Consider the following 72,089-nt stretch of genomic DNA (forward strand, 5'->3'; position numbering starts at 1 on the left):
CCCAAAATAGGACCTAGGGACCAGGGCGCTGGGCGCCATGGTCCAGGGGGACCAGGGCGCTGGGCACCCTTGTCCTGAAGGACCAGGGCGCTGGGCGCTCTGGTCCCACCTCCCGGGACAGCAGGGTGCAAAGGAGGTTCAGGCCAGGGTGCAAGAAAATGCAGTTTTTGGTGTCATGATCAAGTTTCGGGGTCTCCATTCAGGTTGCGTGTTGCGTTGCCATCGTGAAGACCGAAATGCAGTCGAAATTGCAAGTGTCACAATTTTAGGACGCTACATTTAGCCCCCACTTTAGCGGGAGTATGTATGCTCATACTTCCGGTAAAGTACAAGGAAACAATATTGAAAGACTTTCACCACGTCAAGGAGGCAAGACACACCAAGCCCCCAGTGGACTAAGGATCTTACGACTTCGATTGACAAAGTAAAAGGGAAGATCACGAGGGAGAACCATGACTGTCAGTAGTAAGGTTCCCTCACTATGAGTCATGCAAAAGAAATACCAAAAATTTTCAAGGCAAAGCTAAGTTCGCCAAGAAATTTTTCAAGTATCCTGAAAGGATAGACAGGGTGTATGCCCCCCTACGTTAAAGCGATTGCACACGCCTCAACGGGGGTGATTGTTTTAACGTAGTGATACACATAAGAAATGAGAAGGGAAAGGAGCATGCTATCGCAAAGATTTAGCCCCCAAGTGTGAGATAAACCCAAGGATAATAGACACAAAACACAAAGCACTAGGTGACTTCGCTTTCCTCGGGGTCAGTATGCTATATGATAATTCATGTATATATATCATATGTATGTATGCATAATTGTTCTTCATTCCCCAATCAAGGAAGGTCACCTAGAAGAAGGGAACACATGTGTCTTTTGAGTCAACATGAGAGAGACCAAAAGAGATCTCAATGCTTTGCATCGTCCTCAAGTAGACAACACTAAGGACAACAAATAGAAGAATGAGAATAACATATAGAAGAAGTAACAAAAGAGAGGAGGAGAGAATCTGCTATGCTAATGTAACTAGTCTAGCACGTCATCTACCCCCCGATCTTGCTGATCAATTTTTCGGGAAGGCAGGGAACACACTAGAGGAGGAACATCCAACACAGCAAATGGAGCTATCACAAGATCCAAACAAGGGCTATGTTCATGTTCCAAGCCACATTGTTCTTGTCTAGGAGCTAGCATAAGTGCTTTAGAAAATTCATTAGATAAATGGTTATCAATATCAACAATTTCATATTCACTATCAGAAGCAAGAGGAGTAACATGTTCATCATGAATAACATTTTCATCAAGATCATCATCAAGATTTATAAAAATAGGATCTTTAACTCGCACAGGATCAAGACCATCATGCATCTTATGTTTAGGAGATTTAGGCTCAATTTCCGGCTGAGGAGAAAATGGAATAATGCTTGTTGAAGGTGTTTTTGGAGATTGCAAAGTTTGAGAAGCAGCTGCTTGAGCTCTAAGGCGATGCTTTCGTCGGCGTTCACGTGCAGAACGATTACGTCTAGTCTTAGTAGGAAATGGAGAAGATTGAGGAAGAGGAATGTTCTCATCCTTAGCACTTGGGTGTTTAGGTTGTGGTCTCTTAGGCTGGATAATAGGAGAAGAAGAAGGTCTCTTCTCTCTATAAAAAGAAGGAGGAGGGACTGCTCCATACAAAGGAGGAATATTTGGTTTAGGAAGAAGACCAAGTCCATCATGATGAGGAGGTATAGGTCTACTCTTAGAAGGTTTATTAGGCATAGACATAATCACATCCATGGGAACGGGTTGGGAATCTTCTTGAGGAAAGACATTAGTTTTATCTTTCAAAGGAAGAACTTCCTTCTCAAGAATGATAGGAATATCAAGTTTAGGTGTTCTAGGTTCACTTAGAGATAGGATCATATCTGTTTTCCACTTTTGATAAGATTTGAAAAGATGATCACTTCGCGGAGGAAGAGATTGGAATTGTTTAGGCCAAAAGTAATCAATAGGAACGCTAGAAGTTCTTTCAGCTGGTTTAAAGAGACTATGATTGACAGTAACAACTTCACCATTATGGGGAAATTTCAAACACTTATGAATAGGAGAAGCAATAGATTTCATGGAAGATAGCCAAGGATAGCCAAGCTTCACACGAAATTGTTCGAATGAAGGAATAATAGCAAAGTTCACATCAAGGGATTTGTTATGGACCTCAATAGGCAATGTAATAGAACCAATTGCAGGAGAAGAAAATGCATCAAATAGTTTCACAATCACATATGTTTTGTCATAGATAACTTGATTCAATTGCAAAGTAAAAAGAAATTCTTCAGTAATGACATTAACCATGCAAGAAGGATCAATAAGCACTCCATGACAAGGTGTGTTTTTGACTCTTGCAACTATATATAAAGGACCATCAGGTGCCCTGATAGTTTCGCTAGAATCAAAGGTGATGGAAGGTTCTTTAGGGATTTTCTGCTGCTCTACAAAGTTAATCACATTCGGAGTCATAGACACAAGACCATCAGATGAGAGAGAGGAATCATTAGCCTCAATTGCATTAGAGGTATGAGAAGGTAATGGATCAATGAAAATCTAAAGATTTTGATTAGGAGGAGCTACAGATGTATTGCCTTTATCATTCACTCCAGAAACAGAAATAGTATTATTATCAATCAAATCTTGAATTTTACCCTTTAAAGAAAAACATTTTTCAGTATCATGCCCAGGCTGACGAAGAAATTGACAAAAAGATTTGTTATCAAAATAGGGTGAATTAATCTTTGCAGGATCAATTTGCCTTATAGGAGGAAGAGTAAGCACATTTTGTTCCAATAACTTATTCATAATACTATGCAATGATTCATTCAAAGGAGTAAACTTTCTTTCTCTCTTGAAAAACTTAGAAATAGGAGGCACACCTGATGCTGCATTCACATTGTTGTTGATGATGTTTTCATTGAATTTGATGGAATCTCTGTTCGGTTTAAACTTCCCAAATGGTTGTTGACTGCTATCACCCTTATCACTTGGAGCCATAGGATGTGATTGTTCCATTTGACTCATAGTCAGTTGATAATTGTGAAGAGTTGCACACAACTGTTGGAAAGAAGTAAACTCAGAAAACAGAAGTTTGTCTTGAATATCTTTTTGTAAATTAGAAATAAAGATTCTTTGAATATCATTGTCAGGCACTAGAAAAGAAATTTGAGCATACAAATGCTTATATCTACCAATGAAATCAGTCACTTTTTCCTTAACACCTTGTTTACAATGCATTAAATCAATCAAAGTAACTTTAGGACTTATATTGTTTTGAAATTGTTGAATGAAAGCATTTGCAAGTTGTTCGAAAGAAGTAATAGAATAAGAAGGCAACGAGCAATACCATTGTAGGGCTTTGTCTCTTAATGTTCTAGTGAATAGTTTTGCAAGCAACCTTTGGTCATAAGCAAAATCAGTACATATTGTTTGAAAAGTCTTAATATGTGTTAGAGGATCACCTTTACCATTATAAAGCTCCAAATGTGGAATTTCAACATGTTTCGGGGGAATAGCTCGAATAATGTCAAGAGAAAGTGGGCTCGCAACGTCAAATGTGGGCACACTAAACTTAGATTGATTCATAGAGGCAATTTGTTGCTGTAAAGAAGAGACAGTTTGTGCAAGATTGTTAATGGTCGCTTCAGTCGAAGAGTTCATATTAAACGTGTTAGATTGTGATGGAGGTGTTATGTTATTGAAAGAAGGTAAAGAGTAAGGTGGTGGGACTCTATGATAATTAGTCATAGGAGATGATTGGACAGGAGGAACACTACAAGGAGGAATGGAATGGTTAAATGAATTGCCCCCTTGCGTCATGTTCATTTGTGGAGATGTAATAGGAACACTCATTGAAGGGACGAATGAAGAAATCAGATTGAATGAAGGAAGAGGGTTAATTGAAGAGGAAGGATTGCCCCCATGACTGGTGATCACAGGAGGAATTACTTGTGTAGAAGTAGCCATTATGTTTGATGTAAAAGTAGGTATGCTAGCAATAGAAGTCATCAAAGGAATAGAATGATTGACTTAAGTAGGAGGTTGTGTATAACCCAAATTTTCAGCACAACTCTTCATAGGCATCACATTCGAATCCACAATGTGTGCAATACCACGCAAAATATCAATTCCATTCTTATCACTTTGAAGCATACGTTTTAGACCCTCAATTAAAGGAAGAGCTTGACTATCAGGGTATTCTTGAGACATCCATTGTCGAAAATCATCAAATTGGTTATCCAATTTCGAAAGTTGTTCTTCAGAAACCTCATGGAGAGCTTCTTCATCATTAGGAGGATTAGAGGAATTACCCATGTCCTCGTTAAAAAGGCTATTCAAATTAGGTTCCATCTCCTCAGTAGTTAAACCTCGGAAAGACTTAATTCTACGGCTTCGTCTAACAGGAATAGTGTAAGTAGGGCTTATTGTTGTAAAACTCATGCACTAGAGAGAGAGAGAAAGTTTTGAATTTTAGAGGTAGCAATTTTCAGTAAAATCAGCCAATCTTCCAGATTTAAGCTGTTAAATACAATCAGGACAATCTCCCGAAATTTCAGAAAAAATGTCAGGGACTGTGGCGCTTCGGAGTGCACACGGTCCCGACAACTTTTTTCGAAATTTGCAGGGATGAAAGTTATGATGATTTTGGAGCTAATCTAAAAAAATTGAGTGGTTTTACGATCTGTAGATAGGCCAAATTAAAGTTGCAATCTCGAAATTGAACCCTACCAAGATTGTCGAAAAATGCAAAAATTTGAATTTTGAAAAAGAGAGGGAAACTAAAATTTTGAATTTTATGATTTTAGAGGGAATACCGAAAGCAATGCAAGTTTTGAAATTCAAAAGTTGACTCAATTTCACGCAAAATTCAATTTTGAAAGCGGAAATTGAAGTTGTTGTAATTAAGCACTTAATTTCAAAAGTCACAAATTGCAAGAATTTAAATAAAGCACTGAAATTTTTAATGAATGCAAACACACTTTTCAGATTTAGGACAGTAAGAACACAATTTTGACACAAAATTTCAGTTTCAATGATTTTTGAATGATTAGAAGCGTTAATCCAAGCAATCCCTAGACCAACTTTGACTTTAATTTTGAAAGTGTTATAATTGATAAAATCAGCCAAAATTCTGGATTTTAGCAGGAAAATACAGTAAGATCTAGCTCCCGAAATTTCGGAAAAAATGTCGAGGATGATGGCGCTCGGAGTGCACACGGTCCTCGCAACTTTTTTCCAAATTTTCAGGGATGAAAGATATTGTGATTTTATTGCGGAATCCAAAGTTACAGCTGATTTGGAGATGTTTTGATCAGTGAAATTGTCGAACAAAGGTTGAATCAAGAGGGTTTTAAAAATTAGGGTTTTAACACTTAACCACTTAATTTTCAAAATTAAAGCACAAATATGAATTGATAATTTGTAATAGAAGGGTAGATCTGAAACAAGCATTAACATTTAGACATTTCACAAGCTTAATTACTAAAAAGAAAATTTAGGGTTTTTATGCAATTAACCTCTAAAATTTTGCAAAAGATCAACATGGAAATGTAATCAAGGAATCCAATTTTCAGATCTAACTATGAATAATCAGAAAGGATGTTCACGTCGGGTTCACCAAAATGTAAAGCGGAAAATCGCGATCGAACCCTAGTTGCTCTCCCCTCTTCCAACTCCAAGGAGAGAGAAGGGAGATTCACTAGGGTTGATGGTTTTCACTTAGGGGAGAGACTTTACATTCAAAAGAGGGGTTGAAACCCACAAGATCCAATCCCACACAATGCAAGATTGGATGCTAAATGTGTTTCAAGGGTTAAGAAAGCAAGGCTACCCTCTTTTGTAAAGAATGTTGATAGAAGAATTAAGCTAGGAATGCATAGAAAGTGACAAAGATTCGCTTATAAACTAAGATAGGGATACAGTATGAAGCTGCGGACCTGGAATTAGCAGTAAAATGTCGATACGGCGCTGTCCTGCAAATTTGAGCAAAAGTTGTCAGGACGATGGCGCCCGAGCGCCACGGTCCTCCGAAAAATCCGCGAAACGAAGGGGGATCTGTTCGTTTCTGCACAATGATTCCAGATCTTCAATTTCAGCCGCGTACCTGCAACCTACACACAGAAAAGCGAAGACGATTGGGGGGTTAGCGATTAGGGGTTTGCCTTTAGGTCAAACCCCGGTTTTGGAATTAACCAAGAAATGAGCAATGTTGTAAATGTAAATGTCTGTAATGTAAAACAAGTACTAATACCTTGTTGTAAGGATGTTTGTATCCTTATGTGCGAAGGTATAGATGTTGTATGTTGTATGTTGTAGTAGTATGTAGTAAGTGATCTCCTCTTCAATGGTTGAATCCTTGTCTTGAATGCAACACTTAGCCTTGAATGGAGACTTGAAATGATCAATTGCTTGAAGGAAAGACAATTTTCCAATTTGCAAACATAAAGACCCGAAGTCCAAAAGAGACTGGGCCCAAAACAGGACCCAGGGACCAGGGCGCTGGGCGCCATGGTCCTGGGGGACCAGGGCGCTGGGCGCCCTGGTCCTGAAGGACCAGGGCGCTGGGCGCTCTGGTCCCACCTCCCGGGACAGCAGGGTGCAAAGGAGGTTCAGGCCAGGGTGCAAGAAAATGCAGTTTTTGGTGTCATGAGCAAGTTTTGGGGTCTCCATTCAGGTTGCGTGTTGCGTCGCCATCGTGAAGACCGAAATGCAGTTGAAATTGCAAGTGTCGCAATTTTAGGATGCTACACTTATATTACATTATATATGTTCAAATGACCTACAAGATCTCATACATATATGAGTATTTACAATACATCATGTTGGCCATACAAATATAATATTACATTACAATACATTTTGCATAAACAATAGTATTTCCAAGTTGGCTTGGACTGTCAGCGTGAATAAACCTTGTAGTGACTACCGGTGCTAGTAGGTGAAGTATATTGCTGGTATAACCTGTGAACCATGTTGAACCTTGTTACCAGTTGGTTGCCATCATTGACAACATCAACCATTCTCATCTAAGTGTATAATGCCACAATCTCCCCCTTTGGCATTGATGGCAACACTCATGAGAAAAATCAAAACTGATATCCAAAACTGAAAGTGCTCCCCCTGAGCAAATGATTCCTTCTATTCACATTTCAATGCCTTACTCTATACATTTTTCTCATCATACCACTCCCCCTTTGACATCAATGACAAAGGATGTCAAAAGTATCAAAAATTCAAAAATTTACTTAGAAACCTATAGCCGGTTATGTACAATCTGAAAAAATGTCTACCAAAACCAAGTTACGACTCTACAAAAACTTTGTACTGTTAGAAATTATTGTCTTTGTCTGCTAGATCATCCTGGTGAGATACTGCATCTATTGCTCTAGTGATCTTTCCCCTTGAATAGTTTCCTTATATAGCTCAATCCAGTGTGTTAACAAATTATCCAATCTAGGACCAAGTTTGTTCTTTAACTCCCAGGTTTTCATCTTCAACATTGCTTTCTCTCTTTCTAGTTTCTCAATCTTCTCTTCATAAATAGCCATCTCTTGATCCAAAACTGATGTGAGTTCCGAAGAACCAGTCATATTGTCAACAATTTCATCAATCTCTTTCTGTGTTTTCCTTATTTGCTCATCAATATCTTTTGTTAGATGGTGAGGTTTGCATGCTTCCCTATACAATTCCTTGTATTCCAAAATGGTGGAATTCAGTGTCAATAACAAGTCCTATATAATCCTTTATTGTTTTATCAAAGAAATCTTCCTTTTCCTTATTAACTCTTTCCTGAATGGTTTCCTCATTTATTATATCTACAATCTGAATGTTAGAAGAAATGAATTTGGACAATCTGTCCAATTTACCTATAGAGCCAACAATGTGATCCACCTTGCACGTTAGTGCAATCATTTGCAAAATTGGGAAAGAATCATAAATAGCCTTAAATGCTAAGGCATTGCATTCTGTTATCTTCTTTATGGAATCTAATAATACATCAGTAACATTTGTTGGTCTATGATCCATAGTAGAAGTACTGGGAGGAGTGCTAGGTTTTGCAATAATTTTCTTCTCTTCTCCAGATACCTGTTCAGTTACCTTAGCCTCTTCTTTATCCACTTTCTCTTCCTTATTTTCACTCTTATTGTCATTCTTATTTTCTACCAGTTCTAATTGTGTATGTTCTTGTTCTTTTTCTATTTTTGTCAGTATCTCAACATTTTGTTGAGTGTCAATAGTCTTGATCGGTGATTTAAAGATCTCAACATTTATAGCTTCATATTTCTTCTCCTCTGTAATTTCCTTATCCATTACAATATTGATATCCTGATTGTCAATATTCATTGTGAATAGAATGTTTGACTCGGGATCAATATCATCTTCTTTCACTTCCTCTGACTTCTCTTCTTTAGGCTGATTTTCCATTTTTGTTGGTTCCTTTGCTATTGTCGGTGGGGTGTCCTATGTTGGTGGTAGTAAGTTATCCTTAACTGTGATGTCAGGTACACTGCCAACCTTACCCTTACCTTTATTTTCTTTCTGATATACTTTAGTAAATGATTTATCAACTTTCTATGTATCTTTATCTTCTCTCTTCTCTTTCTCAACAAAGAATATATCCCACTTATCCAATGTTTCATCTGCAATCTCTTTTACTCTGCCAGGCATAAGACTAACTTGTCGATGACCACTCACAAAAATAGTCCTATTAGCTTTAGATATCAAATCCTCAATTTCTTGCTTAGAATTAACAAGATGAACTACTAACAGAGCCTCAACCTTTAATTTCTTATCTAACTCCATAATAGACATTCTTTTGGCTTCAAGTCTCAAGTATAAATCATTAGGAAGAACATCTATAACCTCAATAAGAGCCTTCTTATATATATCCAGATACAAAATTATACTTTCCTCAATAGTATCCTTATTTGAATCCTTAAAAGAATGATAAAACTTATTAACATTACTAAGATTTCCTTCTTGAGTTATTTCATTAACCAACTCTTCCGGTGAAAGAGTATCCGGTTCCTTTAGTTCCGGTTGTTTCTTTGGTGTGACTTTATTCTTGGGACCACTGGGCTCTCTCACAACCTGTTGTTTCTTTCTAAGTATTCTTGATTTATTAGGTGATGGAACAGGTGTCGGTGAGGGTTTTCTCTTCTTTCTATCCACCCTTTTGAATTTAGCAGCCATATCATTGTCAAAGTCAGATGAGGTCACCATAGGAGAAATATGTGCTACCAGTTATTGTTTTGATTTTCTATCTTGGTCAACAACACCCCTCATCAGATCTAGTTTCAACAAGCCCTTTTTAACAACTTCAACAAACTTCGAAGCATCTTTTATTACTTTGTCTCTTTTCTTCCTTTGCTTCTGAACTTCAACACCTTTTTCAATAGTTTTAGCATTACCAAAGATATTCTCAGTGGGTTCCCATAGAGCATCTAGAAGTATGTTTGCATAAGATTCTAGAATGTGTGAATCCACTTCATAACCCATCTTAGTTATCCAGACAGTTCTAGGTGTAACTACCTCCATCCATATTTCATCTCTTTTAACAACAAAGCATATCTATTTGTCATATTTGTCTACAATGCTCTGAGGGATTCTTTCCCTTTGCTTCATTTTAGCTTGAAAGTCCTTGAAGTACTCTTTTACCAGTTTGTCACCATCTGAACCTATGCCAGTAATTGCCTCCTTAATCTTTTTTCCAATAGAAATATCATAGGCAAAGTCCTTGTGGCCTATACCAGGAATCACCTTTGAGAAATATACCATTAAACATACAAGTAAATTGCCAAATTTGAAAGTTCCCTTCTTATCACCTTTGATCTTATCCAAATTTAATATCAATTCATCTTTTAGCCATTCACAGATGTCAATTTTAGCATTATTCATAATCATCTCATAGGCACTATGAATGCATAGACTAGAAACAAAATTCAGCCTATTAGTATGACAAACTTTGTATCCAATAACCATACTTGCATATTTGACATTGTTATCGGTTATATCACTAACCCTAAGTTATCTGTTATCTGATGTTGCACAGGTTAGGTTCATAACCTCTTTGTTTGCAATTTTCTTTTTCTTATCAGGCCTAGTGCCAGTAGAAGGTAGACCTATGACAACCTTAATTGCTTTCTTAGTGATTTTAAAAACTTAATCTAACCACAAAAATTCACCGTGAACTCTGCTAAGAACATAACAGACAGTCTCATGTGAAAATTCAGGCATGTGAAGGATGTCAATGAACCCTAAATCTTCAACAACCTTGTGTTTTGGTTTAACTATATCTTGTTTGTTAGTAATAACATTCATGTGTTGGTATTTTGGTATGGTTTTTTCATTGATGTCAACACCTACTAAATACACCTACTTTGGAGATCTAGCAACACTCACCGGCAAGCAGTAACCTATGCAACAGTTACTGGTATATGATTAACTGGCAGGATATAATGTTCACCGGTACCTGGAATGACATGAAAGACACTTGGTAATGTTGAAGACATCATGTGGACGCTTTATTTTGAAGCAATAATCATTGGTATATTCACATTTGCATATTTTCTTTTACCATAAAATAGGTCCAGGTTATCTAGGGTTACACCGACAGGTTTATCTTTTCCAGATCAGCACGACACGCTATGGAGATGATTTATTATTGTTGTAAATGCATTAAGCCGACATGATTAATCGGTTATTGCATCAAATATTATATTATTTGTAAAATGTTTTTAGTGTAATATCTTGTAGAGCCGACCTACTAAAATTGGTCTTAGGGTATGGTATAAATGTAAGATCTTATTTGTAAGATCAAGTGTGGAATGTGAAAAAGATTTGAGTGAAGGTATATGCGAGATAAAGAAGAGGCATACACAAAGACATCATCTGAAGGAGAAGTTAGGTTTTTGTAGAAGCATATCAGCATTACACCAGTACTGAATTCAGCATAAGAAGATGCGATTTTGTGTAGTACATTCTTATTGGATTTAACCATCCAACTGTAGTCAGTGTGACTCCCATTTGTGATTGAACAGTGAGCTCTAGGTTGTTGGCCTTTCTGCATGTGCAGAACCCTTTTTGTACACTTACTATCTGCAGTAGTATCATCTGATTGTGGGTAAGGTTTCCCACCGTGGTTTTTCCCCTTACAGGGTTTCCACATACAAATATTGGTGTCATGTGTTGTGGATGACTTTGTGTTTATGTTTCATGCATTAATTCTTACCGATATAGCAATTTACTGTTAACACTGTCTACCGGCATACTAAACTGGTTTACCAGTATTAAGTATTAAGTTGGTTAATAAGTTTTTGATTTGAATTTATTAGACAACTGATTCAACCCCCCCTCTCAGCTGTCTCCGGGACCTAACAATTGGTATCAGAACCTAGTCCTCTTTTTGCAGAAGTTTAACAACTTGAGGAGATCCAATGTCTACTAATTATTTCAGGAAGGATAGTCCTAAACTTGATGGAACCAACTATGGGATATGGAAGATCAGAATGGAGACACATCTGAATTGCATCGGTAAAGACATCTGGGAAGTTACTAAGAATGGTTATACTACTGCTGTAGCTGGTCAGACTGCTCCGACTACTTTAGCCAAAGATGAAGAAAATGATTGCAAAGAAAGAGAAGCACTCTTGAGCGCATTATCAGATCAACAAATCATGGGATTATCAGATAGGTCTACTGCTAAAGCTATTTGGGATCATTTGGAAACACTGAATGAAGGAGATTCCACAGTCAAAATTGCAAAACTTGAAAGCTTTTGAGTCAGGTATGAACATCTGAAAAATGGAAGAAGATGAAAGGATTTTTGCTTTTATGGAAAGAGTAAATGAAACTGTTTTGGGTATCAAATGTTGTGGAGGAACCTTGAGTGAGGATGAGGTTGTTTCAAAAATCTTAAGAGGTTTGCCACCGGCATATAAAATGAAGGTTACTGCTATAAATGAGTTAAGAACAATGCCTAATACATCAGTAACTAGGGATACATTGATTGGAAAACTTTCAGCTTTTGAAATTGAGGAATTTGGTCCTGTTGCTACTATAAAGACTGATTTGGCCTTCAAAGCATCAACATCATCTACTCCATCTTTTGACAAATCAGACTGGAGAGCCTTTTATGCAAGATAACATGAAGAAACCAGGAAGGAGAATGAAGAGCTTGAAGAACTTGAAGCACTATTTGCAAGAAAAATGCCAAAAGGTCCAATTGGAAGCAAGTATGAAGGTAAAGAACCTTTTAAATGTTTTAACTATAATAAGATTGGTCATATGGCTTCAAGATTCCCTGATAGACATGCTAGACTAAGAGAAGAAGCTAGAAGAACATACAAACCTAATCCTGAATATCAGAGATACAGATTTAAGAAAAACAAAGATAAATCTTGTTACATTGCTGATGAAGGTGTGACTGATGATTCTGATGAGGATCCAACAGACAATGGATGGGTTTTTGTTGCTATAATAGAAGATCAACTGGTACCTACTGCTCAACCGATAGAACAAGCCCTAGTAGCTTAAGTTGAATCAAACGATGAATGGATTATTAACTCAGGATGCTCACATCATATGACTGGAGACAAAGGTAAATTCTTGATCTTTCAAGAATACAATGGAGGTTTAGTAAGATTTGGAGATGACAAAGCCTGTTCAATCAAAGGTAAGGGTTCAATATCTCTTGATGGTAAACATAACACTAACAATGTCTACTATGTTGAAGGATTAAAGTATAATCTTTTAAGTGTTGGTCAATTAGTTGAGAAAGGTTTTTAGTTACAATTTAAAAATGGAAAATGCAAAATCATGAATAGAACTAGTTTGGAAATTGCAAGCGGTAATCAGACTAGAGGTAATATCTTTCATTTGAATAATAGTTAAAAGGCATGCTTAATTGCACATATAGATGAAAGTTGGTTATGGCATAAAAGACTATGTCATGTAAATTTTGATTGCATGGTAAAAATCAGTACTTCTAAGGTAGTTAGAGATCTACCTAAAATTGTGAAACCTCAGAATACAATTTGCAAGGAATGTCAATTTGGAAAACAAGTTAGAGCTAGTTTTAAAAGTATTCCAGAAAAATTCAATAATGCTCTTGATTTAATTCACACTAATTTATGTGGTCCAGCAAGAACTAAAAGTTTACAAGGTGATAGATATTTCATGCTAATTATTGATGATTACTCTAGAATGTGTTGGGTTACTTTTCTCAGAGAAAAATTAGAAGCACTTGGGAAGTTCAAACTATTCAAAGCAATGGTTGAAAATGAAACCGATAAGAAAATCAAATGTTTAAGATCAGATCAAGGAGGATAATTCACATCTAAAGATTTTAATACATTCTGTGAAGTGAATGGAATCAAAAGACAGTTATCAGCACCTCGGACACCACAACAAAATGGAGTTGTTGAAAGGAAAAATAGAACTATCTTGGATGTAGCAAGAAGTATGTTATCAGAAGCAAATCTACCACATGTGTATTGGAGAGAGGCAATAAGCACTGCTATCTATACATTCAACAAAGTTCACATCAAAGGTGAAACCAGTAAGACCCCTCATGAACTATGGTTTGGTAATATTCCTACTCTTAAGTATTTCAGAATTTTTGGAAGTAAATGTTATATTAGAAGAGATGAGTATATTGGCAAATTTGATCCTAGAAGTGATGAAGGAATATTTATTGGTTATTCATCTAAGAGCAAGGCATATAGATATATTAATAAAAGATTACAGAAAATTGTTGAGAGTACAAATGTAAAGATTGATGAACAATTCAGAGGAACTTCAAGATATATAGACTCTGAACTAGAAACAAAAATTATGACAAATGAACCTACAATGAATCCACTGGTACAAAATGATGATCCAGTTACTCCGGTATCATCAGAGGATTCCATAGTAATTGAAGAACAACAACAAACTAAGACACCCTAGTATGTAAGACTGAATCATTCTGAAGATCAGATAATTGGAAGCAAATTTAAAGGAGTTATGACAAGAGGAAGATTCAGTACCGGTTTAAGCTCTATCTGATACCTCTACCAAAACCTTGCTGGTAAATGATTCTACTTACACAGAATAGTCTTTTCTCTACTCTGCTCTTATTCTCTCACAAGATAAACACATCAAAATGCATTACAATTATTCGCTAACATAACCTATCACATATTACCGCTTCCTTGCATTACATTATATATGTTCAAATGACCTACAAGATCTCATGCATATATGAGTCTTTAGAATACATCATGTCATCCATACAAATATAATATTACATTACAATGCATTTCACATAAACAATATTATTTCCAAGTCGGCTTGGACTACTGGTGTAACTAGATGTCGATGTGAATAAACCTTGTAGTGATTGTCGGTGCTAGTAGGTGAATTCTATTGCCAGTATAACCTGTAAACCATAGTGAATGCTATTACTAGTTGGTTTCCATCAATGACAACATCAACCATTTTGATATGAGTGTATAATGCCAGGAATGCCATGGATGGTGTAGATATTGGCTATATCTTGTAGGTGTTCCTCGGGGGCCTTGTGACATTCTCCAGTGAATTTCGGGATGGTATTTAGTGTGCCAGAAGGAATCGGCCCCCACACTATAGGTGGAACAGGAGGGATGAGAGGGCTTTCATTGTTCCATGTCACAAAATTTCTAGGATGAATCTACATCATTATTATAGGAATGACTGTAGGGAAGATATGTGTGTTCTGGGAAGAAGAGGTTGCAGCTGAATGAATGTTTACCAGGGGTGGAAGGAGTAAACTGGGATTTAAAGTTGTCTATCTCCTCGTAATGGGCCTGTGGCTCATAAAATCGCTTAGGCTTATTCAAAATTTGGGTCGCACCGAGCGTGCCAGAAAAAGAACTGTTTGTTGGTATTTTGGATATGTTGATATGGTTTTGTCATTGATGTCAACACTTATCAACTCTGGTCAGACTACTGGCACTTGGAGAATTGGCAATGTTCACTGGCAAGCAAGTGACTTATGCACAGTCACCGGTATCCTATTCACCGACAAGATATATTGTTCACCGACACTTGGAATGACATGGAAACACTTGGTTATGTCGAAGACATTGTTTGGACACTTTATCTTGAGATTTGTTCATTGTTATATTAGTGTTTGCATATTTGCTATTACTAGAAAATAGGTCCAGGATAAACATCGACAAGCTTATCTATTCCAGATCAGCATGACATGCTATGGAGACAATTTATTATTGTTGTAAATGCATTAAGCCGACATGTTAAAACAGATATTGCATTGGTTATTGATTTACTTGTAAATTGTTTTATTGTAATATCTTTTGTAAAGCCGACCTATACATTTTAGTCTTAGGCTTCGGTATATATGTAAGCTCTTATTTGATCAAAGAAAAAGATAAGGAATGAAAAATACGAAAAGGATTGGAATAAGGTATATGCAAGAATAAGCAGAGCAATACATGAAGACATCATTTGAAGGTTGAAGGAAGGTTTTTGTGAAGACATACTAAACTAGTACTGAATCCAACATATGAAGATGCTATTTTGAGCAGTACATCAATATTGGATTTAACCATTCAATTGTAGTCAGTGTGATTCCCATTTGTGCTTGAGCAGTGAGCTCTAGGCACTTGGCCTTTCTACATGTGCAGACCCCCTATTGTATACACATACTATCTGTAGTAGTATCATCTGATTGTGGGTAGGGTTTCCCACCATGTTTTTTCCCCTTACAGGGTTTCCACATACAAATATTGGTGTTATGTGTTGTGGATGTTATTGTCTTCCTGTTTCATGCATTAATCTTTACCAGTACTGCAATTAATTGATAAAATATCTACCGACATTAAGTTTGGTTTACCGGTATTAAGCATTAAGTTTGGTTAAGTTGTTTTGGTTTGAATGTATTTGAGAACTGATTCACCCCTCCCTCTCAGTTGTCTCTAAGACCTAACAATTGGTATCAGAGCATAGTCCTCTTTTTGTAGAAGTTTAACAACTTGAGGAGATCCAATGTCTTCTAACTATTTCAGGAAGGACAGTCCTAAACTTGATGGAACCAACTATGGCATATAGAAGGTCAGGATGGAGACACATATGAATTGCATTGGAAAGGACATTTGGGAAGTTACAATTAATGGCTATACTACTCCTACTCCCGGTCAACCTAATCCACCAACCTTAGGAAAAGATGAAGAAAATGATTGCAAAGCAAGAGAAGCACTTTTGAGCACATTATCAGATCAACAAATCATGGGATTATCAGATAGATCTACTGCTAAAGCTATTTGGGACCATTTGAAAACATTGAATGAAGGATATTCCACAGTCAAAATTGCAAAAATTGAGAGCTTTCAGGTCAGGTATGAAAATCTGAAAATGGAAGAAGATGAAAGGATTCTTGCTTTTATGGAAAGAGTTAATGAAATTGAGGAATTTGGTCCTATTGCTACTATAAAGACAGATTTAGATTTTAAGGCATCAACATCATCTACATCATCATCATTTGACAAGTCTAATTGGAAAGACTTTTATGCAAGAGAACTTGAAGAAAGCAGGAGAGAAAATGAAGAACTTGAAGAACTTGAAGCACTATTTGCAAGGAAAATGCCTAAAGGTCCAGTTGGAAGTATGAAGGTAAAGCACCCTTTAAATGTTTGAACTATAATAAGATTGGTCATATGGCTTCAAGATGCCCTAATAGACATGCAAGATTGAATGAAGAAGCTAGATGAACATACAAGCCTAACCCTGAATATCAGAGATACAGATTTAAGAAGAATAAAGACAAGTCTTGTTATCTTGTTGATGAAGGAGTCATTGATGATTCTGATGAGGATCCGATAGACAATGGATGGGTCTTTGCTGCTATAACAAAAGATCAACCGGCACCTAATGTTCAACTAGTAGAGCAGGCCCTGGCAGCTAAAATTGAAGTTAAGGATGAATGGATTATTGATTCAGGATGTTCACATCATATGACTAATGATAAAAGTAGATTCTTGATGTTTCAGGAATAAAATGGAGGTCTAGTAAGATTTGGAGATGATAAAGCTTGTTTGATAAAAGGTAAAGGTACTATATCTCTTAATGGTAAGCATAATACTAACAATGTTTACTATGTTGAAGGTTTAAAGCATAATCTTTAGAGTGTTGGTCAATTAGTTGAAAAAGGATTTCAATTACAATTCAAGAATGGGAAATGCAAAATTATGAATAGAACTGGTTTGGAAATTGCAGCCGATAATCAAACTAAAGGTAATATCTTTCATTTGAATAACAGTGAAAATAGATGCTTGATTGCACATATTGATGACAGTTGGTTATGGCATAAGAGACTCTGTCTTTAAATTTTGATTGCATTGTGAAAATCAGTACAACTAAAGCAGTTAGAGATTTGCCTAAGATTGTTAAACCTCACAATCCAGTATGTAAGGAATGTCAATTCGGAAAACAAGTGAGAGCATATTTTAAAAGTACTCCAAAAAAATCCAATAGTTCTCTTGACTTAATTCATACTGACTTATGTGGTCCAGTTAAAACTAAAAGCTTACAAGGTGATAGATATTTCATGCTAATCATTGATGACTATTCTAGAATGTGTTGGGTTACTTTTCTCAAAGAAAAAACAAAAGCACTTGGGAAATTCAAGCTATTCAAAGCAATGGTAGAAAATGAAACCGACAAGAAAATAAAATGTCTGAGATCAGATCAAGGAGGTGAATTTACATCTAAGGAATTTAATACATTCTGTGAAGTAAATGGAATCAAAAGACAATTATCAGCACCCCAGACACCCCAGCAGAATGGAGTTGTTGAAAGGAAAAATAGAACTATCTTGGATGTAGCTAGAAGTATGTTATCAGAAGAAAATCTACCACATGCATATTGGAGAGAGGCAGTAAGCACAATAGTTTACACATTCAACAAAGTTCACATCAAAGGTGAAACTGGTAAGACCCCTCATGAACTATGGTTTGGCATTACTCCTACTCTTAAATATTTTAGAATATTTGGAAGTAAATTCTATATTAGAAGAGATGAGTATATTGGAAAATTTGATTCTAGAAGTGATGAAGGAATATTTCTTGGTTATTCATCTAAAAGCAAGGCATACAAATGTTTTAACAAGAGATTGCAAAAAATTGTTGAGAGTACAAATGTGAAAATTGATGAATAGTTTAGAGAAACTTCAAGGTATATAGACTCTGAACCAGCAATAGAGATACTGACAAATGAACCTACACCAGTATAGAATGAAGATCTAGTTACAGTGGCACCATTTGAAAAATCCACTGTAACTGAAGAAAAACAACAAACAAAGACACCCCGGTATGTAAGATTGAACCATTTTGAAGATCAAATAATTGGGAACAAGTATCAAGTAGTTATGACAAGAGGAAGACTAGAAAATGAAGAGGTATGTCCTATTTCTTAAATTGAACCAGCATCAATTAATGAGGCATGTGAAGATAAACACTAGATTAAAGCTATGGAAGAAGAATTAGAACAAATTGAGAAGAATAACACATGGACATTAGTTCCTCGGCCTAAAGACAAAAAAGTAATTGGAACAAAATGGGTATTCAAAAAAAAACTTAATGAAGATGGTAAGGTAATAAAAAATAAAGCAAGACTAGTGTGTAAGGGATATTCAGAGAAAGAAGGGATTGATTACAATGAAACCTTTGAACCGATAGCTAGAATTGAGGTAGTTAGATTATTCTTGGCTTTTGCAGCACACAAGAACTACAAAGTATATCAAATGGATATTAAATGTGCATTGCTGAATGGAATTATTGAAGAAGAAGTCTACATTGAGCAAAATGATGGATTTTCTTTGACAAATAACAAAGAAATGGTTTGCAGGTTAAGGAAAGCTTTGTATGGGTTGAAGCAAGCTCCAAGAGCTTGGTATGCTAGATTGGATAAATATCTCTTGAAGATTGATTTTTCTAAAGGTAATGCTAATAGAAACTTATACTATAAAGTGACTAATGATGACATCTTGGTTATAGAAGTTTTTTTGTTGATGATATAATCTTTGGAGGAGAAGATGGATTATGTAAAGACTTTTCTATTGAAATGCAACAAGAATTTGAAATGTCTATGATTGGAGAGATAAAATTCTTTTTAGGATTATAGATTTCACAGACTGATAAAGGTATATTCTTGAGTCAATCTAAATACTTGAAGGAGTTAGTAAAGAAATTTGGCATGGAAAACTCTAAACCGGTAACCACACCTATGACTACAATTGATAAATGATCACTAAGGGATGAATCTACACTTGTTAATCCATCTAGGTACAAATCTATGATGGGAGGTCTATTGTATTTAACACAAACAAGACCTGATATTATGAATGCAGTATGTATTGTTTCAAGATTTTAGAGTAATCTTAAAGAAAATCATGAATCAATAGTAAAAAGGATTTTCTAGTATTTACAAGGCACTACAAATCTTGGCCTATGGTATCCTAGAGATGAAAAATTTGAATTATATGCATACATAGATGCAAATTGGGTAGGAGATGTAGATGGCAGAAAAAGCACCACCGGCGGAGCATTTTTTCTTGGAAGCAGATTAATTTCTTGGTTGAGTAAGAAACAAAGCTGCACATCTTTATCAACAACAAAATCTGAATATGTTGCAGCAACAACTAACTATACATAAGCATTATGGCTTAAGCAAATGTTGAAGGACATAAAGATAAAATGCAAAGAATGTATAACTATCTATTGTGATAATACAACAGCAATTTATAAATCTAAGAATCTAGTACTACATTCTAAAACTAAACATGTCTCTATCAAACTGAATTTTCTGAAAGAGAATGTTGAAGCAAAAGATGTAAAACTGGTTTATGTGAATACTAAAGAGGAGATTGTAGATATTTTCACTAAACCTCTGCCTAAGGAGACTTTTGATATCTTAGAGATCAGCTTGGGGTCATACCCCCACCGATAGAGACTTAGACAGTTGATGTTTGTCATCAACCGATAGAACTAATAGAGAAATCTTTTACTCCGGCTTTGATGAGGAGAGCTACTTCTCAGGAGGAGTAGTTGGTATACTGAATAAGTTGGTATTTTGTATTTGAACCTGGTTTTTGTATTGCTTTGCCATTTGATGTCAAAGGGGGAGAGATTGATATGGAAAAACACATGTTACTCCTAGAGGGAGAGATGAAGAGATTGTCATTTTGGGAGAGATTGATTACTCTTTGTACCTGAATTTTGATTGCTGGTTATGATATCTTTTTGGAGATTGTTGTTTTTGGTATTTGGCATTTCTGTTTTGGCAGTTTGATGGTTTTTCCATCTTGTGTTGCCATCAATTCCAAAGGGGGAGATTGTTGGTATTTTGGATATGTTGATATGGTTTTGTCATTGATGTCAACACTTATCAACTCTAGTCAGCCTACTGGCACTTGGAGAATTGGCAATGTTCACCGGCAAGCAAATGACTTATGCACACTGGTATCTTGTTCACCGACAGGATATATTATTCACTAGCACTTGGAATGACATGGAAAACACTTGGTTATGTCGAAGATATCATCTGGACACTTTGTCTTGAGATTTGTTTATTGGTATATTCGTGTTTGCATATTTGCTGTTACCGGCAAATAGGTCCAGAATAAACACCGGCAGGCTTATCTATTCCAGATCAACACGACATGCTATGGAGACAATTTATTATTGTTGTAAATGCATTAAGCCGACATGTTAAATTGGATATTGCATTGGTTATTGATTTACTTGTAAATTGTTTTATTGTAATATCTTTTGTAAAGCTAACTTATACATTTTGGTCCTAGGCTTCGGTATATATGTAAGATTTTATTTGATCGAAGAAAACGACAAGGAATGAATAATGCGAAAAGGATTGGAATAAGGTATATGTGAGAATAAGCAGAGCAATAAACGCAGACATCATTTGAAGGTTGAAGGAAGGTTTTTGTGAAGACATATCAGAACTAAAATGGTACTGAATCTAGCATATGAAGATGCTATTTTGAGCAGTACATCATTATTGGATTTAACCATCTAATTGTAGTCAGTGTGACTCCCATTTGTGTTTGAGCAGTGAGCTCTAGGCGCTTGACCTTTCTGCATATGCAGACCCCCTATTGTATACACATACTATCTGTAGTAGTATCATCTGATTATGGGTAAGGTTTCCCACCATGGTTTTTCCCCTTATAGGGTTTCCACGTACAAATATTGGTGTTATGTGTTGTGGATGTTATTTTCTTCCTATTTCATGCATTAATCTTTATCAGTACTGCAATTAACTGATAAATTGTCTTCCGACCTTAAGTTTGGTTTATCGGTATTAAGCATTAAGTTTGGTTAAGTTGTGTTGGTTTGAATTTATTTAACAACTGATTCACCCCCCCCTCTCAGTTGTCTCCAGGACCTAACACTATTGCCTCTTAATTTTACCTTTAATGTGAACAACCTTATGGGAAATTCAGTGATGGGGGACCTATTGCGCGAAACTCACTGAATGACCTCTGGGTTTAAGAAGTCTTCTCTTCATACAATTGGGGGAGAAAAGGGGAAGGAGATAACTTAAAGAAAAATTGTCTACACTATTTAGGCAATGTGCCCGAATATTTTGGAAAAGCATTAACAACATATAAAACCTAGAAACGCATGGTCTTAAAGCCCATTCAACAATCTACATGCTTAGAACCATTCAAGAGAATAATTAAGCACAACACTCATTCAACATAAAATGATATTAACTATTCATTCAACAGAAAACAAGTCTCAAAACATAGTTTAATCCGTGATGTCTCACAAAAAATATCATAGAAGTTATTCAACTTGAAAATAGCACAAAAGTTAATATATTAAGCTTAATATAAAATCATCACAAAGGCAATAGGCACAATCTGATATGTTTATCATTCACCAAATTAAATCAACATAAAGGATTCTTCAAATGAGCCAAAGTCTAGAAAAAACTCTCTTAAAGTTTGATCCCACTAAGAAAGGAAAAGAAAGCATAAATAGAGCCCATGGCTCCTAACTAATAACTTGCGGCATCAACAACATCCTACCAACTACTCCTATCAAGAAAACCTAGCATGGCACACAACAAGACACTACCTAGCAAAACAACCTTCAAACTTGTTATCTCCACCATGTCATGGCAATCTATACACCTGCCCAACAAGAAAACCACGATGGAAACTGTATCCTGGTTCATGAACCACCATGGAAGATATGTGGCAGCTCGGGGGACATCCGAAGATGAGCGCAGAAAGAGAACAAAATTGAGTAGCGCAAAAACACCAAGTGTCCTTATCCTCGCACGATGAAAGGTGGGGCCGAGAAATGCACCAAACTATAAACACCCAACCATGCGGCAGCTCTGTGTTCTCCCTACTTTGAACGAAAAATGTGAGCACCTAGAGGCAATGCCAAGACGCCACCTGGCTCACATGCTCGCAAACGGGAAAAAGGTCAAAGGCAAAAAATAACGTTGTCACTTGATCAAAATGCCACCTGCGAGAAATCCTAAAATAATATTAACACTATATATAAGTAACTTTCCAAAATCATTTTCATCCTCAAGCATTTAACAATGTCCTACTAATTGATTCTTTTAATTGGAGGAATTAATTTGAACTTGGTAAAATGTTTAGTCAAAATTGTGATATGATAAATTGTACTTGTCAATTGTATATGTGTTATATAAAATAATGGAAGAATCCAAATATAAATAGATCCACATATAATAAATGATTTATAGGGGTGGCGATTAAAACATGGTATGATGGTGGTGCAAGGTTCAATTACTATTACAATAATTGACTATGTGGGTCATATTATTTAAAAAAAAATAATAACATTTTTTTTGTATATATTATTCAATTGTCACTTGACATGCAAGGTAATAATATTGATTACAATAGAACCTAAATAACCAATCACTATTTTAATTAAAATATATATTTTAAATTGGGAAAAGAAAGTTCACTTTAAGAACACACATCAGAATTATGACATGACATATGTAGTTGTTGGCAATATTGCATTATAACAGACAATGAAAGATTGTTGACATTTCAATAAGGATATTGAGAAGGTTGTTGATGATTATGGACATAACTGATTAAAGATGTTTTACTATCTTGATATTATTATTTTGTCATTGATGTCAAGAAATTGATTTTCTAATTCAGTATGATGTTGCCATATCTTGAGAAGTACGATATGAAGATTATAAAGAAGTCGGTAAAGACACAAGAAAGAATATGATGAATAAGGGGATAAGTTATTCAATGGGAAACTCTACCGAGTCAGACAATGATGAGATCTTGATGTTTTAGATTGTTTTAACATCATACATATGTTGTAAAATGTAAAGGTTAATACTATACTATGTTATCAAGCAAAGAACCTAGTCGGTAAACCCTAAGGTTATCGCTATCAGTTAATGAAGGCAGAATGTCAACCGAGTGAAGTTTAGTATTCACCGAGTTGTAACCAAGCTATAACAAAATGCATTAAATGTTTACATGTGATATTTAATGAATGATGCTGATGAGCTGGAGCGGATCAATGATTGGTAAGCATGGAAGTAAGTTTGTTAACGAATCTAAGGCAATGGAAAGTCGGCAAGAAGATCTACAACTCAGATTGAACTGCATTACCCTAACACAAGTTCCAAGGTGAATATGCAAGCTCCAAGGTGGGGTAAAACATTTTCAGATCGAAAGATACATTGAACCTAGACAAGATTGAAGGTCTGATGGCTATGATTGATCATGGGAAATGTGATCAATGAGATTAAGCGGTTAGAAGATTGTTTATAAATAGGAAACTGTTGATAAACAATGCATGTGGGCAAGTGTATGCACAAGGATGCTACATAGTGATTACCGAGCACAGAAGCTTGAAGACCTATTAGAATAACAGAGTATTGATGCCCAACAGATAGACAAGATTAGTTCTATGTCTAGATTGTATTGAACAAATAGGAATTTGCTTTAGCATTTTAGATGTGAAGTTGCAGATAGATTTTTATTACTGTTATTTTGTGAAAGTGACAGGAAATCTCTTAACCGAGTGGACTTAACAATCTTATATGTAAATCCTCTAGCAAGGTGACATTCTGGTTGAGTGTTTGAAATCCTTTGACAAGGTCACTTCTAACAAAGTGAAGATCCTAATAGATCTGAGGGAAATCCCTTAACCGGGTCACATCTAGCAATGTGTTTGTAATCTTTAACATGGTTTGCTTTTAGCCGAGCATACTCTAGAAGAGTATATTTCTTAGTGGGTCTGAAATCCCACAATGGTTTTTCCCTATTTGGGTTTCCATGTTAAATCTGGTGTTATGAGGTTTATATTGTTCATATGCTTTTGAGTTTGCATGTTTGACAATTTTTGGTTATATGACGAATATATGTGTTACCGAGGTTGAATCTAATGTTTTTATGGATGATTAAGTTTGTATGATTCACCCCCCCCTCTCATCTTGTTGGCTATTGGATCTGTACTTATATTAAGTATCAGAACTATCAGTAGTACTCCTCAATTATATAGTAGTTGTATTATGATGAAATCTCTATAGTAATTTTGAATAAATTGATGTACATATTAGTCTTTTTCATCCTTGTAAAGATAATTTTTTATATTATTGCTTGTTTTGTCTTAAGCTGGTACTTTGATTCCTTAGCCTTTACAATTGTGTACTCTTATTCTAATTCAATATTTATTCAATATGAAAATAAATATATACAAGCTTGAAATAACAATGTAAGAATCTTAAGGGTCCACATGTCAGAGGTCATATTAATTGTGACAAATACATATCCATCTATTAAGAATAAATTATTACCATGAGCACCCAATGTAGTATATGAAACAATCCAATAAAGAAAAGACTAGTTCTCTTCATCAAACTCTTTCAACTAATCAGCTAGATAGAGTATTGGAAATAAACTAATTTGTTACTAATCTAAGAGAAAGAAAAAATAATTTAGTTGAATCTAACATGTTTTAACCTTGAGAAATTAAAGCTTTCTAACAAGTTAAACCATAATAAAAATAGGAAATTACTCATTTGCAAGTTTATAAGTTACAAATTTATAAAATGAGGTTCAAAACTATAAAGAAAGAATCTAGTGAAACTTGGGCACCAAATTTGGAAGCCTCTATAAAGGATGAGTGCATCACATGGACATCTATGTCATTAATAGTTTATATGGAAAGAATGAACCATATTTTATTTTGTTCTCTTTGAGAAAAACATATAAATTCATGAAAGAAAGATAGAATGAACTAGGTTGATTACCAAATAAATAAAAAATGAAATAACAATATTTTAATCTATTTAGTCAAAGGAAAATAATAAAGTGATGGAAAATGGAAAACATTAACAACTCTGATGTAATAGAATACAAATTCACTAATAATAAATCTAGTGCCATAAATTATAACCTCTTAGAATTTCACACTTTCTCTTTTTGCACTTGCCTTAGTGTGTATCCTCCTAGCTCTTTTCCAAACATATTTCTAGCTTTTGCACAGTAAAATTGATGGCATACATGATGATATGGTGATTTGGGACTTTGTTCTAAATTTGTGTACACTAGAACCACCTTTGTTTCATCCCTTTCTAGGTGGAATAGGGCACTATTCATCCTTGTTTTAGTGCACTAGAGTGCTAGGTGCCATAGTCCCCTTAGTTCGGGTACATTTTTTAATATGACACACACTGGTTTTTGTCGGTTGATTCCCATTCTCAATATTTTAATATGATAGTTGGAGGTCAATCTAATTTATGAAATGCCTTGGAAATCCTATATAAGATTAAATTTGTTAATTCACTTTCAGCCTCAAGAATTCCATAATATCCTAATCACTTTCTAGAACAATTATTATGAGTGAAATTGAAGCAGTCACTGGTCATGAGGGACGTCAAGGAGATTAGTCCAAACTGGTCAGCAAGAGTAAACACAACAAAAACACACATATATGATGGAGGAAATGCAAAAAAGATAGTTTTATTGCATGAAATTTGATTACATCCAACCGGTAACAATTGGGTTACAACATACCGACACACGGACCTGGTAGAATAGGTCACAACCAGGACCTTGAATCAAAAGATCTATCTTCTAGGCACAATCTATCTATCTAAGAATCCTTGATTCTTCTATTGATTTTGATTGATTACATTCTAAATCATGATTAAAAATATATATGTTAATCCAAAGGATCTGGTCAGCCCAAAATGGATCAAAACACGAAGAACAAGACCTAATGTGCAAAAATGAGAAAGGTCGGCCTCTGCCAAGAGATTCCTCTGAAAAATCCAAAGGATGAAATGTAGAAGGTCGGCCACACACCAAGAAAAATTGAGATCAACATCCAACGTTCTACAAGCTTTGGAATGGGTTCCAGTAGATCACCAGAATAGGTCTCAGGCAATCGGTAACAAGAAACTATCATGGAAACCAGTAGCGATATCTTATTAGAAAGTGATACAAATGAGATGTAGTTTGAAAGAAAGAAATATGATCAAGTATTCAAGTAGAATCCAACTCCATGAGATCCAGTGAGTCAAAACCGTGACACATAGAAAGGAAAACTAAAACTGCAAACATAAAAGAAAATGTTTTTGGTTGATGCAAGATTACTGTGAACCGGGGATGCTCCTGTATCAGACATCCAAGGTTAATGAAAAATTTATCCTCTCACTTTGTTGGGGTTAGAGGGAAACCAAGGAGGTCTACCTCGGCCTGATAAATCCAAGATGAATCTTGAACTAGTCTTCTCTTCCACTTCACAAGATATTATTTGTATTGACTGTTCCAAGTACTACGCCCAATCCTACTATCCAAAATCTCTTCAATCTGATCTAGTCCCTTACGAGGCAATTGTTTCTCCAAGTCTGCAACACTGTCCTCAGTGAATTTTGGTTCATGGTACTCATGAAGATCTACAATGTTGAATATAGGTGAAATACTTAGACTGTCTGATAGCTCCACTTCATATGCATTTATAGAACTGAATTTCCTCAAAATCTTACAAGGTCCAAACTTCTTCATCTGCAACTTATTATAAATTCCAACCAAGAACCTCTCTTTTCTCAAGCATACCATCACTTCATAGCCAACTTCAAATTCCTTATGTCTCCTTTGATCATCTACCTTCTTATTATATTTTCTATTAATGTCTTCCAAATGATGTTTAACCTGAATATGCAATGCTGCCATGTGATCTACAAATTCTTCTGCTTCCGAACTCTTCTGGTCTTCACTGCTAACATCTCTCAATTCTGCTATTCCTCTAGGATGCACTCTGGTAACAATCTCAAAAGGTGTTTTTCTGGTACTTCCATTCACTAAATTTTTATAGGAAAACTCTAATTATGGATGGATCAAATCCCAACTTCTGGTTTTATCTCCCACTAAACATCTCAACAAGTTTCCCAAACTTCGGTTAACTACTTTTGTCTATCCATTAGTCTGTGGATGAAAAGTAGAACTGAACTTCAAATCTATCTTCATCTTCTTCCAAAGTGTTCTCCAAAATAACCAACAAACTTAGTGTCTCTATCTGTAACTATGCTCTTAGGTAATTCATGCAATCTCACCACTTCCTTGAAAAATAGATCTGCTACATGCAATGCATCTGATGTTTTTTTACAAGGTATGAAATGAGCCATCTTTGAAAATCTATCCATTACCACAAATATAGAATCATTCCCTCTCACTGTCTTAGGCAATCTAGGTACAAAATCCATGCTTATATCCTCCCAAGGTCTTACCAGTATTGTCAAAGGTTTATACAACCCCACATTCTAACTACTACCTTTTCCAACTTGATAAACTCTACAACTCTGCACATATCTCTTAACATCCTTATGAATCTAGGGCCAAAAGTACTGCTCACTCACTAATGCAACTATTTTATCAATGCCAAAATGTCCAGCTAAACCTCCACTATGTTGCTCTTTTATTAGGTTCTCTCTCATGGAACTCTTATGTATGCATAACTGAACTCCCTTGAATAACATCCCATCTTGAATGAAATAATCCAGCCATTTTCTTCTATCAACCATAACCAGTTCTCTACATGTTTTCTAAGGTTCTGCAAAATCTGGGTTTTCATCATACAAGGTATTCAAATCCTCAAAACCTAATACTGTCACTCTCATCTCTTTCAATGAATTCCTTCTCCTAATCAATGCATCAGCAACTTTGTTAGATTTCCCACTTCTATGTTTCAATGCAAAGGTGTAACTCTGCAATAATTCTACCCATCTCATATGTCTTTGATTCAACTTACTCTGGCTGTTCAACTACTACAAAGCTTGATGATCTATATACAACACAAACTCCTTAGGGAACAAGTAATGTCTCCATTTCTTCAAGGCTTTAACTATGACATAAAATTCCTTATCATATATTGAATATCTCTTTCAGGAATTATTCAATTTCTCACTCAAATATGCTACTTATCTCCCTTCTTGACTCAAAAGTGCTCCTATTGTTGTTCCACTTGCATCAGAATCTACTTGGAATACTTTATTGAAATCTTGTAAAGCCAACACAAGATGCTCAGTCACTTTTACTTCAACAATTCAAAATTTTTGTTTTCTCCGATGGTCCACTTGAATTCCTTCTGATCTCCCCTCATGGGCTCAGTCATAGGGTTACAAATTGAACTTAAATTTCTGATAAACATTTGGTAAAAACTAGCCAATCCATGAAATGATCTTACCTCTTCAATTCTTTCCGGTGTAGGCCACTCAACAATGGCTTTCAATTTCTCAGTGTCCATCTTCAAACCATCATCGATATCACAAAGCCTAAATAGACTAACTCATCCTTCATGAAAGTGCACTTCTTGATATTGATCAACATCTTTTCTTCTCTCAACCCCTATAAAACTTGTCTTAACTACAATAAATTCTCTTCTTTTGTCTTACTGAAAATCAGAATGTCATCCAGATACACAATAACAAACTTACCCAAGAATTTCTTCAATACCTCATTCATCAGCCTCATGAAAGTACTCGGTGCATTAGTCAATCCAAAAGGCATCACCAACCATTCATATAGTCCTTCATTTGTCTTAAATGTTGTCTTCCACTCATCACCTTCTTTGATCTTCATCTAATGATATCCACTCTTTAAATCTATCTTTGTAAAGTATTTTGCTCCACTCAAACAGTCCATTATGGCATACATCCTAGGAAAAAGAAACCGATATTTAATTATGATGTTATTGATTTCTCTTGAATCGATACACATCCTCCATTCTCCATTCTTCTTAGGTGCTAATATTATTGGTGCTACACAAGGGCTCAGACTCTCCCTAATCAAACCTTTCTTCAATAGCTCCTACACTTGTCTATTTAGTTCTTCATTCTTTGTCGATGTTAATTGGTGTGCATCTTTGTTAGGCAAACTAGCTCCGAGAACCAATTCCATGCAATGACTAATACTTCTAACAGGTGGCAATCTGTCAGGTACATTATCTGAAATGATGTCCTCATATTCTATTAGCAAATCTCTTATCTCTATCGGGTGTTCTCCTTCTGGTTTCGGTCTCTCGGTCTTCTTAGGAATTAAGGCAAAAAACACATTCTCATGTCTGAGTCTATCCATGAATTTCCTTCCATGTACTAAATAGATTATCCGATATGTAAGGAATGTCAGTTGGGTAAGAAAAGAAGAATTTTTGTCAAAAGAAAAAAATATACATCTGATGGGTTGCTAGATATTGTGCATATTGACCTATGTGGACCTAAAAATGTTAGAAGAGTGCAAGGTGATAGATATTTTATGCTACTAATTGATGATTATTCTAGGATGATGTGGGTTGCGTTTTTGAAGGAGAAATCAAAAGCATTTGATAAATTCAAGAGATTCAAAGATAAGAATGAGATTGAATCTAGATTAAAGGTGAGGTGTCTGAGATCTGATAGAGGTGGATAATTCTATTGTAGTGAGTTCAACTCATTCTGTGAGATGCATGGAATTAGAAGATAGTTATATGCTCCTAGAACCCATCAACAGAATGGAGTTGTTGAGAGGAAGAATAGATCTATTTTGGATGTTGCAAGGACTATGTTGGTTGAAGGAAATGTTCCAAAGATTTACTAGAGAGAAGCCATTAGCACTATTGTTTATACATTCAACAAAGTTCACATCAAAGGAGATACCGATAAGACCCCTTATGAGATTTGGTTTGGTCATGTTCCTACTATGAGATATTTCAGATTATTTGGTAGCAAATGTTATATCAAAAGAGATGAGGATATAGGTGAGTTTGATGCTAGAAGTGATGAACATATTTTCTTGGGATATTTGGGTAAAAGTACAAACTTGTGTCTCACTTTTATAAAGCAAAAGGATAACAACAACAAAATAGTTCAACTTCAATGGCACAAAAGTGATATTTCTATTTGGTATTTGAAGATGATGTAAACTGATGAAATGTGTAAAACTAGATGAATTTTATGCCTATTACTTTTTTTAAAAAATGGAATAAGAATTGATATGTTTTTTTAATTATTAAAGTAATTTTTTCAATTATTAAAAAATATTGAAAATCAGGGGTTTCACCTCCCACCACAAAACAAGGTTTTCTTGATCCCATTGGCCACAATAGTATATGTATTCTTCCTCCCATCATGTATTTCCTGTCTATCAAACTGCCAAGGTCTTCCCAACAAAAGATGACAAATATCCATAGGCATAATATCACACAAAACTTTATCATGATAACCCTAATTTTCAATTTTATTACACTGTCCACTTACTAATAACTGATGTTCATCCTTAATCCATGCTATCTGATAAGGCTTAGGGTGTTTCAATCTCTCCAATTTCAACTTATTCACCATCTCTTTTGAAACAAGATTATCTAAACTACCACTATCAATAAAAAATTTAAAACACTTACCGGATACCTTACATCTAATCTTGAACATATTCTTCCTCTACAAAGGTTCTTCATCTCCTCATCATCAATAGTTCTCCATCTTCCATTTTATTGTTTGATTAGGTGGGGTTATCTTTCACCACTACCTCTCTTCCGGTAACCTCTGTCCTCTTACAATCAAATACATGGTGTCCTTCTCCTCCACACTTAAAGCAAATTCCTCTAAATTTTCTCTTCTCTTGCCTTTTAAAGTTCTCATTCTGGTAACCACCTGGTTCTCTCCTCTGGTAGAAATTTCTATCATCCTTCCAGTATGAATTACCTTCCTTGTTCACTTCCTTGTCCTTGTTTTGATCTATATTGGTTCCTCTTCCTCCGGTATATCCTCTTCCTCCTTGAAATCTTCCTTCGCTAAACCTTCCACCTCTACCTGTCTGTCTCTGCTCATGCCTTTTATTCAATTTCTCTTCACCTTTACTGCATACTGGTAAGCCTCTTCAACACTCTCCAATTTGATCATACTGAGTTCATCTTGTATAGACATCCACAATCCATTCAAATATCTTGCAATTTGTTCAACTTCATCATCAACATGTCCAGATCTGATGTTCAATTTGTAAAATGCTTCGGTGTACTCCTTCATGCTAGATTCTTTTTGTCTTAGATTCTGCAACTTTTGGACCAAATCCACTTGATAATTCATCAGGAAAAACTTTGATTTTAACTTAGCAATTATCCTATCCCATGTCTTAATCTTTTCTTTACCTCTTCTCTGCCTATCAACTTGCCAATTCTTCCACCAAAGATATGCATGACCTTTCAATCAGGTACAAGCATATTTCACCTTCCTCTCTTCTGCAGTGTTTTCAAAATTAAAATACTTCTCCATATACAAGATCCAATCCATCAATTCATCCAAATATAACTTCCCATCATATTCTGGTGGGGTAAAATGAGGTTTAGTGTTCTCTCTACTCAAAACCCTTAAAAATATTTCTTCATCCAGATCAATTGCCGGTAGGTTCACTTGTTCTGTCAGGGCTTCTTCTCCTTCATCTTAGCTCACATCCTCAATATGTCAGCCTCTCCTCTAGCATGTCGCCATGGCTTCTAACCAGGATGCTATTCCTCACAACGTCTCCATCATAGAAGGATCACAATTCCCATGCACTCCACCATTCCTAGTTCCTCTTCGTGCCATTGATTCATGCTAGTCCTCTGCAATTATAGATCAGATCTGCAATCTGCCACCCTGCAACAAAAATTCAGGACACGCAACCTCCGGAATGAAACTTCACTTTGATATCACTTGAAGCAGTCATCAGTGAGGAGCGACCTCAAGGAGATTATTCCAAACCGATCAGCAAGAGTAAACACAATGGAAACACACATATATGATTGAGGTAGTGCAGAACAGATAGTTTTATTGCATAAAATTTGATTACATCCAACTGGTAAAAACTAGGTTACAACATACCAGTGCACAGGCCTGGTAGAATAGGTCACAACCGGGACCTTGAATCAAAAGATCTATCTGATTATGATTGATTACATTCTAAAGAATTATTATAAATATATATATATATCGATCCAAAGGATCGAGTTGACCCAAAAATGATCAAAATCTAAAGAACAAGACCTAATGTGCAAAAATGAGCAAGGTCGGCCTCCACCAAGAGATTCCTTTGGAAAATCCAAAGGATGAAATGTAGAAGGTTGGCCACATGCCAAGAAAAATTGGATCAACATCCAAGGTTCGACAAGCTTCAGAATGGGTTCTGGTAGATCACCAGATTAGGTCTCAGGCAACTGGTAACAAGAAACTGTCATGGAAATTGGTAGCGATAGCTTTTCAGAAAGTGATCCAAATGAGAATCCAACTCCATAGGATCTAGTGAGCCAAAACCAGGACACACAAAAAGGAAAACTAAAACTCCAAAAATAAAAAACAAGAAAAGAAAATGGTTTTGGTTGATGCAAGATTGTTGTGAACCGGGGATGCTCCTACATTAGAAATTCTTCAGATATGAGTATTATGGAGCAGCAAGTTACAACAATCTTCATGCAAATATTTTTTTATGATTGAGTCTTTTATGCATTTTCGTGTCATGTTATTGTGTCAACACAAGAGGGTATTAGTCAAAAATCATTGCATCATCAACATCATCAACAACATCAGGCTTGAGGTAGAATATTGTGGACCCAACATTTTACTTCAGAGGTTTTTTTTCCTTTCTATCTATTTTCATTAAAAGGTTAATTTTGGTCTTAGGGTTTGACTAAGAAAAATCCTATCAATACAATACCATTTTTTCCTCTCTTGTGTGTGTATGTTACAAGTTTAGAAGAGAAGGAATATAGATTCAAATTATAAATAAGGGTTCTACTAATAACACAAAATATTGAGAGGGGGGAGGGGTGAATTAGTATTCTCCAAAACTTAAACATTTTGTATAATTTTAAATTAAAACCCTTAATTAGATCAACAACAATGAAAGATAAATAAATGAACACCAATAGAAAAGAGAACACTAGACTTATGTAGAAAATATAGAAAGATAAAAACTAGGATGACAGTTATCTCACAATATATGAACACAATTACAATTTGTTTTAAGGCTCACTACCTAAGGAAGCACACTACTTCTTGAAGGAATTGATGAGAAAGATACAAGGAAATGCTAAATCAATTTACTATCTTAGTGAAGGATACATAAAAAATTTAAATATTATTAAGAATTCTTCAGATCATAGCTTTTAACAATCTCCTAAGAAAGTAGTTTCTCTTGACTCACTACCTCAAGCGTATGTTAATAAATTTAGCTCCAAAAGATCCACCACACACTCTTACTACTTCATACTTCACATATCACACTCTTCACACTCTTGCACAATTGATTTGACATTCTATACATACCCTCCACAAGAAAGGAAATTATTAACTTAGGTCAGCCAGAACAGGAGCCAAGAAATGACCCCAACAAGTCAGCCTCACAAACTTATTGTAGTGTAAGTGGTCCAAGTCAAGAGATAGAGTGAACCTAAAATAACTTATTGAATCTTTTCATGCAGTCACACACATCAAACATACTAGAACACATCTTCCTAATTTAGCAATAAGGTAACATTTAGATGAAATGTGTAGCACTAAACTAGATGGATTAGGAACACAACATCCAAAATAATTTACACAATGTAGCTCATATTGAAACATAATGGTACCGAAAGACTATTGGAAATTGACACTCATCCAGTGGATATCGATTCTTGATGTCATTGATGGAAACTCTCCTTCTAAATCCTATCCGGTAATCATGGATTATGATATACAGAAGTTATTATGGTCTAATAATCGGTAATCTGGCTCTAGTAATCCATGTTGAGTAGAGCAATTTTGGTCCAAAAGCTTTCCAGTGATTGCAATGGTGAGATTTGTGTATAGAGTGATAAGGCTGACTTGTGGAAGTCTTTTGGGCATAATTTGATGAATCCGCATATATTTTAGTGATCTGATTCAACTCGGCTCATGATTATAGGTTACATCAATAGGGCGACTTGGTAATTGTTTATTTTATGATTGTAGATATATAAGACCGATGGAGAAGATGTTTTTGGTGTGTGATATGATAGTATGTGAGTGAGTGGTGATTGAGAATCCTTTTCAGCACAATTTCATGTGCATATTCTTGATCTGATAGCAAAATGAGATAGAAAACAAGGTAGGGTTGTAGAAGAGATACAGTCAAAGTTTTGCATTTAACCGAAACTCATCCAAGCATTGTTAGATGTTATTTTGGAGTTAATTCATTGTAATTAATCACTGTAAATGATCTATAAGGAAGTGAGCCTTCCAGGGTTGTAGCCCTTATTTTAATTGAGTTTTAAGCTCTAGGCAGTGTGCGTGAATGCTTGTGCATTCCCCTTCATGTAATATTATTTTTCTACTGGCCATAGTAGAATAATATTGTGGGTTCAAACCCCATCGTGGTTTTTCCCACTTGGGTTTCCACGTAAAAGTTGTTGGTATTATGGATGTGTTGCATTGGTTTTGTCATTGATGTCAAACACTTCAAAACACTTGGAGATATTTGGTTATGTTCACCGACATGTTCAGTGACTTATGCATAATCACCAGTATCTGGATCACTAACAGGTTATATTGTTCACCAACACTGAGGATGATCTATTATCATTTGGAGATTACTTGGTTATGTCAAAGAAATTGTTTGGACACTTGGTTTTGGTGATTTGATTATTGGTACAATCGAGTTTGCATATTTGTTGTTACCGGCAAATAGGTCTAGGTTATGGACCGACAAGCATTATCTATTCTAGATCAACACGACACGTTATGGAGATTATTTGTTATTGTTGTAATAAATTTAGCCGATATCATGTATCGCATATTGATTCATTTGTAATTGATTTAATTGTAATATCTTAGTGAGCCGACCTACACAATTGGTCTTAGGTTTTGGTATTTATGCAAGATCTCATTTGTGAGATTATGTAGGTGAGTGTGAAAAAGGATTGTAATAAGGTTTATGTGAATATAAGAAAATCTATACATGTAGACATCATTTGAAGATTCAAGGAAGGTATGAGGAAGACAATCAGAGCTTAACCGGTACTGAATCTAGCATATGAAGATGCTATTTTGAGGAGTACATTATCATTGGATTTAGCCATCCAATTGTAGTCAGTGTGACTCCCATTTTGTGATTGAGCAGTGAGCTCTAGGCAGTTGGTCTTTCTGCATGTGTAGACCCCATTTGTACACACATACTATCTGTAGCAGTATCATCTGATTGTGGGTAAGGTTTCCCACTATGGTTTTCCCCCTTACAGGGTTTTCATGTACAAATAACTGTGTTATGTGTTGTGTATGTTATTTGTCTTTCTATTTCATGCATTAAACTTTACCGGTATTGCAATTAATTGTTAAACTGTCTACCGGCATTAAAGTTTGGTTTACCAGTATTATGCACTAAGTTTAGTTAAGTGAGTTTTGGTTTGAAATTAATAGACAACTGATTCACCCCCCCCCCCCCCCCTCTCAGTTGCCTCTGGGACCTAACAATTGGTATCAGAGCTAAGTCCTCTTTTTGCAGAAGTTTAACAACTTGAGGAGATCCTATGTCTACTAACTATTTCAGGAAGGATAGTCCGAAGCTTGATGGAACCAACTATGGTATATGGAAGATCAAAATGGAGACACATTTGAATTGCATTGAAAAGTACATATGGGATGTTACAAAGAATGACGTAATGCCCCACCAGGAAACCTCGAAGGGGTAAAGCTAAAACACACTCAATGAGTGCAATAGTTTTTTGTTTTTTTAATAATAAGACACAACATTAAGATACATTGGAGTTATCTAAAGCTTCGATAACACAATGGAAGACTAAAAAAACCTAAAGGGTTTCCCAATGTGATTAAGTAACTTAACACCTAACTCAATTTGCGACATTTGATCCAATTAAGCAGGTTACCTTAATTACATATTATAACTTAAAACATGGATATAATTTGTTCAGTAAATTAACATTATAGATTGTAGAACGCGCTCATCCATTATGGTTGAAGATGAGTCTAACATGAGGATATTTACCCATTGAAGTTAAAATATAGATAACATATGAATTCATCCATTAAGGTTAAAATATAGTTAACTTGATGAGTTCATCCAATTTAGTTAAAATATAGCTAATATGATGAAGTTCGTTTATTAAGGTTAAAATGTAAATAACCAAATGAGCTCATACATTATAGTTAAAATATCACTAATAAGATGAAGTTCATTTATTAAGGTTAAAATGTAAATAACCAATTGAGTTCATCCATTATAGTTAAAATATCGCTAATAAGATGAAGTTCATTTATTAAGGTTAAAATGTAAATAACCAAATGAGTTCATCCATTATAATTAAAATATAGCTAATAAGATGAAGTTCATTGATTAAGGTTAAATTGTAAATAACCAATTGAGTTCATCCATTATAGTTAAAATATTGCTAATAAGATGAAGTTCATTTATTAAGGTTAAAATGTAAATAACCAAATGAGTTCATCCATTATAGTTAAAATATAGCTAATAAGATGAAGTTCATTGATTAAGGTTAAAATGTAAATAACCAAATGAGTTCATACATTATAGTTAAAATATCGCTAATAAGATGAAGTTCATTTATTAAGGTTAAAATGTAAATAACCAATTGAGTTCATCCATTAGAATTACAATTTAGGTAATATGGTGAGTTCATCCAATAATTTTTAACCATTCATTACATTCAATTTTACATTAAACGCATGCCATACATCTTGTTCCCAAACACACTATAATTTCATCATTACTAATGAGGTCTTTTCATGCATACTTATTTCCATTAACATTAATAGAATACATTCCTTCAAGATCCAATTTATTGCAATTATGAGACGACTGCATACATGCCTTACGATAAATCTCTTCTAATCCACTTATACATTCTATCAAAATGTCATCCATACATACTATCACTAAACAAGAAACATAAGGACAAAAGCATCACATAACACCAAATTGATATTGGATTTCACCCCTAAAGGGTTACATCTCTAGGTCTGCTCAACTGCAAGACCCCTCTGATCATTTAATTAAGTTAAGGGTACATAAGGTTCACATCATTTACAATCCTGCCATCAAGGCGAACACAACCAATATACAAATGACCACATCAGTCAATAATATATAGATGATCCCTACATAGAAACGGATCCAGCTGAACATATTAAAAGCAAATACAAAGGTCCATTGCCTAACGGTACTCTAACTAAAGACCTGACCAACTATGGTCAACCACAAATCAACACACTACTCTCGCATTAAAGGACACGACCAATAATAACATCATCACAAGGCAACAGTCGAACTAGAGACCATTGATATAAACAGGTACCCCAAATCAACCAAACAATAGGGTCCAAACAAACATATCAAGTCTTGTCATTACTTAAGCAAAAGCGAGTATAGAAAATAAACTTGCGGCATTAACCGGTAGAGGAAATCTTTTCCCATATTGATTTTAACACTAAAAGTCGATCAAGTTTTCTAAATGATCTAAGTTCTCAAAATACAATAACAGAAAAAAAAAAACACCATTACAAGGTGAATTCAATACCACAATTGCACTAGTACAATCTTGCCTATTTCCCAATTCAGAGAAAAATATAAATTAACAATTTATTCTACTAAATGAAAATTTCATTTACTTGCCAAATTTTCCTAACGATACTTTATTTAATTCCTAATATTTCCAATAGTATATTATTTAAGTTTCCAAAATACCCAACGATATAATACTCCTATTTTCCAATTACCCAAAATAATTATTAACTAGTACATATTTATTAACCCCCGAATAATAACATATAACCATTAATAATTCTCTAATAGACAATTCCAAATTAAATATCAATTAATATATATTTATATTAATCCCCATTAATAAAATATATATATTAAAAATAATTTAATAGTACACAACTTTCAAATTAATTATTAATTAATACATATTTATTAATCCTCATTAATAAAATATATATTAATAATCATTATTAATAAAAGAAAATAAATAAAAACTATTAAAAATAAGTTTTAGATGTCATAGGTTTTATTTTATTTTGTTTTAAAAAAAAACTCTGGGGGGGACCACTGCAAGGCCCACCTCCCATCACGGCAGAGGTGGGAAGCCCTGCAGCCTCCCCTGCGACCACCACTCATAGGGGCTCCTGCGGCCGCTGCGGACGCAGGTCCCTATTGATGCAGAGGAAAGAAAGTCTTCTTCCCTATCTGCATGTTAAAATATCAATATCCATTTAAACTCATTCTTTAGAGGCAAACTAACAACTTCCTCTTGCAGCTAGATGGACAAGCACCTGCAACCAAACACATTAGCAACACAAAATTTCAACTCTCCTTGGGCTAGGTCCTGGTGTGGATTGCCTCCTTCGGCGCTCTACCCACACACTCAGGCTATTCTAGCTCTGATACCAATCTGATGCAGAGGGAACACAGACTTCATCCCTATCTGCATATTCAAATATCAATATCCATTTAAACTCATTCTTTAGAAGCAAAATAACAACTTCTTTCAATCATCTCTTCATTAATATCAACTTAATGCAATAACCCATATTCATGGTTCACACTTCAATCTTTAAAGTTCCCAGTCATAGACCTGTATTCTGTCATTCATAACTTTTGATCCAGATATTATTTCAAATATCCCTTTGGTGAAAATGTAGATAACTATACTTCTTAAAACATATCCAAAACTTAGGAGAATCCAATGGTTAGATTAAAAGTTATAGCCTTTGTACCGAGACCCAATACTATTGTTCCCAAACAAAGCATGTGCATGCCCAGTCTGCCTAGGGCATCAAATATCTTTCACAAAACATAACAAAATGACACCAAACCAATTTCATATTAAATATTTATGAATATAGATTCAGAATATGTAATCCATTAAATTTTCCAATTCTTAAATCATGAGATAATGTCAAACCATTGCCTGCAACTCCATTGAAGACCTTTTAAAACCAGTTTTTACCAAAATATTCATAACTTCCACAAATCTAAATAAAAATGACTCAGACCAAATGGAAATGAAAGATAATTAACATATCTATCCAATGAATCTATTTAGAGGTCATAATAATTTCATATGAATCCGTACCATATTCTGCAACATGACTGTTCTCAGGAAACCTCAAAACTGACCAAAAGTCTATAAAAAGTCATTTTATGGTCGTTCCAAATGACAAAGGAAAGAAAGGAAAGAAAGGAGAACATTTTGATACATTTTGGTGTATTCTACTATTGCTATTTTAATTGGCTTTCCAGTTTTTTATGTTGGTTCCAGGTCTTGCACGACCATGTATGACCTGGAAACCTTTGTAAATATATAATTAATGGTTAGATATGTGAAATACCTTTCTTTTCCATTTGGTTTGGAGTGATTATGTTTCTAAATGAAGAAATTATGGAAGTTTTGGTGAAAGTTGTTGTTTGCAGATTTGAGGTTTCCTGAGAACAATCATGTTGCAGAATATGGTACGGATTCATATGAAATTATTATGACCTCTAAATAGATTCATTGGATAGATATGTTAATTATCTTTCATTTCCATTTGGTCTGAGTCATTTTTATTTAGATTTGTGGAAGTTATGAATATTTTGGTGAAAACTGGTTTTAAAAGGTCTTCAATGGAGTTGCAGGCAATGGTTTGACATTATCTCATGATTTAAGAATTGGAAAATTTAATGGATTACATATTCTGAATCTATATTCATAAATATTTAATATGAAATTGGTTTGGTGTCATTTTGTTATGTTTTGTGAAAGATATTTGATGCCCTAGGTGGATTGGGCATGCACATGCTTTGTTTGGGAACAATAGTATTGGGTCTCGGTACAGAGGCTATAACTTTTAATCTAACCATTGGATTCTCCTAAGTTTTGGATATATTTTAAGAAGTATAGTTATCTACATTTTCACCAAAGGGATATTTGAAATAATATCTGGATCAAAAGTTATGAATGACATAATACAGGTCTATGACTGGGAACTTTAAATATTGAAGTGTGAACCATGAATATGGGTTATTGCATTAAGTTGATATTAATGAAGAGATGATTGAAAGAAGTTGTTATTTTGCTTCTAAAGAATGAGTTTAAATGGATATTGATATTTGAATATGCAGATAGGGATGAAGTCTTTGTTCCCTCTGCATCACCTATGGCTGCGAACGTAGGTCTTTGCGGATGTGGATGCAGGGCCCTGCAGCTACGAACGTAGGTCTCTGCGGACACAGATGCAGGTCATTGCGGAACCCGTGGGGAGGAGGGGAAGGGAGGTGGCGTGAGTTGAGCCTCGGCTCCTCCCCCTGCTAAACCCTAACCCCAAACAAATTTTCATTTTCTTTTTTTTTTTCATTTGATTTTAAATCAAATCAATAGCCCCCCCAAAAAATAAAAATAATAATAACTAAAAACCCCCAAATAAAAAAAAATAGACTCAGAAATTTTCTGAGACAAACAGAGAATGGATTCAGCCATTCTTAAACAACATTTTCATTCCCAGGCAACCCATTCTGGTGAAATTTCGCCAGCATAACCCCCTCTCAGGGTAGAATTAGAGAATCAACTTAATCTACAAGCATGAGCTCCAACTAATTTAACAATCTTTCCACAATACAAAACAATGCAAACCAATTTTTAAACTCAAATTTGAGAACATTCATGGATTTTTAAACCAGCATTTCATGAAAAACAACCAAACACAATTTTTTTTATTTAACAATGAAATAAAAAGGTAAACAAGAATCCTACCTCTTTTAGCATTCCTCGCAAGATTTTGAAGAAGAGCCCAACATCCAGCTGTAGAAATTCTTCCTTCCCAAAATCCCCAATTTTCTCCATCCAAAAATAATTTTCCTCAAAATAAAAAATTAACAACCCTAAAAATATTTTCCAACCTAGGTTAAATGGAATAAAATTTGACCTAATCTCCTAATTTTGAATTTAAACACTTTTTAAATAAAAAATGAATAAAAATCATTCTTTTCAACTATTCAAATAATCTAACTTGCTTTTCTAATTAAAATTAAAATGCTTCTCTCTCATTTAATTTTAATTTTCTCAATATTAACAAAGCTAACATTTATATTTCGCAATATTGATGAGGGTAAAATATTTTAATTAAATTAAATTCCCAAAATCAATCTTTCACACTATATCAAACATATATATAAATTAAACTTGCTTTTCCAATAAAATTTGATTTTCTTAAATAGTTAAAATTAACCTTTCTATTTCAAAAAGCAAAAAGGGATTAAATTATTTCTATTTCGAATAACTTTATATCTTCGCTTTTCAAAATGCATAAACTAAATAAATTCACGATTTTAAATTAACCATTAAATTAAACTTGCTACAACATATATAGAGTGATGTTTTTAATTAATGGTTAATCACATAAAAGAAACCTATTTATTTTAAATTCCTCAATTAACTAATGCGTAAATGAACACCTTAAATCGAATCAAATACTTAAACTTGCTACAAACATAAATAGAGCGATCTTTTTAATTAATGATTAATCACATAAAAGAAACCTATTTATTTTAAATTCCTCAATTACTAATGCGTAAATGAACACATTAAATCAAATTAAATACATAGGACAAAATACCCAATTTTTACCACACGCAAGGCACACAAACCAAGAAAGCCAACCAAATACACGACCCGCAAACCCAAACGAAAAGGGAAAATGACGGACCACAGATGACGCTCACTTGAGCATGACTAGGGTAAAATGAGGGTTTTACGACTACCTAATCCAAATTCTAAGGACGAAAGAGGCATACTCAACCCTGCGAATCCCGATGAAGACGAACCTTGCACCTAGGCGGTACTGTTCCTGCAATCTCCTACAACCATGAGTCACACTAGCATATATATATATATATATATATATATATAATGAAAGTGTTAGCTCGAGATTAATAACAAGAACCAGGAGAACAATTAAACTTACATAAGAATCGATGCGAAAGCACATTAGCAGGTATGCACAATAATCATAATATTTGACTACAACATTACATCATGGTAAATCAACAATTCAAGAATGCCACATAAAAAGTCAACCAAGGTCAAACCAATTTTACAAAGCTGACTAGGGTAGGGGCACTACAAATGACTATGTTGTTCCTACTCAAGTTCAACCTAATCCACCAACCTTGACTAAAGATGAAGAAAATGATTCCAAAGCAAGAAAGCAAGAGAAGCACTTTTGAGTGCATTGTCAGATCAACAAATCATGGAATTATCAGACCAATCTACTACTAAAGCTGTTTGGGATAAATTGGAGACATTGAATGAAGGTGATACCACTTTCAAAATTGCAAAACTAGAATGCTTCCGGGTCAGGTATGAAAATATGAAAATGGAAGAAGATGAAAGGATTTATGCTTTTATGGAAAGAGTTAATGAAATTGTTTTGGGTATACAATGTTATGGAGGATCGTTAAGTGAAGATGAAATTGTTTCTAAAGTTTTAAGAGATTTGCCACCAGCATACAAAATGAAAGTAACTGCTATTAATGAATTGAGAACAATGCCTAATGCATCAGTATCTAGAGACACTTTGGTTGGAAAACTTTTAGCTTTTGAACTTGAGGAATTTGGTCCTATTGCTAGAATTAAGAGAGTTTTGGCTTTCAAAGCTTCATCATCATCATCTAAAAAATGTGATTGGAAAGCACTCTATGCAAGAGAACTTGAAGAAATCAGAAGAGAGAATGAAGAACTTGAAGAGATTGAAGCACTATTTGTAAGGAAAATGCCTAAAGGTCCAGTTGGAAGTAAGTATGATGGTAAAGCACAATTTAAATGTTTTAACTGCAATAAAATTGGTCATATGGCATCTAGGTGTCCTAATAGACATGCAAAATTGAAAGAAGAAGCTAAAAGAACATATAAGCCTAACCCTGAATATCAAAGGTACAGATTTAAGAAGAATAGAGACAAATCATGTTATTATGTTGATGAAGGAGTTACTGATGATTCTGATGAGGAATCGATAGACAATGGATGGGCTTTTGTTGCAATAACAGAAGATCAACTGACACCTACTATTCAACCAGTAGAGCAGGCCCTGACAGCTAAAATTGAAGAAAAGGATGAATGGATCATTGATTTCGGATGTTCACATCATATGACTAGTGATAAAAGTAAATTTGTAACCTTTCAGGAATACAATGGAGGTCTAGTAAGATTTGGAGATGACAAAGCTTGTTTGATCAGAGGAAAAGGCACTATATCTTTTGATGGTAAGCATAATACTGATAATGTTTACTTTGTTGAATATTTGAAGCATAATCTTTTGAGTGTTGGTCAATTAGTTGAAAAGGGATTTCAATTACAATTCAAGAATGGTAAATGCAAAATCATGAATAGAACTAGTTTGGAAATAGCAACCACTAATCAGACTAGAGGTAATATCTTTCATTTGAATAACAATGAAAAGACATGCTTGATTGCACATATTGATGAAAGTTGGTTATGGCATAAGAGACTGTGTCATGTAAATTTTGATTGCATTGTGAAAATCAGTACAACTAAGGCACTAAGAGATTTACCTAAGATTGTTAAACCTCACAATCCGGTATGTAAGGAATGTCAATTTGGAAAGCAAGTTAGAGAAACTTTTAAGAGTATTCCAGGGAAATCTAATAATGTTCTTGACTTAATTCATACTAATTTATGTGGTCCAGCAAGAACTAGAAGTTTACAAGGAGATAGATATTTTATGCTAATCATTGATGATTATTCTAGAATGCGTTGGGTTACTTTTCTCAAGGAGAAATCAGAAGCTTTTGGGAAATTCAAACTATTCAAATTCATGGTAGAGAATGAAACCGGTAAGAAAATCAAATGCTTCAGATCAGATCAAGGAGGTGAATTCACATCTAAGGAATTTAATACATTTTGTGAAGTGAATGGAATTAGAAGACAATTATCAGCACCTCAGACACCCCAACAAAATGGAGTTGTGGAAAGGAAGAACAAAACTATTTTGGATGCAGCTAGAAGCATGATATCAAAAGCAAACCTACCTCATGTGTATTGGAGAGAAGCAGTCAATACAATTGTTTATACATTCAACAGAGTTCACATCAAAGGTGAAACCGGTAAGACCCCTCATGAACTATGGTTTGGTAATACTCATACTCTTAAATATTTCAGAATATTTGGAAGAAAATGTTATATTAGCAGAGATGATTATATTGGAAAATTTGATCCTAGAAGTGATGAAGGAACATTTCTTGGTTATTTATCTAAGAGCAAGGCATATAGATGTTTTAATAAGAGATTGCAGAAAATCATTGAAAGTGCAAATTTGAAGATTGATGACTAGTTTAGAAGGTCTATAGACTCTAAACCAATAGTTGAGATAATCACAAATGAACCTACTATAAGCACATTGGTATAGAATGTTGATCCAGTCACACCGGCATCATCTAAGAATTCCACAGTGACTGAAGAACAAAAGCAAGTGAATACACCCAGGTATGTAAGATTGAATCACTCTGAAAGTCAGATAATTGGGAATAAGTATCAAGGAGTTATGACTAGAGGAAGACTGGGAAATGAAGAGGTATGTCTAATTTATCAATTTGAACTAGCAACTATTAATGAGTTATGTGAAGATAAACATTCGATTAAGGCTATGGAAGATGAATTTAAACAAATTGAAAAGAATAACACATAGACATTGGTTCCCCGCCCTAAAAACAAAAATGTAATTGGAACTAAATGGGTGTTCAGAAATAAACTTAATGAAGATGATAAGGTAATAAGAAACAAAGCAAGATTAGTGTGTAAGGGATATTCACAGAGAGAAGGAATTGATTACAATGGAACCTTTGCACCGGTAGCTAGAATTGAGGTAGTGAGATTATTCTTAGCTTTTGTAGCACACAAGAACTATAAAGTATATCAAATGGATGTTAAATGTGCATTTCTGAATGGTGATCTTGAAGAGGAAGTTTAGATTGAACAACCTGATGGATTTTCTTTGACAAGTGACAAAGATATGGTTTGCAGGTTAAGGAAAGCTTTATATGGATTGAACCAAGCTCCTAGAGCTTGGTATACCAGATTGGACAAATATCTTTTGAAGCTTGGTTACACTAAAGGTAATGATGGCAACAACTTATACTACAAAGTGACTAATGATGACATCTTGGTTATTGAAGTTTTTGTTGATAATATAATTTTTAGAGGAGAAGATGGATTGTGTAAAGACTTTTCTTATAAGATGCAGGAAGAATTTGAAATGTCTATGATTGGGGAGATAAAATTCTTTTTAGGATTGTAGATTTTATAGACTGATAAAGGTATATTCATGAATCAATCAAAGTACTTTATGGAATTACTAAAGAAATTTGGCATGGAAAACTCTAAACTGGTAAGTACACCTATGACTACAACTAATAAACTATCTTTGAAGGATGAATCAATACCTGTTAATCCGACAAGATACAAGTCTATGATAGGAGGTTTGCTGTATTTGACACAAACAAGACCTAATATTATGAAAGCAGTATGTATTGTTTCAATATTTCAGAGTAATCCTAAGGAAAATCATGAATCAGCAGTAAAAAGGATTTTCTGGTATCTACAAGGCACAACAAATCTTGGCTTATGGTATCCTAAAGATGAAAATTTTGATTTATGTGCATACATAGATGTAAATTGGGTAGGAGATGTAGATGATAGAAAAAGAACCACCGGCGGAGCATTTTTTCTTGGCATTAGGCTAATTTCATGGTTGAGCAAGAAACAAAGTTTTACATCATTATCAATAGCAGAATCAGAATATGTTGCAGCAACAACTAATTGCACATAGGTATTATGGATTAAGAAAATTTTGAAGGACATAAAGGTAAAATGCAAAGAACCTATAATCATTTACTATGATAATATGGCAGCAATTGATATATCAAAGAATCTAGTATTTCACTCTAAAACTAAACATTTTTCTATCAAATTCAATTTTCTAAAAGAGAATGTTGAAGCAAAAGAACTGAAATTGGTTTATGTGAATACTAAAGAGCATATTATAGATATCTTTACTAAGCCTTTACCTAAGGAAACTTTTGAATATCTAAGAGAGCAACTTGGAGTTATACCCTCACTGGTATAAACTTAGATAGTTGGAGCATGGCATCAGACCGACAAAATTAAAATCTTTTTTCTGACTTTGATGAAGGAGAGCTACTTCTCAGGGGGAGTAGATTGAATAAATTTGGTTATAACTATTGTAATAAGTTCTATGAACTAATTGTATTTGGTTTTGTATTTCTTTGGCATTTGATGTCAAAGGGGGAGAGATATCTATGGAAAAACACATTATCTTTTGGGGAGAGATTATTCATTGGGGGAGAGAATGTTACTCTCTGTAGCTGTATTTTAATGATCTCTTTGGGAGATTGTTGGTTTTTGCTTTTTGGCATTTCTGCTTTGGTACTTAGATGGTTTTTCCATCTTCTGTTGCCATCAATACCAAAGGGGGAGATTTTTGGTATTATGGATGTGTTGCATTGGTTTTGTCATTGATGTCAACACTTGAGAACACTTGGAGATCTTTGGTTATGTTCATTGGCATGTTCAATGACTTATGCACAGTCACCGGTATCTGGTTCACTGGCAGGTTATATTATTCACGGGCACTGAGGATGATCTGTTATCATTTAGAGATTACCTGGTTATGTCGAAGACATTATTTGGACACTTGGTTTTGGTGATTTGATTATTGGTACAATCGGGTTTGCATATTTGCTATTACCGACAAATAGGTCTAGGTTATGGACCGGCAAGCATTATCTATTCCAGATCAGCATGGCACGTTATGACAATTATTTGTTATTGTTGTAAATACATTTAGCCGACATCATGCATTGCATATTGATTAATTTGTAATTGATTTAATTGTAATATATTAGTGAGCCGACCTACACAATTGGTCTTAGGTTTTGGTATTTATGCAAGATCTCATTTGTGAGATTATGTAGGTGAGTGTGAAAAAGGATTGTAATAAGGTATATGTGAATATAAGCAAATCTATACACACAGAAATCATTTGAAGATTCAAGGAAGTTATGAGGAAGACAATCAGATCTTAACCGGTACTGAATCCAACATATGAAGATGCTATTTTGAGTTGTACATTATCATTGGATTTAACCATCCAATTGTAGTTAGTGTGACTCCCATTTTATTATTGAGCAGTGAGCTCTAATTAGTTGGCCTTTGTGCATGTACAGACCCCATTTGTACACACATACTCTCTACAGTATTATCATCTAATTGTGGGTAAGGCTTCCCACCGTGGTTTTTCCCCTCACAGGGTTTCCACGTACAAATAATTGTGTTATATTTTGTGTATGTTATTTGTCTTTTTGTTTCATGCATTATACTTTACTGGTAATGCAATTAATTGTTAAACTATCTACCGACATTAAAGTTTGGTTAAGTTAGCTTTGGTTTGAAATTAATAGACAACTGATTTAGCCCCCCCTCTCAAAAATCCTGGTGTTATGATTTTGTGGTTGATTATTTTTTGTTTCTGCATTTCAGATTCATTCTTATACTTCTCTTGGTTTAAAGATAAGTCAAAAAATTTAATAACTGATAGAACACTAATTCAATCCCCCCTCTTAGTGTTCCTTGATTCCAACAATTAGTATCAGAGCCTATTTCCTTTGAGGAATCCTAACCCCTTGAGGAAGGTCTGGGAGATTGAATCAATGGATTTTGGTATTTAGAGATCATCTCTTAAAGAGAAACCTGAACGCAGTAGAAGAATTCATTAATCATTTGAAAGATCAGGTCAACACTTCAAAAGAAAAGAGGAAAGAGTTGATGGACAAGATGAAGGAGAAAGAAGAAAAAAGCATGGAAAACCAGGACAAAACTAATGAATGTGATAAGCTTGCAAGAGAGAATGTTGTATTGAATAATGAGATGCAATCCATTGTGATGAAGCTAACTAAGGAGATTGAAGACCGAAAGAAGAATGAAGAGAATTTGACTCAATCATTGAAGGATGGAGTAGATGAATGCTTCAGGATTACCTATGAGAATGATCTGTTGAAGCTTGAGTTAATACAATCAAGGAATAATGGTCAATAACTTGAGAGACGTATTGTTACCCTAAGAGATGAACTTGCTACTGCAAATGATTACAAAGAAAAATTCAATTCTATCTTAGCAAGGTTTGATGAGATGCTGGAAAGTCAGAGATATGGAATGGACATGCGAGGACTTAGATTTGAGAAAGGTGAATCCTTTGGATCTGGACAAGGTAATGGAAAACCTAATCATAAGAAGAGAAAGAATCCTCTATTAAGACAACCTAATGCTCATAAATTCAATGGTAGATGCTTTACTTGCAATAAATTTGGTCATATGGAACATAAATGTAGTAGGATTAATAATGTGAACAATGGTCCTACCTTTACTGGTCAATGTTAAATACAATAATTTTGGTCAAAAATCAAATATGTGCAGAGCAGTAATGAATAATTTTGAAAACAAGAGATGCTATGCTTGTGGGATGTTTGGACATAGCTCTAACCAGTGCAAGATGAGACCAAATCAGATGAACTTCAAACCTATGCAAAGAAATTTTGTTTGTCATGCATGCAACAAACCTGGTCACATTGCAAAATTTTTTAAAAGTAAAAATTTGAACAAGAGTGCTCCGGAAGACAAGAACAAAACTGATGATAGAGGAAAGGCAAAGGTAGAGGAGATCAGAGACAAGAATGTGAAGATGTGGTTCAAAAAAGATGATCCAACATGGACAATGGATTTGCACCAGAATCTGGTGCAGGATCTTCATCCGATAACTAAGGTATTTGGCCTTAGGGAGTGGCATCTTCATGCAAAATCTTGCTGAACCCCGTTGGAGAGATCTGTGATCAATCATGGTAGATTGCAAATGCTTGGAGATGATTATCTAGATCTCTAGATCATCTGGTGAGTTGATTGATGTTGGACAAGGCATCTGATTGAACCTTATCAGTGCATTTATGTCAACTTAAAATTATGGTTTGCAAGGCTAAAAAGGGAAAATGTGAATCATTTCTCACATTGCGATCAAAGAGTTGAAGCAGTAGATCTAGGCAAACCAGTTTTGAAGGAGATCAAAAGCTTTAAGGTGATCTGATAGAAGCTATTGTGCATTCATTAGGAACAAGAGGTAGTTACAGAAGAACACTCTTAACCCTAAATTTCTCATAATGCATCTTCTTCTTCTATCAATACTCCATGGGTAGTAGAGGTTTCTGAGAGAGAGGCCGCAATTTAAGAAGCACCAATTTAAGTCTATAGAAGATGATCCAAAGGATGCCTTCTCATCTGTGCCCTATGGTGTTTTGCATGTTGACATTGTAAGAGCCTATATTTATTTCAATATTGAAGAAATCGGTAATGAGGCAATCCTTGCATTATACAATAGGCATATCAAAGATAAGGATGGGAACCTAAAACTAGAATATGTTCAATTGTGGAGGAAGGGTTTCATGCAGTTTGTGCATTTTCCAATGTTTGATGAGGATGAATGGGTGAGGTACATCCTAAGCCATGTGCATGATGAATTTATCTGGCTAGACAAACCATACAAAATCACCAAGAAAGTCATGCATGTAGTCACCTGTCTGCATCAAATCGATGACAAACTGAATCTAAGGAAGGTATCTAACACAACTATCACAAAGGTAACTAGTGTGAAATTTGATAACTGATCTATGATAATTGATGATATTTTGGAGCATGATGTGATATTTGCATCCATGATCATCAGTTATAAGGTCTACTAGTCTAGTAGACTAAACTTAGTCTCCAAAACAACCATTTATGCAGCATACCAAATGGTGAATGAAGAGATTTTGTATGATCTTTGTTCAGTCCTTCTTGAGGAGCTCCTGAGCAATATGAAGAAGATAAAATCTGATAAGAATAATGTATTTATGTTCGATTCTCTAGTTGTTTGTCTAGCATTGTACTTCATGAACCAAATTCCCGGTATAGGTAGAGTGCAATTGACATTTGATTTACCAATGGCCACCTAGATCAAACAAGGTTTGAAAAGATTGGGAAATAAAGAAAATAAAATAGCAGTTTTGTGGAGTTTCTTTAAGACTTTCCAAGGCCAGATAAAATATATATAAAGGATTCCCAAAGAGATTGTTGAGAAATATGAGAACACTGTCTACTTCATGGTGGACAAAGACAAATGTCACATGGAATTTGTGGAGCCCAGAATAGTTTGGATCTTGCCAATGGGTGATGAGGTGGATGGTTAGACCCTTTAATCTTATGCTCAACACCTTCTAAAAAAACTGGTGGATCCAAATTAACCAAGGTTTGGTACCTTTAAGGAGAATAATATGTAGTTACAAAAGAAATTCACTGAGCCTGCAAGAAAGAGAAAAGTATCTAAAATGGCTGAAGTGTTTGTGTTGATGGGATTCACCAGAGAGGTAGTGAAGCAAGCAAGGGAGAAGCATGCTTAGATGGAAGCTAAGGAGGAATCTAGGAAGCCCAAGGCTAAACCGGTTCCCTCCAAAGCAAAAGAAAAGGAGACCAAGTCTTCCCTTACTCTGGTAATACCATCAGCAAGACAAAGCTCATCTAGAAAGGGAGTTTTGAAGCAAAAGGAGAAACCCAAATGAGCCTATGTTGTTGTATCTTCGATGGCTTTTGAGACTGAATTAGATGAAGAAGCAGGAAATGCTAAAAATAAAGGACAATTTTGATGAATACTAAGAGGGGGGGTGAATTAGTATACCAATTAATACTAAACTCAAACAATTTAATAGTCTAGCAGTAAATTGGTATAACAGTTTAACTAACAAACCGGTTAACACAAATGCAAACCAAATAGCAAGTAAAGCATTCACCCACAGAAGCATAATCACCATAACACAAGATATTTTGACGTGGAAACCCAAATGGGAAAAACCACGATGAGATGAAACTCACAAGTAACTATCTGCATAATAGTAACCAGACTGGTTAAGGTCATACAATGTTCTTTACCAAAATAGATCCTGTTAGGAATCTCAATCTCTATTAGGAGATAAGTCTGATTAAAGACTACCTTGTGAGAGCATTTTAGATCCATAGATGTGAATCACCTTGTTAGAGGATTTACAAAGGCTTTTCTGGGCCTACTCGGTTAAGCGTTTCTGACTTGTCAAAGATGTGAGTAATCAACAAGTGAATGACCTAGAAAATGGCACAGTTTGCTTGATTAGATCCATGGTAGCTCATTGCTAATGCATTTCAGCATTACTTCAGTCTTTAGTAAATCCACACTTTGTTACAGCACACAGACTTAAACTTCTCTCTTAAGATCACACATACAAGAACTCATCAACCACCGAAAATGCTCACAGCTACACACACCAAAACCCTAGACATGATGTCCTTAAAAGGAATCTAATTTCATGTCGGTCCAATAGGATTACATTGCAAGTTCCTAGGTTCATTGTATCTAGACACATTTGGTAAAATGGCACAAAATCATTGTCAAAGTGTCGGTGGATGGTAACTCATCACAAAAATATACCGGCTGGTAACTCATCACAGAGTATTACCGGTTTATACAACTTTACCGATTACCGGTTGGTAACTCAGAGTAATACCGATTTAACTATTAAACAAATTACCGGTTTGACAAAAATGAAGATTGGGAAAAAGATAACTACCGCTTTTAGTTCCTTTGCTCCATTCCGCTTGAGATCCTCAAACCGCTTGAGGTCCTCATTCCACTTGAGATCTGTAAACACTTTCTACAAAACACTGATAGTCTAAAGACTACAACATAATACCGGTTGAGCACAATTCATACATTCAAGAGGTGATCTCATAGCAAGTGTGTGTCCATCAATGACAATCACAACATAATCATAAAAAATGCCAACAAATTTGTAAGGGTGTTGAGGAAACCACAATCCGGTGGTGCAGTGTAGAGCAAGAAGGCTAAGGTAGAACCTACCATTATCGGAAGGCCCAAGAGGGGAAGGAAGCTCATAACACAACTTGATGATGATCTTGAAAATGATAATTTGCAAGGTAAGTATACATTTGTTCCTCTAATGAAAATAGAGAAATTGATTGATGAAATAATTGTTGATGTAAATTTGAAGAACATTGGAGCATACTATGAAAATATAGTTGATTAAGATCAAAGAAAAGTTGAGGAAGTTGTTTTGTACTTACACAACTTTAGTAAATCCTTGATTGAACTGGAGTGTAGCATCCCAAAGGATCTGTACAATATTCTTGAGGTTAAGAGGTTGGCCACCAAAAAAATAGATAATGAAATGAAAGAGAGATAATTGATCAATGTCTTCACTTGTATCTCCCAAGATGAAACCAAAAGGCTCATTGAGGAAGCAAATAAGATGAAATTCAGAAGCAGGACTGGGGTAGATAGATTAATGATTGGTAGGGTTGAAGAAGTAATAAAAGAAACTGAAGAAATCTGGAGGAGGATCATAAAGAACAACCCTTTATATAGTAATGTAGTTCCAACATCCCATCTATAAGTAAAGGAAGGTGTCTCTAGTGATCAAAATGATGAAACTTAGACAGAGGGATGTCCAGAAGATCAAGGCCATGTACCCCTTGATGTTGAGATCAGTACGAATCCTCTAGTGGTAGAGAACATTGAAGAATTCGCTAATATTCCAAAGGATGACACTGCACCAAATGGTAACATCATTGAAAAGGATAAAGGGAACGATGATGAGGAAATGTGATGCAGGAGCATCCCCAGTTCTTGGAAATCTTGCATCGACCAAAAATATTTCCTTTTTGTTTTTCTTTTTATTTTGTAGTTCTATCATTTCATTCTGCATTTTTTGGAATTGGCTCATTGGATCTTGAGGAGATGGATTTCTCTTGAGGACTTGATCACATTCCTTATTCCTAAACCGCTAAGCATTTGGATCATTTTATGACAAGTTATCGATTCTAGTTTCCGAGACAGTTTTCTCGTACTGGTTGCTTGGACCTATTTGCATTAGTAATCTATCGAATCCCTTTCGTAGCTTACAAAGCCAAGAATTGATTCCAATGTTCCTTGGAAAATGGTCAACCTTCCCTTTGATCTACACTTCATCCTTTGGATTTTCCAGAGGAATTTCTTACGAGGAGGTCGACCTTGTCATTTTTAAATGTTGGGTCTTGTTCTTTGGCATTTGATCCCTTTTGGGCCGATCGGATCCCCTTGGATCATATAAAATGTAGATTAGATAAAATATAGAACATAGAAACTGGATCTTAAGATTTGAGGTCCCAGTTGTGACATGTTCTATAATTGAGAATGTTTTAGTAGGCTAGTAAGCTGGTTTCTGTAACCCAGATGTTACCGGTTGATTGTAATTAGTTTTCATGATATAATTCATTTTGTTCTATATTGCCGCCATCATATCCTTGTGTTTACTTTTTTTAACTGGTCCAGATTGATCTCTTTGAGGTCCCTCCTAATCGGGGACTACACCAAGTGGTATCAAAGAAAGCTTTCATTCCAAAGATTGCGTTCTCCTAAGAATTTTGTTGTAGGGTGGCGGACTATGGATCCAACCTACAGCTGCAGAAGACTGGCATGAAGAGGAAACAGGAATGGTGGAGCATGTGGGAATGTAAAACCTACTATGATAGAAATGTTGTGAGGAATCATAGCTCAGTTGGAAGTCATTGATGTTGGATTGTTGGCATTGACAAAATCGGTCAATCTACAAAACTGGTATATGTGCTAAGGTTTTTTATTGATGTCCAAAACTTACCGGTGAAGACACTAACCGGTAAAGTGATGTTGCTTTTCAGTAAGCAATAGTGAATGGAAACAACATTGATATTGAATGATCAAAGGTTACTTCATCTCAAGGTAACATATATTAAGTCAACCGATCTATCATTTAGAAAGATCAGTCACTTTGGTGTTGGTAAAGTTACAAAAGGTGACTCAGGAAAGAAAACTTGTTTGCTCCAACCAACCGGTAACTCACTAGAAAACAAGGGAGAGATATGATGCTAGCACAACAAACTGGCAATCAAAGAATGAACTAGTAAAGTAAGAAGTGTAGTTACATACTGATACACCGGTATGACAGAAGGAAGACAGGCGATCACCATAAATCTCAGAGTAGTGATCGGCCATTTAGTTGTGGTGGCAAAGAATGAGCTAGTAAGGTTCTGTCTACAAAAAATCATTTTTTGTTAAAGCTACCTTTCAATTACCATGAAGTCAAGCATGATTACATGCAGATTCTCTGGTTTGCATTTATTTGACTGAACTTGACTTAGAAGTTTCTATTCTTGGGAGATGCAGTTGCAGAACTAGTTGAACAGTTGGCAAAATTGTTGAAAGGTATGCAGAGAAAGAGCGAGATAGTTTGAATTTGAAATTTTTTGAAATCCTTTATTGATCTGAATCAGTATATGCCTGAAGATGTCGAAAAAAAATTTATAAAGAGTTCTGGAGCTCTTTTTGAAAGTTTTAATTGTGAAATTTTAAACAAGGAAATCTTGTTGAAGGTGATCCAAGGTGAAGAGAAGAGTGAGAGGAAGTGCTAAGAGGTGTTAGCATAGTTGAGTGTGTGTGTGAGGTAGACCGACTAAGTGTAGAGTTGATAGACAGAGAACTAGTTGAGTGCAGAGCTGAAGAACAGAGAACCGGTTGAGTGCAGAGCCGAAGGATAGAGGATCGACAGAGTACAGAGCCAAAGGTCATAGGATCGACAGAGTACAATGCCGAGGGATAGGTGATCGACTGAGTGAATAGCCGAAGGTGTAAGAAGAAAACCGGTGTTGTGTAGAGAAGATGCAACTGGTGTGTATTGAGTGGAATGCATATTGAGATCTGATCAAGCTATCAGTAGCTAATTTAGCAAATCATCCATATGTTTCTTTCTAACAACTACAGCATAAATCCCTTAACTGGGTGGACTTTAACAAGTCCCTATTGTAAAATCCCTTAACCGGGTAACATCTTAATTGATCTTCTAAGTCCTCTAACCAGGCTACCTTTAACAAGGTAAAGGCACTAACCGACCTTGATCAAAATCCCTTAACTGGGTGGCACCTAACAGTGTCTTTGTAATCTCCTAATAGGGATGCCTCTTAATCGAGCATACGCTAGAAGAGTGCAAATTTTGTGAGTTCCTACTCACACCGTGGTTTTCTCCCTATTGGGTTTCCACGAGATAAATCCTTGGTGTCACTATCAATATTTCATGCTTGCACATTTTACTTCAGTGATTAAGTATATTCTTGGATCTTAGATGAATGAAAATTTAAGATAAAAGTTAATTTGTGAAAATTTTATTAAGTGTTGATTCACCCCTCCCCTCTCAACACCGGTTGGGACTAACAATTGGTATTATATCTTCAAGTCCCTAGAATCAGAATAAGCTTAATCAGCTTAGGGAGAGATTCAAGATTATGTGTAAGGAGGGTCCTAAGTTCTCTAAGGAGAACTACATCTTATTGTGTGGGAGAATGAAAGATTATCTAAGATCCTTAGGTGAACACTACTAGAACCATGTGATCATAGAATACAATGAACCTTCAGGGATTCTTACTCCTAACCAGATAAAGGAAAGGCAAGATAATACTGCTGCTATGGATCTGATTGTTAGTACTCTTTCAGATAATGAATTCGCTGAGGTGCAAGATTTAAAAATAGCTTTCCAGATACAGAATAAGCTAAAGTTAGACTATGGGGGAGATCTCCATGTTCAAAAGGCCAAAGTAGTCAGCTTGAGAGGAAAGTATGATGAGATGAGAATGCAGGAGAGTGAAAACATAGAGCAGTAAAACAAGAAGATAAAGGATGTAGTAAATTCTATCAAGAATGCAGGAGGAAAACTCGAGGAGGAGGATGTGGTTAGCAAAATATTGAGAACTTTACTACCACAATTATCCATAAGGGTCTCTGCTATCCAGGAACTCAGATCCTTGGGAATAGTCAGTGTAACTCTTGACTCACTGATCGGTAAGTTGACCGCTTTTGAATTGAGTAATTATGATAATGGCATACCAAAGATTGATGCTGCCTTCAAAGAATCCATGGTGCATACACCCACAAGGAGAAGGAAAGAAATTGGTAGTAGCTCTACTACCAGAACTAGTCATTCTCATGAGAATGACAACTTGCTCTCTGAGGAATAGGAGAAAGATGAGATTGAAGCTCTACTAGAAAGAACATTGTTAAGAGGTAAAGGTAAATACAAAGGAAAGTTGCCCTTAAAGTGTTTCTCCTGTAATAAGATAGGTCATATTTCTTCAAGATTCCCTGATAGTGAAAGAGACAAAAAGGACAACTTCAGAAATTATAGAGAAAAGAGAAAAAAGGAATGTTATCTTGCAAAAGAAGGAGTCACTGATGATGATGGCATTGCCTTCATGGTAGTCAAAGAGGACAACACAGAGGAGGGAGATATGGAATTGATTTCTAGCACAAACCAGTGTGGAGAATGGGTGATAGATAGTGGTTGCACTCACCACATGACCGGTGATAGAAGAAAATTCCTCAGTATGGAGGATTGCAATGGAGGAACAGTGAGGTTCAGAAATGATGCCCCATGTGCAGTAAGAGGTAAGGGGTCTATAGCCCTGAATGATAAGACAAATTGTGATGATGTCTTTTGGGTAGAAGGATTAAATTATAGCTTGTTAAGTGTTGCACAACTTAACAATAAAGGATACTGGTTAGAGTTCAATAAAGGGATATGTGAAATAAAAGAAAAACATGGAAGTTTAATTGCCACTGGTAAACACTCAAGAGGCAATTTATTTCATCTAGATACCACCATAGTTAATTTTGTAGTGGCTAAGGTAGAAGACAACTAGTTATGGAACAAAATTTTTTGTCATGTTAATTTTGACAGCATAGCTAAAGTCAGTAAGGCAAAATCTGTAAGAGGTATGCCTGACATAGTAAAACTTGAAAATGTTATGTGCAAAGAGTGTCAAATAGGAAAGTTGACTGGGTCTAGCTTCAACAGTAAAACTTTCTCCTCTGAAAGTGTACTAGACTTAGTTCACACAAACCTGTGTGGTCCCATGAGAACCAAGAGTTTCTATGGAGACTGGTATTTTATGTTATTTGTGGATGTCTTCTCAAGAATGCTGTGGACTATATTCTTAAAAGAAAAATTAGAAAATTTTTACATGTTTAAAGTGTTTAAGGCTCGAGTAGAAAGATGAACCGATAAGAATCTAAAGTGCCTAAGATCAAACAAAGGAGGAGAGTTCACCTCTCAAGAGTTTATGAACTACTATGAGGAATAGGGAATCATGAGACAAATGTCTGCACCCAGAACTCCTCAGGAGAATGGAGTGGTTGAAAGAACAAACAAAACTCTCATTGATTGTGCCAAAACTCTAATGATACAGAAGGATATCCCACATACCTTCTGGAGAGAAGCAATAAGCATTGTTGTATACACTCTAAACCAGATGTAGGTAAAGAAGGGGACAAACAAAACTCCATATGAATTATGGAGTGGCTACTCACCTAATGTTTTCTATTCCAAAGTATTTAGAAGTAGGTGCTACATAAAAAGGGACGGGTACACTGGAAAATTTGACCCCAAGAGTGATGAGGGAACCTTCTTAGGTTACTCAACAAAGAGAAAGGCATGCTGATGTCTAAACAAAAGGAGCGGTAAGATTGTGGAAGGTGAAAATGTCAAAGTAGATGAGTACTCTAAGAAAAATGAATAGGACAGTAAGAGTAAACCAAAGTACTATAAAGGGATCGAGTACAATGTACTGGTGGAACCTACTAAAGAAGATCTCATTGAAGTGGCTATTGAATAAGCCTATGAAATAGAACCTGCACAACTGGTAGAAGAAGCTCCAAGGAGTGAACCAATATTGGCTAAATATGTCACAAATAATCACTCTACAGAAGATATCATTAGTGACAAGGATGCAAGAGTTCTAACTAGAAGAAGAGAAAGAGAGAATGAGTGTATGCTCTCCATTTCTTAGCACAAAATAGAAAAGGAGGCTCTGAAAGGATGACCGGGTCAAAGCCATGGAAGAAGAACTAGAGTAAATAGAGAAAAATGATACATCAACTCTAGTACCCAGACTAGAAAATAAAATGTAATAGGCACCAAGTGGGTGTTTAGAAATAAGATGGATGAAACTGGTAAGGTAATAAGAAACAAGGTAAGATTGGTCTATAAAGGCTATGCTCAAGAAGAAGGTTTGGACTATGGAGAAACCTTCTCACCGGTAGCCAGACTGGAAGGGGTCATAATTGTACTGGCCTATGCTAATTATACAAGGTTTAAAGTATACCAAATGGATGTCAAATCGACATTCTTAAATGGGGTGTTAGAGGAATAATTATACATAGAGCACCTAAAGATGGGAGGAATATGGTATGCAGGTTGCAGAAGGCTCTGTATGGGTTGAAACAAGCACCGAGAGCTTGGTATGAGAGGTTACACTCATATCTGCTAAGCATTGGGTTCAAAAGAACCAGTGATAACAGTAACATGTATCTAATGAGTTGAGTTGAAGGAAAACACCTAATTATTGATATCTTTTTAGATGACATCATCTTTGGGGGAGATGATGAGATGAGTAGAAGCTTTGCAAGACAAATGCAACAAGAATTTAAGATGTCCATGATTGGTGAGATTAAGATTTTTACTGGCCTACAAGTCTCTCAATTAAAGAATGACATCTTTATCAGTCAGACTAAGTACATAAGAGAAATTCTTAAGACTTTCGGAATAGAAGATTGCAAACCTATTGGAACTCCAATGGTTACAGGTTGCAACTTATCTAAACATGATAAGGCTAAAGAAGTGAATGAGGCACTTTACCGGTCCATGATCAATAAATTACAGTATGCAATACATAGCAGACCAGACATAGCACAAGTTATTGGGTTTGTTGCCAGATTTTCTGCAAATCCGAAAGAAACTCACATGATGATAGTCAAAAGAATGTTCAGATACCTAAAGGGGACTGATGAGTATGGTCTCTGGTATCCACACAAAGGAGACTTTATTTTAACTATCTTCACTTATTTAGATTGGGATGGAAAAATCAATGACAGGAAGAGCACAAGTGGAGGAGCATTCTTTCTCAAATAAAGGATTGTATCTTGGACAAGTAAGAGACAAAACTACATATCTCAATCTACAGCTGAAGCTGAGTATGTAGTTGCTGCAATTAACTGCACACAAATAGTTTGGATCAAGCAATTGCTAGAAGGAATTCAAGAAAAGGTGGTTGGACCGGTAGTGATTCATTGTGACAACACCAATACCATTGACATATCTAAGAACCTGGTGATGCACTCTAAAACAAAGCATATAGCCATCAAATATCACTATCTAATCAAACAAGTTCAATAAAAGGAAGTGATGTTGGAGTACATACCAACAAAAGATCATGTGGCTGATATATTCACCAAGCCGCTACAGAAGGACACCTTTGAATATCTCAGAGGTAAGCTAGGGGTTATGCCCCTCCATTCAGTAAAGTAAGTAAACAGGGTTCTACATCAATTTGGTATGAATGTAGACTACTCCAGTTAGGGGGAGCAGTCTTGTAAGTGTTCAGAATGGACTCGTTGGCATTGTTGTCAAAGGGGGAGATATGTTAATTGTGTTTCAACATTGGCAGAATATGTTAAGAGTGTTTGAGCATTGGAAGATATCAGTGACAGAGGGAGATATTCTTCACTTAGGACAAAATGACTAGATTGCTACATAGATGAAGAAACATGCATCTAACTAGCCAAAGTTTGAAGTGTTTTCCATCAATGCCAGAGGGGGAGATTGTTGGATTGTTGGCATTGACAAAACCGGTCAATCTAGAAAAGTATTATATGTGCTAAGGTTTGTCATTGATGTCCAACACTTACCGGTGAAGACACTAATCGGTAAAGTGGTGTTGCTTTTCAGTAAGCAATAGTGAATAGAAACACCATTGATATTGAATGATCAAAGGTTACTTCAGCTCAAGGTAACATACATTAAGTCAACCAATATATCATTCAGGAAGATCGGTCACTTTGGTGTTGGTAAAGTTACAAAAGGTGACTCAGGAAAGAAAAATTGTTTGCCCCAACCAAGTAGTAACTCATTGGCAAAGAAGGGAGACATGATGCTAGCACAACAAATTGGCAGTCAAAGAATGAACCGGTAAAGTAAGAAGTGTAGTTACATACCGGTACACCAGTGTGATAGAAGGAAGACATGTGATCACCATAAATCTCAGAGCAGTGATCTACCATTTAGTTGTGGTGGCAAAGAATGAGTTGGTAAGAGTGTCTATGCCAAATTATTTGTTGGTAAAGCTAACTTTCAGTTACCATGTAGTCAAGAATGATTGCATGCGGATTCTCTAGTTTGCATTGATATGATTGAACTTGACTGAGAAGTTTCTATCCTTGGCAGATGTCGTGGTAGAACTGGTTGAACACTTGGTAGAATTGCTCAAAGGCATGCAGAGAAAGAGTGGGAGAGTTTGAATTTGAAATCTTCCAAAATCCTTTATTGATCTGATTGAGGATATGCCTGAAGATGTTGACAGAAAATGTATAAAGAGTTCTGGAGCTCTTTCTGAAATTTTTGATCATGAAATTTTAAACAAGGAAATCTTGTTGAAGGCGATCCAAGGTGAAGAGCAGACTAAGAGGAAGTGATAAGAGGTGTTAGCACAATTGAGTGTGTGTGGGAGGTAGATTGACTAAGTGCAGAGTTGACAGATAGAGAATCAGCTGAGTGCAGAGCCGAAGGACAGAGAACCGGCTTAGTACAGAGCCAAAGGATAGAGGACCGACAGAGAGCAGAGCCAAAGGTCAAAGGATCGGAAGAGTGCAATGCCGAGAGATAGGTGACCGACTGAGTGAATAGCCGAAGGTGTAAGAAGGAAACCGGTGTTGTGCAAAGAAGACACAACCGATGTGTATTGAGTGGAATGCATATTGAGATCTGATCAAACTATCCGTAGATAATTCAGCAAATCATCCATATGTTTTTTTCTAACAACTGCAACATAAATCTCTTAACTGGGTGGACTTTAAAAAGTCCCTATTGTAAAATCCCTTAACCGGGTAACATCTTAAGTGATGTTCTAAGTCCTCTATCTAGGATATCTTTAACAGGGTAAAGGCACTAACCGACCTTGATAAAAATACCTTAACTAGGTGGCACCTAACAATGTCTTTGTAATCTCCTAACAAGGATGGCTCTTAACCGAGCGTACTCAAGAAGAGTGCAAATTTTTTGAGTTCCTACTCACACTGTGGTTTTCTCCCTAGTGGGTTTCCATGAGATAAATCCTTGGTGTCACTGTCAACATTTCATGCTTGCATATTTTAATTAAGTGATTAAGTATAGTGTTGGATCTTAGATGAATGAAGATTTAAGATAAAAGTTAAATTGTCAAAATTTGATTAAGTGTTGATTCACCCCTTCCCTCTTAGCACCGGTTGGAACTAACAATTGGTATCAGAGCTTCAAGTCCCTAGAATCAGAAGAAGCTTAATTGGCTTAGGGAGAGATTAAAGATGATGTGTAAGGAGGGTCCTACGTTCTCTAAGGAGAACTACATCTTATGGTGTGGGAGAATGAAACTTTATCTAAGATCCTTAGGTGAACACTACTGGAACCATGTGATCACAAAATACAATGAACCTTCATGGATTCTTACTCCTAACCAGATAAAGGAAAGGCATGATAATACTACTGCTATGGATCTGATTGTTAGTCTATACAAGATGAACTTAGTTTGATCACATTGTAGAGTGTTGATGAAGCTTACCAGTATGCCTTGAAAGTAGAAGAGAAGTTGAACAAAAGACATGAGAAGAGACAGAGAGGTAGAGGTGGAAGGTTGTCTAGAGGAATATTTCAAGGAGGAAGGGGATATACCAAAGGAAGAGGAACCTGTATAGATCAAAACAAGGAAGTAAGTAAAGAAGGTAATTCATATCAAAAGGATGATAGAAATTTCTACCAGAGAAGAGAACCTGATGGTTACCGGAATGAGAATTTTGGAAAAGATGACAGAAGACAAGACAAGAGAGTGTTGAAAGGAAATTTCTTCAAGTGTGGAGGAGAAGGACATCATTCTTCTGTGTGTAAGAAGGCAGAGAATACTAGGATAACAACAGTGGTGGAAGAAAGCCCCACCAGATCAACTAATAAATTGGAAGATGGAGAACTGTTGATGATGAGAGATTTATGTCATACCAGAGAAGATGAGGACCTGTTACAGAGGACAAATTGGTTCAAGACCAGATGTAAGGTATCTAGTAAGTGTTGTAAAGTTGTTATTGATAGTGGTAGTTCAAATAATCTTGTTTCTAAGGAGATGGTGAATAAGTTGAAGTTGGAAAGATTGAAACACCCTAAGCCTTATCAAATAGCATGGATTTAGGATGATCATAAGTTGTTAGTAAGAGAAATGTTTGGTGAAATTGAAAATTGGGAAATATCATGATGAAGTCTTGTGTGATATTATGTCTATGGATATTTGTCACCTTTTTTTGGGTAGACCTTGGAAGTTTGATAGATAGACAATACATGATGGGAGAAATAATACATACACTATTGTGGCTAATGGGATGAAGAAAACCTTGTTTCCCTTGGAGGAGCCTTTGAAGAGTGAAGTCTGTATGAATGCTAGAATCTATTTGGTGGATGGAAGGAAATTCATGGATGGAATGAGACATGAGAATGTGTGTTTTTCCTTAGTTACTAAGAAGACTGAGAATCTGGAGCATGAAGAAGAAGAATTGAAAGAGATAAAGCAGTTACTGTCAGAATATGAAGACATCATTTCAGATAATGTTCCTAATGGATTACCACCTGTGAGAAGTATTAGTCATTGCATGGACCTCATTCCCGGAGCTAGTTTTCCTAACAAAGATGCACACTAGATGACACCAACAGAGAATGAAGAGTTGAATAAACAAGTGTAGGAATTGTTGATGAAAAGGTTTGATCAGAGAAAGTCTGAGTCATTGTGCAGTGCCAAAAGTATTATCACCTAAGAAGAATTGAGAATGGAGGATGTGTACTGATTCTAGAGCAATAAACAAGATCACAATGAAATACTGATTTCCTTTGCCTAGGATGGATCACATAATGGACTGTTTGAGTGGAACCAAATACTTTACAAAGATAGACTTGAAGAGTGGATATTATCAGATCAGGATCAAAGAAGGAGATGAGTGAAAGACAACATTCAAGACAAATGAAGGACTTTATGAATGGTTGGTGATGCCTTTCGGGTTAACTAATGCACCGAGTACTTTCATGAGGCTAATGAATGGGGTATCGAAGAAATTCTTGGGTAAGTTTTTTTACTGTATATTTAGATGACATTCTGATTTTTAGTAAGACAAAAGAGGAACATTTGTTGCATTTAAGACAAGTTTTGCAGAGGTTGACAGAAAAAAAGCTACTGATAAATCTAAATAAGTGTACTTTCATGAAGGAAGAGTTAGTCTATTTGGAATTTGTAATATCTGAGGATGGTTTGAAGATGGACTCTGAGAAAGTAAAAGCAATTTTTAAATAGCCTACACCAAAAAGCATTGGAGAGGTAAGATCATTTCATGGATTGGTTAGTTTCTACCAAAAGTTCATTAGAAATTTTAGTTTAGTTTGTAATCCTATGACTGAGACAATGAGGGGAGATAGGAAGGAGTTCAAGTGGACCACTAGAGAAAATAAACGTTTTGAGTTGTTGAAGCAGAAAGTGACTGAGTAGCGTGTGTTAGCTTTATCGGATTTCAACAAAGTATTTCAAGTAGATTGTGATGCAAGTGGAACTACAATTGGAGTTGTATTGAGTCAGGAAGGGAGACCAGTAGCTTATTTCAACGAGAAGTTAAATAATGCTAGGAGGAGATATTCAGTGTATGATCATGAATTTTACACCATAGTTCAAGTCTAGAAGAAGTGGAGAAACTACTTATTGCCTAAGGAGTTTGTGTTGTATACGGATCATCAAGCCTTACAATATTTGAGCAGCTAGAGTAAGTTGAATCAGAGACATATCAGATGGGTAGAATTTTTGTAGAGTTACACCTTTGTGTTGAAGCATAGAAGTGGAAAATCTAACAAAGATGCTGATGCATTAGGTAGAAGAAGGAATTTTTTGATAGAGATGAGAGTGACATCATTAGGATTTGAGGAGTTGAAGACCTTGTATGATGATGACCCGATTTTTGCAGAACCTTGGAGAGCATGCAGAGAATCGATTATGGTAGACAAAAAAAAATGGTTGGCGTACTTCATTCAGGATGGGATATTATTTAGAGGAGTTCAGTTGTGCATACCTAAGAGTTCTATGAGGCAGAATCCGATAAAGGAGAAACATAGTGGAGGATAATTCAGATACTTTAGTGTTGATAAAACAGTAGCAGTGGTGAGTGAGCATTACTTGTATCCCCAAATTCATAAGGATGTTAGGAAATATGTGCAAAGTTGTAGAGTTTGTCAAGTTGAAAAAGCTAGTACTCAAAATTTGGGATTGTATAAGCCTTTGACAATACCAAAGAGAGCTTGGGAGGATATAAGAATGGATTTCATACTGGGATTGCCTAAAACACAAAGAGGGAATGATTCTATATTTGTGGTATGTTGGCATATGTGCAGAGTATGTTGACATGATGATATTGTATGTTGACATTAATGTCAATATGATGAAGAGTGAATTGGTATATTGAAGTAAGCACTTGCAAGAGAACCGATATATGTGAAAAAGTGAAGCGGTATGGCTATCCAAGTGAACCGATATGTTGAAATGTGAACCAGTATATGTGAAAAAGTGAAGCGGTATGTTTTTCCAAGTGAATCGGTATGTTGGAATATAAAACAGTATATGGAATGTTTTGTATCAAGGTTTCATATGGTATGACTACCGGTTGGTAGTCTTAGCTTTAGGGTTTCTAGTTGAAGTGTTCTATGCCTATGTGATTCAACCGATGACATTGTGTGATGTGTTAGCATTGTAATGAAGAACAGATTGTGTTGCCATGTCAGCCTTGTGTGTGTGAAGGATCTTGCATGAAGGAGATTGATCCTATCTACCTCAGGAATGTGCGAAGTCTCTGTAAATGATGGAGAACACGTGATGGGTTATCAGCCTCCAAGAAGTAGTGAAGAACGAATGTTGGAGAGCATCTTGAGATTTGTTCAAGACTATTGTAATCAATGAAATATGATCAATGGTCAGGATTGAACTGACTGAATTGCTTAACCTAAATGTTTAGGGTTTAGGGTTTATGCTACCAACCTATCTGTTTCCTATAAGGTCGATGTTGTTTTTCATGTTGAGGTTGTTGGCAAATTTTGTGTGTGTATCTAAGTGCAAAGATACATGATTCTTGCCAGACTAGATAAGAAAATAGATACCTACAGAGTGTGAGTGCAGAAGGAAGAAACTAAAGTGGATCTGCATTGGCATTGAGTGTTGTTACCAGATCATTGTAATCCTTATTGACCTCTAACCACTTCAATAGCTGGAAAATACCTTAACAGGGTAGCTTTAACTGGCTTGCTATAAAATCCTTTAACAGGGTGACTCAAAATCATTGAGTTCCAAAATCCTCTAACAAGGTAACCTTTAACAGGGTTTAACCCTTAACTAGGTATTTCAGCCATCCCTTAACCAGGTGATCCCTGGCAGGATCGGTTCCTAACAGAACCTATTGTAATAGTCTTTAACTGGATTAGGCTCCTAATAGAGTAGACTTCAAGAGAGTTCAAAGAACAACTTGTGGGTATTCATCCCCACCATGGTTTTTCCTAGTTGGGTTTACATGTGAAAAATATGTGTGTTATGTGTGATGCTTTTCATGTGATGCTTTGTTATTCTTTGTTAAGCGGTAAAGCATGTTGAACGAGTAAGTCTTTAAATTTTTGTTGTAGTATTACTAGTGTATGTATATGGGTGAAGTGGAAATAAGATGTTAGATTGTGTGGAAAGCTGAGTTACTGGTTTATGTCTTTCAGTATGCTTAACCGGTAGTAATCTGGTTTAGACCAATGTTATTGCTTGCCAGTCAATGTGCAGGGTTCTCAGTCAAACTAGTTCAAGGAAAAGTTTTTTTTCCAGTACTAATTCACCCCCCCTCTCACTACCGGTTTGGTACTAACTGTTCATCATTGATTCATCAATTGGTATTAGAGCATCCTCCAGGTCCTCTGTGTTGTAAGCTTAACCACTTGAGGTAAAAGCTCCTACTCTAATGATGAAGAGGGAAGGTCCAAAGCTCAATAGAGACAACTTTAAAATATGGAAGGACAGAATGAATATATACATCAGAAGCATGGGTGCTCAACATTGGAGCTATGTTGAGAATGCTTATGTTATCCCTACTAGTACTCTCACTGATGATCAAAAGAGAGAGATTGAGGAGAATGGGAATGTCATGGAAGCCCTAATTAGCACTTTATCTGACATTGAGTTTATTGATGTTCAGGACAAAGAGAATCCCAAAGAAGTATGGGATGCCCTTGAGAATATCTATGGCGGTGATGAGCATGTGAAACAAGCTAAGGAATAAAGCCTTAGGGGAAAGTTTGAAGACATGCGGATGGTTGAAGGAGAGACCATTCAACAATATGGAATAAGAATCAAAACTATTGTTGGAGATATCAAGAGTGCAGGAGGTAAAATGGAAGATTCCACTATTCTTAGCAAAGTTTTGAGATCCTTATTACCAGTCTATGGAATAAGGGTTGCTGCTATTCAGGAGTTGAGGTCTGTAGACAAGACAAAGGTATCCCTAGACTCCATCGTTGAAAAGTTAACAAATTATGAGCTAAATAATTATGATGGCAGTATTCAGAAGACTGAATTAGCCTTCAAAGCATCTATTGCACCATCTAGAAAAGGTAAAGAAGCTAGTACCAGTGGTGAACCAAGACAAAGTAGAGAAATGGATGATGAGGAGATCCTGATGGAATTTGAAGCTCTTCTTGCCAAGAGACTTCCCAAGGGAACCGGTAAATACAGAGGTAAGATTCCTTTGAAATGATTTTCTTGTAACCGGATAGGACACATTGTTGTAAACTGCCCTAATGGTGACAACAAGGATAAACCAGAGAGGTTCAAGAAGTTCAAAGGAGGAAACTAGAGAAACTATTTTGTAGCAGTTGATGAAGGTCCCACTGATGAGGAATCAGAAGATGAAGAAAATGAAGATATTGTGTTTGTAGCAGTCAAGGAAGATGTGTCAGACAAGAAGGCTCTTGTACCCCACTTTGATAATTCCAATGAGTGGATTATTGACAGTGGCTATTCTCACCATATGACTGGTGACCGGAGTAAGTTTCTATCTCTGGAAGAGTATGATGGTGGTGTGGTTCATTTTGGTAATGATGCACCATGTATGGTAAAAGGCAGAGGGTCCATCTCTCTGAATGGTAGAAGCAGTGCTGACAATGTGTATTGGGTAGAAGGTCTTAGGCACAACCTTTTGAGTGCTACTTAACTGAATGATAATGGACTCACTCTGGAATTCAAAAATGGAGTGTGCAAGATCAAAGGAAAGAATGGTGAACTAATGGCCACTGGTATGCAGACCAAAGGTAACCTATTTCAGCTAAATGCTAATGTCAGTACATGTCTTATGGCTAAGTTTGAGGATAGCTGGATATGGCATAGGAGTCTTTGCCATGTAAACTTTGACTATATTGTGAAAGCTAGTAAGATCAAGGCAGTTAGAGGATTGCCTATGCTGAGCAAACCAGAAAATCCTTTGTGCAGAGAGTGTCAACTGGGGAAAATGTCTTCCTCAACCTTCAAAGGTAAACCTTTCACTGTAGACAATTTACTTGATCTTGTGCATACTGATTTGTGTGGTCCTATGAAAACTAGGAGTGTGCAGGGAGATAGGTATTTTATGATTCTTACTGATGATTGCTCAAGGATGATGTGGGTCACATTCTTGAAGGATAAATCTGAAGCTTTTGGAAATTTTAAAGCCTTCAAATCACTTGCAGAAAAAGAAAGCGGTAAGACGATTAAGTGCTTAAGAACTAATCAAGGAGGAGAGTTCACTTCCGGTGAATTCAAAAAATATTGTGAAGAGAATGGCATCAAGAGGAAACTGTCTACCCCCCGGACTCCACAGTAGAATGGCCTAGTAGAAAGAAACAACTAGACTGTGGTTGAAGCAGCTAGAACTATGTTGATCCAAGGAAAGGTTGCTCACACCTTTTGGAGAGAAGTGGTGAGCACTGCAGTCTACACAATGAACCGGGTACTCATCAAAAAGGGCAAGGATAAAACACCTTATGAGTATTGGACCGGTAAGACACCAGTGGTAAGCTACTTTAGAGTGTTTGGTAGTAGTTGTTTTATCAAGAGGAGTGAACATCAGAGCAAGTTTGATGCTAAATGTGATGAGGGAATATTCCTAGGGTATTCCACAAAGAGAAAAGCTCTCAAATGTTTCAACAATAGGACTCAAAGAATTGTTGAAAGCATTAATGTTAGAGTTGATGAAAGCTCTGAGAAATTTGAGGAAACTAACAGTGAGCAAGTAGGAGATGAACCAGTAGTAACCTTCTGGGAACCGGTTGCAAAACAACCAAGCACTAGTAACAGTGCTCCTACACCGGTAGATGTTGATATTGATGGAGATGAGGATGAAGAAGAAAACCAAGAGGAAACAACTAAGATCATTCCTAGGTATGTAGAGCTAAATCATGATCCAAAGCAAATCATAGGAGACAAGGATGCAAGAATTCTTACAAGAAGAAAGATCAGAGAAAACTCTTGCACGATCTCTAAATTTGAGCCTAAAATATTTAGAGAGGCACATAAAGATGAAGATTGGATCAAGGCAATGGAAGAGGAACTTGACCAGATAGAAAAGAATGGTACATGGTCTTTGGTACCCAGACCGGAGCATAAAAATGCCATTGGCACCAAATGGGTTTTCAGAAATAAGCTGAATGAAGATGGCTCAGTGGTTAGAAACAAAGATAGATTGGTGTGTAAAGGATATGCCCAAGAAGAAGGAGAAGACTATGGAGAAACCTTTTCTCCAGTAGCTAGATTGGAAGGAGTTCGTATGCTTCTTGCATATGCAGCATTCAAGGGATTCAAAGTATATCAAATGGATGTAAAGTCTGCATTCCTGAATGGAATACTAGAAGAGGAGATGTATATAGAGAAACCATATGGTTTTGCCCTATCAGAAGATAGTGACATGGTGTGTAGACTACATAAGGCCTTGTATGGACTAAAGCAAGCATCTAGAGCATGGTATGAATGCTTGCGCTTCCCATCTTGTGAATATTGGATTTGAGAGAACAAGTGAGGATAGTAATATCTACCTGAAGTAAGAAGGAGATCAGATTCTGATTTGTTAGGTATTTGTTGATGACATAATCTTTGGAGGAGATGACAAGATGAGTCATGATTTTGTAGATTAGATGAAAAAGGAGTTTGAGATGTCACTTATAGGGGAGATTAAGTTCTTCATTGGACTACAGATTCAACAAATGAAAGATGGAATCTTTGTCACTCAGTCCAAATATGTCAAAGAGGTGTTGAATACCTTTGGCATGGAAGATAGAAAAACAGTTGGTACACTGATGGTAACAAGTTGTAAATTATCCAAAGAGGATGACTCAGGGTTGGTAAATGAGAAGGAATACCGATCAATGATTGGTAAATTTCACTATGTAGTACATAGTAGACCAGACATTGCACATGCAGTGGGAATTTCTGCATGGTTCCAGAAAAGCCCAAGAGAATCCCACTTGGTAGCAGTGAAGCAGATTCTGAGAAGGGAACTATTGACTATGGATTATGGTATCCATACAATAATGATTTCAACCTGAAAGTGTTTACATATGCTGACTGGGCTGGTAATATGAACGACCGAAAGAGCACAACTGATGGTGCATTCTTTCCTGGTGGAAGACTAGTCTCATGGATGAGTAAGAAACAGAGCTGTATCTCTCAGTCTATAGTAGAAGTGGAGTATGTTGCAGCATTTTTGAACTGCACCTAGACAATTTGGATGAAGCATGTATTAAATGGCTTCAAAGTTCCTATATCTGAACCGCTAAGTATATTTTGTGACAACACAAGTGTGATTAACATCTCCAAGAATCCGGTTTTACATTCTATAACCAAGTACTTTGAGCTTAAGTATCATTTCATAAGGGAAAAGGTTCAGAACAAAGAAGTTTTACTAGAACATGTTTCCAGTAAGGAGCAGTTAGCAGACATATTCACCAAGCCTCTACCGAAGGCTACCTTTACCTATTTGAGAAGTAAATTAGGGGTGCTTCCCCTTCAAGAGGTGAACTTAAGATGTGTGCTCCACATCAGTCAGGACTTACATTGATATATTTTTCTTAGGATTGTTGTGTTGAAGGATGATACTCCTTAGGGGGAGTAGCATAGTAGAACATAAATGCTTATGCCTTCACTTTGGCATTGTTTTCAAAGGGGGAGAAGATGTGAAGCGAAGAAGATATCTGCTGTATTGGGGGAGAAGATATCTGCAGCATTGGGGGAGAAGATGTGAAGCTCAGAGATATCTTTGTATATTGCCATCAATGTCAAAGGGGGAGATTGTTGGCATATGTGCAGAGTATGTTAACATGATGATATTGTATGTTGTCATTGATGTCAATATGATGAAGAGTGAACTGGTATATTGAAGTAAGCACTTGCAATAGAACCAGTATATGTGAAAAAGTGAAGTGGTATGGCTATCCAAGTGAACCGGTATGTTGAAATGTGAACTGGTATATGTGAAAAAGTGAAGTGGTATGTTTGTCCAAGTGAACCGGTATGTTGGAATGTGAACTGGTATATGAAATGTTTTGTATCAAGGTTTCATATGGTATGACTACCTGTTGGTAGTCTTAGCTTTAGGATTTCCAGTTGAAGTGTTCTATGCCTATGTGATTCAACTGATGACATTGTGTGATGTGTTAGCATTGTAATGAAGAATAAGTTGTGTTGCCACATCAGCCTTATGTGCATGAAGGATCTCACATGAAGGAGATTGATCCTATCTACCCCGGGAATGTACGAAGTCTCTCTAAATGGTGGAGAATGCATGATGGGTTATCAGCCTCCAAGAAGTGGTGAAGAACGAACGTTGGAGAACATCTTGAGATCTGTTCAAGGCTGTTGTAATCAATGCAATATGATCAACGGTCAGGATTGAACTAACTGAATTGCTTAACCTAAATGTTTAGGGTTTAGGGTTTATGCTACCGACCTATCTGTTTCCTATAAGGTCAATGTTGTTTATCATGTTGAGGTTGTTGGCAAATGTTGTGTGTGTATCTAAGTGCAAAGATATGTGATTCTTGCCAAACCAGATAAAAGGATAGATACCTACAGAGTGTGAGTGCAGAAGGAAGGAACTAAAATAGATCTGCATTGGCATTGAGTGTTGTTACCAGATCATTGTAATACCTGTTGACCTCTAACCACTTCAATAGTTGGAAAATCCCT

Source organism: Cryptomeria japonica, chromosome 6 (assembly GCF_030272615.1).
Source record: "Cryptomeria japonica chromosome 6, Sugi_1.0, whole genome shotgun sequence".
In the NCBI taxonomy this organism is placed as follows: Eukaryota; Viridiplantae; Streptophyta; class Pinopsida; order Cupressales; family Cupressaceae; genus Cryptomeria; species Cryptomeria japonica.